This window comes from Cornus florida, unplaced genomic scaffold, assembly GCF_030987335.1.
Source record: "Cornus florida cultivar Cherokee Brave unplaced genomic scaffold, ASM3098733v1 CherokeeBrave_3.0.0_Hap2_Chr08, whole genome shotgun sequence".
In the NCBI taxonomy this organism is placed as follows: Eukaryota; Viridiplantae; Streptophyta; class Magnoliopsida; order Cornales; family Cornaceae; genus Cornus; species Cornus florida.
This window is the reverse complement of record NW_026775578.1, coordinates 3,039,083-3,108,839: the sequence shown is the minus strand read 5'-3', so window position 1 is coordinate 3,108,839 and position 69,757 is coordinate 3,039,083. Positions and strand designations below refer to the sequence as shown.

The window sequence follows — 69,757 nt, the reverse complement described above, 5'->3', positions numbered from 1 at the left end:
ACTTAGAGAAATACTTTAGAGTCAAAATGTTTTAACAATTAGTAGAATTGAAATAGGAGACGTGACATGCAAACATAATACAGATGCAATGAATGACAATAATTTAAACCAATGGATTACTTAAATTAAGAATTTATGACATCTAGGATCAATAATATGATCTTCTGGGAAGATGGATGGTGTGCAATAAATAGTATTGGAACAGGTTGGATAATATTGAGACAAGTCAGTGGTATCCTTTATGATAAAAGAATACCAAATAATTTTATGGGAAATACTCTACGGAGCACATGTTAGCGCAATTTCCTTTTATAGAGAGCATTAAGAATTAGACAAGAACATATCCATGTGGCTGAAATGAGAACGCCATAATGTACGACAAGAGTAACTAGAAGAGACTGGATTAATAACATAAAAGGACAACATAGTGCACGAGGCTCCTGCCACTGTGGGTTCTAGGAGTGTCAAATGTATATAGCCTTATTTTCGCATGCAGAATGGTTGTTTTCGATTTCAAACCCGCGACCTCCAGGTCACAATGGAGCAACCTTACCATTGCGCCAGGGCCCGCCCTCAATTGTGAGAAAGAAGAAATGAAACATATTAATGATAAAATAAGAGAAAGTAAGCTTGGGACGGCCCCATTCGATTGGGGCTAAGGTAAAGTCTAAAGATGATGATGATGAGAGGCATGCACATCATTTTGAATTTTAAGTTGTCTTGGTGTGTGCAACCATGTTCTAATGTGCATGTCCCAGTGTTTTTGACCTGTTTAATTGATTGGCCAAAAGACTCAAGTTTCTCTGGGTGTGTGCAGACTGCAGAGGAGGCTATGACACCTATTGAATCAACATTTTCCTTGGATGTCAATTCAAAATTAGACTGGTGAGTTTGTTCAGAGTGGTTTTTGTTGTGCCACAATTGCTTGTGCTACTTTGTTCTTATTTATCACGCAATGACAATAGTTTACTTTTCAGCCTTCTCCTATATGAATGGCAAAAATTATTGTTTTAGAAGTGTTTTTGAGAAAATGTATTTTACTGTCAACTTCATATATAGTTTTGCTAAGGAATACCTCCTATTTTTCTTCCCTTTATTGCCATCACCCTGCCCCAACTTTACTAGTCATGTACTTCCATAATAGAGCATATCATGTGTTTGCTTCCATACTGGTGTTTTGGTAATGTCACAAATGGTATACTTTTCACTCCAGAGGGATCAGACTGTGCTGCTTGAAACTGCAGATGGTTTTTACTCTGCCCACTTAAGCTGCACACACAAATACACATTCTGACACTGATGAATAGGGCACATGCGTGTGCATCAAATACGAATGAACATATGGGTTAAACTGTTTCAGTTAGTTCTGGTGAAGCTTTTGAATTGGAAACAAATAGCTGCAGTTCAATCACTATCACAGTATGGGTTAATTTCTTAAATAGGGCTTATATTTTCCCCCACCTAAGAATTAGGCTCTCTAATATAATGTCTGTGTCTTATTGTGCAGGGAAGCAATTGGGAAAATTCTTGCACGAGGTCATAGTCGTGTTCCCGTGTATTCTGGGAATCCAAAAAACATTATTGGACTCTTACTGGTTGGTGTGAAAACACAACTATTATCATGATTTTTCTACCATTTAGTATATCTTCTGTTTTCAGTAGCCAAATGATTGTACAATTGGTACTCTTTTATCATTCCATCTGTTTGGAATATAGGTGAAAAGTCTGCTCACAGTCCGGGCAGAAACAGAGACTCCAGTTAGTGCTGTTTCCATCCGGAGAATTCCTAGGTGTGCTCATTTGTCCGTCGGTTCCCTGTTTATATCATGCTTTCATTTTATATTCCAAAATAAGATTTTTTATACACATCTTCTAGGGTTCCAGCAGATATGCCTTTATATGATATCCTTAACGAGTTTCAGAAAGGAAGCAGTCATATGGCAGCTGTAGTTAAGGTTAAAGGAAAAGACAAGAATCCTCAGCCTAATGGTGATGGAGAAAATTTTGAAGAAAATAAAGTTACCAGTGGAAATTCCCAATTAACCACCCCATTGCTATCCAAGCACGATGAGAAAGCCAATAGTATAGTCATCAATGTTGAGAAAGCTTCTACACTCACTACTACAAACAACCAAAGTTTCTTTCAGCAAAATGGTTCTGCAATTACCAGTTTGACCCATTTGTCAGAGGATATTGAAGATGGAGAAGTCATTGGCATAATCACCTTGGAGGATGTTTTTGAAGAACTTCTGCAAGTAATCTCTGTTTCCTCACTCAATTTTTCATTGCTTTGGATGAGTTGCAATCTTAACTAAGAAAACCCATTCCTCAGTTCTTTCTAGTCTCGTTAACGCAGGGTGTCGGAAGGGAAATGGTAGAGAGAGGCCAACCCTTTGGCATTATTTTGATGCTCCTAAATATCCTGATTATTACCCGTCTTTGATCAATTAAGACCCCTCTAGTTTTAATCATTTGATTAATGTGATACCCTATGTTTTAGTAGATACCCCTATAATTTTCTTTCAATGTCCATGGTAATAAGGAAAGATATAATAACATGCGGTTTGATTGAGGATATGGTCTTTAGATAGAGCAGAATGAAAAAAAATATAGTTCATGTAGCCAGCCCCAATTAGTTGGGAAAAGGCTTTGTTTTTGAGTCCATTTCTAAATAGTTTTGAATAATCCCATTCATAATGCAGGAAGAAATTGTAGATGAGACAGATGTGTATGTTGATGTACATAAAAGGTATTTACAATCAAACTTCTCTAGGCAACTTATTTTGCAGTCACTGCACCTAAGTGCCTCCTTGACTGTATGTCACATTATGATTATTGTAGGATACGTGTAGCTGCTGCTGCTGCTGCTTCATCTGTTGCCAGGGCCCCTTCAAGTCGGAGGTTAACTGGTCAAAAGTCCACAGTAAGTTAAAGGCATTACTTTATTGATATTGTTGATTTTTGGTGTGTGTGTTGATTATTAGCAGTAGACACAAGTAAAACACTTGAGGTGTTGTGTAGCTGCCACACCTCATGTATAAAAGGTGCGGTATAAAAAATAAAAAAATAAAAAAAATGATTTGTTGTGCCTTTGTGTGACACTTACGTTTGGGCAAATAATATTATTATTATTATTTTTTAAATTTAAACCCATAATTGGCACTTAATTCTCATCAAAAGATGACATGTTAGTTCCTTTCCCTGCATATTGCATAATTTAGAGGTCTCCTGCAAGCTAGGCTAAGCTTAGCACCGTTTGCTTTCAAAAACCCCTCTTTGAGCTAAATTTTCTTGAGACATTTTTGAAGTGCAAATTCTGCTGAGCAAGTTATTTGCAGAATAAGCCTTACCAACTTCTATGCATCAATGTGTATAAATCATTTTCAATAATACATTCTAAAACTGCCTCAAACAGATTGCACTTGAAACACCTTTGAATTTCTGAAGAGTATCTTAAACAAAAGCTGGTTAGATTTCTAGCTTTCATTGCTATCGAGCTAGTCTCTGAAATTGAAATTCAGAGTATAAAGAAAGTCCTTCCTCCAAAGTCAACATTACCAAACTTCACATTTAAAATTGCAACGGCATTGGATAGCGAGAAACTTCTATACGATCGTCACATTTATGCAGTCTGAATACATATGGCTCCATGCAATGTGTTGTTTATGAGCAATCTCTTAAAGATCCAATAATTCAAGAATCATTGGAACAGGACCATATTAAACGTTTCACTAAAAATTGATATAGTTATTGAAGCGAGAAGTTAAATTTGCAACACTAGAAAAAGAAAAAAGAAAGAAAAGAAAAGCTCTAGCATTAGTCTGATATTTTATTTTTAATAATACCTTTATATACTGATGTATTTTTGTGGTGATGTTTCAGGGAGGTCAAAGTAAACATGGACCAAATCCAAAGAAGTCTGCAGAGGATGATTCAAGTTCAATGAGGTTACCAAGGAATTCAGGGGAGCCTTTTCAAGGCAACAAGAAATGATTTCGTGGTTCCAATGGCCAAGGTAGCTGTAAAGCCGTGCTTGTTTGTCTCACCAACCAGCTCTTGTAGTTTCTTTAAATATTAGCAACTGGTTTTGTTCAAATCCACGCTGTTAGATTCTAGTGAGTGTACATGTTTATCCTTAATTTCGTTTTGACCATCGATTTTGTTAATTTTATTGCCTGGGATCAAGATGGGATTGTTTATGTATTACAAAAGCCACTTTGTAAAATTTTGTTGGGAAATGAAAATAATTATGATGATGATCAGGTGAATTCTATTTCGTTTTGCCTCTGCATGGATGTAAGCTTTTCAGAGTAAATAACTGTGATGAACTTTGGTTCATCTCGTGCAGTTGTCAGTGCTTGGAGCGCGAGTTCAACATGTATTGCTGTCATTTCACAATCTTGCTTTTGCACAGAGAGAAACGTTCTGACTGCTTTAAGACATTCTCCCAAGGGCCAGAGCTCTGTTTTGCTAAACTTCAAACTCTCCTATTCACTGTTCACGGGTCTGTTTTGATTATATATAATTAAGGATATGATGTTGGTGCTGTTAGTGGTTGGTATGCAGAGCTTCATGGGGTTATTTTAGTCCCATTTTCAATAGCATATGCATATATGGAGGTCACGGGTTCAAAATAGGAAATAACCTCTCCAAAACCTCTCCAAGCATATGGGGGACGCAAGAGCTTCCCGAAATGGGGTTATTTTAGCCTAATTTTCAATAGCATATGCATATATGGAGGTCACGGCTCAAAATAGGAAATAACCTCTCCCAGCATGTGGGGGAGGTAAGAGCTTGCATATACATACATGGAGGCCAGTATTTGGAGGTGGGACTGTGTACATCAAATCCTCTTCATTGCGGAAGCTTCGTGCACTGAACTAGCCTTTTTTATATGGTATGCTAAGTTGCTGGACAACACTTGCAAGGGTCAAGCAACTGTTTGGCTAAGATTTAAAACAATTAAAGTTGATCAAGTTTGAAACGTTTAGATTGTAAAGTCTCAATGGGATGAGTTGACTTTTGATGTATGCTAATTGTAGGTTTGAGAAGGGTCAAAACAAATTTACCTCCAATCCGTCTCTATTCGTTAAAATAATATGTTATTCTACTAGTTTTACTTATTTCCATTATAGATCATGATCTTTTAAGATTGTTAACTACAAAGTTAAGAAATTTAAGCATATAATTGTTTAGTACAATTTTTTTTTTTTGAAAGCTCAATTAGCTGCCACAGATAATTTATCAATCTCAGTCAAGGCCGAACAGATTAAGCTGTTTAAATTAAATGAATGAATTAACTAATGAAATGACAAGTCATAAAACGGAGGTAACTTGATTGGTCACTGATAATAGAAAGGTACATCATACACAAAAGTCTTTCTTTGATATAGATCAAGAAGAACTAACTTGATCGCTGGAATGTACCGGCCGGCACCACACTAATGCTTGCCTCCGCTACCACTCACAACAATCACATCCATTGGTTTCCACATATACACAACACAATTTGCAAAAAATTGAAACAAGAAAGTGTTCCATTATCACTTTTAACTTTGTTTTCATGATACATGTATTTTACAAATGGACCGATCGACATCTTTGCTTCATTAGACTCTTCTATCTCTTTCTAAGTTCTAATCAAACCTATGTGAAAAGTGAAAATACAAAAATGAAAAACCACCCACCCACTATTAGTGAAAGACTCGAGATTCCACCATGGTATAAGCCAAGCCATATGGTTAATTTTACAAAACTTGAGCCTCAAAACTTCACTCTTAAGTAGCCTCCCTACACCTTCCAAAGCCAAGCCTCATGTCAAGTACTGTGGGAGCTCAATCATGCCAGCAAAGTAGAAGCACAGTGCACCTCCACATGATATAAAGCCGGCCACGCTGCTCTCGGATTTGCTTCGAGCAACGCTGCCACGACCGGAGCTTCGAACCTCTCATGGAGAAAGAATTTGCAGCCATGTTCATGCGAAAAAAATGGACTGGTTTTTTAAGGGAAATATGAATGAATATATGCTTCTGACTTTGGTGAGTCTTTGAAGTAGTTGTGTTGAATGAGGGGGTATTGGGGACTTTAGGCCTTATATATAGAGAAAAAAATGGAGATATGGGAGAGACCATTTGTGGTGACTGACAAATGTTGGCCCCTGTTTGGGCCAATGGGTTGGGACCCACTGTCTAAATTATAAGACAAAGCAGACCTACTAGCATGTCTCCTTGCCAACGCTTGTTGAAAATGACTTGTCATCAACTTCTCCCTATAATACCCTTTCCACATGCATGTAGAAAACAAATATGTTTTTTTTTTTTTTATTTATTAATTTTTTAAAAATCAGCAAAAATACAGAAACAGAGAGAAGATAACAGACATAATCCTAAACTTTTGACATGATTGTCTATTGTTATTGACCAAGATATGGCAGAGATAAGTCACAAGATAAGGTTTTATATTATTTTTTCTATTGTGTTGATAATAAAATATTAGTTTTGGTTGCCAAACAAATAATTTTTTTTATTACATTAAAGAAGGCACATAAAATTTTCATTTATGTAAGATGTCCAAGCTTTCTTGTGGTAATGATGCAATAATGTAGAGTTTGTTGTATTATGAGTTATAAAAGGAACTCTTTGTATAATTTACTAGTAAAAATTTACCCAAATTCAGAAATCATATTAATTAATCAACACGAATGAAATAAAATAAATACGAAAAACTAATTAATACCTCATTGATGTCTATTGGTCAATTTTCTTTCGTGATAATGTTGGTTTACTTATTCGTTTGAGGAAAGATTTTTTTAATTTATAGCATATGGACATTTGTTGATTGATTGAAAAATTAATTCTGACAACTTTGAAGTGGTATGATTATTTTTCAACCAATCATTACTATTTTTTATTTTATTTCCCGTTGTTGTGATTGATTGAGTAACATTTAGAAACGACGGTAAATCGGTTGTTAATTATGGAGGGCGTTTTAGTGCAAATGCATGCACACAGCCAAACTTTTGGCAGAGAAGGGATTGGTTCATTCCCTCTATATTTCATTCCCACCCTCTAAAGTGGTCAACGAGGGCTCTTATCACGTTTCAATTTCATCATTGAAAATGAACCGAGAAGTGGTAAAAAGTATACACATAGAACACCCTTGTGCATATTTTGACGAAATGAATTAGAAATGAAGGAAAGGAAAAGGAGGGTAAAGGACTCGAATATATGTTTGGATTTGAATGAAAGGAAAAGAGAGAAAAATGAAAAAGGTTAAAAATTTGTTTGGTTTGTAATTATGAAAATAATTTTTTGTTGTTAAAAAACTAAAAACAGAAAATTGTACAAAAAAAACTCTATTTGGTTCAGTTTTCTAAAAACTGTTTTGTAAAAATTGGGTTATAAAAATGTCTGTTTTAAGAGAAAACAGTCTTCTATAGTTATCTCAAAACTGTTCTCTATTTTCTGAATTTCTGAAAACTGTTTTCAGAGTTACAAACCAAGCATACCCTAAGAATCTACTTGATTTGGTCTGTTTACTCAAAAACAATTCTTGAGTATCCTGAAAAGATAAAATATTTTCAAAGAACTATAGAAGACAATACTATAAAGACAATAGTACTCATAAAATAGAAAATAATACTCAGAAAATAGAAAATTGAACCAAGCAGACCCTAACTTTTTAACAGTATTCTTATTTTTCTCCAAAAAAAAAAAAAAGTGCAAGGAAATGTAAGAAAAGACTAATTAGGTGGTTTAATACATTCTTTAATATATATATATATATTTTTATTTCGACTATATTCTAAAAAAAAAAAGAAAAGGGGATGGGGTGCAAAAGAAGTAACAATAATGCCATAAGATGGTCCTAGTCCTCAAGTTTTATCCTACAATTGTGGACTCCCCCAATTGAGATATCACCTAAGACTCAACCTTTTTACCAAGGGACCACGGTCCTTATATGTCTCTGATTGAATTAGGTTGAAAAGAATGGTCCTTGTTGATATCCGACATGCTGGTCATGACAAACCAGTTCGAAGTCATTCACATTCACCTCTTCGATGATATGCCTTCCAAGCCCTACCTCTTCTTCTTTATGCAACACTGGTTTTGAACCCTCACATTCAATAGCAACTTCACATGCCATTCAATGTGACCCCTTTAGTAGACACTTGGGGCACCCTCTAAGGCTTTGTAGGTCGAGACCAAGACACGTGTCATCTCGGGTCGTCGTCACCCGACTATAAGATTCTACTTGCGGGTCCAACCCACGTGATGAACCATGACCCAGATGTTGAGAATTAAAGAATGACATTGAAGGGTTTCTAACCTTATCTCCATGGGGGAGGGGGAAATAATTGAAGGATGAGGGTGTTTGAGGTGGAAATAATCTGACAATATATGGCTAATACAAACCCTAACATGATGAGTTGTGTTCCCACATCACACGTGAGTTAGAGAATGTTGTGTTTCCTAGACCTTGAATAAATTCAGTTTAAAGGTACCTAGTACTGTTATCTTGCTATTTATCAACCTGTGCATCTTACATTACATGTTTAAAGGGACAAAGAAGATCTATTGATGAGGTAAGATTATTTAACATTCTTGAAATCTATGTTTTGAATCATTACCTGGGCTGGCTTTACCTTCACTTGGAGGGAATGACTATATATAACTTTTATGTACAAATTTTCAAACAATTTGAAGGAGAAAATGAAGGAAATAAATATTATTAGTTACATAATTGTATGTGTATGTATACATATACACACACTAGTGAGGATTTACAATATATTCACCGTTGATGTGGACCAATAATAAATTGACACATAATTGTCCTATATATATTACCTGCTTTAGGCTTTAAGTTTAATTATTATGCTCTCTACATTAAAACTTCTAAATGTACGACCACCTTCCTTAGAGTGATTCCCGAATAATTATCCTAATGTCAAACTATTAAAATTTCTGGGAATTATTACAAGCAGTGTGTGCATGTGTGAGAGCATGAGATAGAGAGACGTGCTTCTCTTCTACCGTCTAAGAGTAACCTGCCACTCTGAGACAAGCAAATCCCTACTCAGCACCAAAAGGCCTTTGACCCAACAGTATATACTCCTCATCCTCGAAGAGGAGGGGCGGGATTCAACCCGGACAAAAGGGCGTGTGTTGGATTTACCAATTAAAAAAAAAAAAAAAAAAAACCATACTCAGCATTTTTTTAATTTCTTGTGCTGCTTAATACTTCGTCTGTATCATGCACACCGAGTTTACTCCACAATTCAATTTCACCACCAACCTTAATGTCCCCTGTATGGTACATTTTCACAATAATGAAGCATAAATAGAAACGTTTTGATGTGTACGGTCAGCCAGCCAAGCTATTAAAGTGCGAAACCCCTAAATAGATCCGTTAGTAACCTTATTATTCTCTCTTTAAAAGGGTGAGGAAATAATACTCGGCTACAAGCCTACAACTCTTGGTAGGTACCACTTTCAATGATACAAGATAGATACATCCGCAAAGGGTTTCAAAGGAACAACTCACATCTCATGGCCTAATATAGATTTTTTACAGTATTCAGAGTGCAAAAAGTTTAAACAACAGCAATATTATGACCCAAAAAAAAAAAAAAACATTACCAACAAATTTGAAACAATTAACCAAATATAGCATCAGCATCTTTTCTTCTTCACCTTTACCATCTCCTTAATTTATATCAATTCAGTTTACACCCAACCTTACAAGTCCCTCACACATCTCCCAGCGCTTTCCGGATGTCTTTCTGCATTAGAAAATCAAGGCAAGACAAGAAATGTAATATTAAAAAATTCAAGGAAATAGATGACACACAAAGACTCGTACAAACATATGAAAGAGAGAGAGGACAGAGAGAGAGAGAAAGAGAGCTACCTCAATGGCAAATGGTGTGGTTGTTGGGCCAAAACGGCCGATGACTTGCCCTTCCTTATCAACTAGAAACTTGGTAAAGTTCCATTTGATCCTAGACCCAAACAATGAACCTTTACTTGCTCTGAGGAATTTGTAGATGGGAGCTGTTTCTGGCCCATTGACGCGTACCTAAATAAAAAAAAAAAACAGCCAATTACCTAATCTTATTAATTAACCATTTGAATTTTGACCAAATTCGCAAAGCATAACATAAGATTTTTTAAAATTTTGTTCATACTTTTAGACTCAACAGTTTAAATTTTGCAGAGCTTGAAATTATTGTTCAAATTGCATTAATAGGTATTGGTAGACAAGCCTATGCATATGGTAAATAGTATGCACAAATACAGTATGCAACCACGGGGGCATAGGGAAGAATAATCTCTCTCTCTAGAAATGGGTTTCAACTTCTGCTAATTTTTCAGGCAAAAAAGGAGGCAAAACCAACTCTTACACCTTAAATTGCTTTGAGCCCTAAGCAATCCACATTGATCATGGATTCCAATAATAATAATTACTCCAATAAAAGGATAGGTGTCAAAAAACTCTCCCCATGTCGTGATCCTTCAGAATTTGTAGTAGAACAACATTACCATAACATGACTTGGTAATCCAGCCTTTTAAATGCGAAGCCCATACAACTGGTGAGCATGAGTTTACTTTAGGGGGTCCAGTTGCAGAGATGGTGGTATTACATGTAAGATAAAGGAGATCCACAAAATTGGGATAGGGTAAAAACCGAGAAGGTGAGTGATGGAGAGATATCCAACAGTGATAACAATCTTGAGTTCACTGCAATCCTCCCTCAGTCCCTACTTTGTAGCATTGTCCTCCAGAAAATATCCCTTCATGAGGTAGGAGAAACCCTCTATTTGCAGTAGTACAGGAAAGCATAGGATAGCAAGTGTCAGGACAACAATGCTAAACAGACACTGAATCATAAGAAATATTTCCAACAGACTCTATGTGTAAAAGGTGCAAGACGTGACGAACATGTAGACCATGGATAAACCACACCAAGGCAAGCCTCTGATTTCAGTTGCCCAGTCAAAAACACATAAGATCCTACAATGCCCTCCAATGCGATGCAAGGCCGAGGTCACATTTGACAACTTACCAAGTTCAGGGAGTTCCCTGGGCCTTAACCATGTAGGCATAAGATGCATTGAGGTACACGTTCCATGAAGCTAACTTGATGGGACAAGGTGATGCAAAGCAAAGTGATTGAGCCTCTTGGAGCTTGATTGGTTTGGAAGATGGCTTCAGCCATATGTGAGTCCCAAGCATGGTAAACCCCACTTCTGTCCCATGTGTGGAGTTTTAGTTCAAGGGAGACAAAATATGTGCCATCCTCTGGAGGATTATGTGACGGCAGGGAATGTATGCCAGTCCAAGTGTGGAGAGTCATATCATTATAAGAAGCAGCACGCGGCAAGGTCAAGTCTGTGGCCCATCATTGTAGAGGCTCATGAGGAGTGTGCCTTGAGGACTGAGGTCTTGATGACACGAGCGAAGTGGGATATTGTATCCACATTTTGTCCAACACGCACAAGATACTCATATGCTGACAGTGCATGCATATCATGTGGGAGACAAGGTGCCAGCTGACATACCTGCTTACTAAATGCGATAGATGAAAGGGCATATTGGTTTAACCACATCTGCTAGAGTGTTGTTTTCTTAATGCCTGATGATAGCCATCAATATCATCCAGGAGTCTAGGGGACAACCTTTCAAGGTGTGTCATAATGACGCCTCTACTGTATAAGGAGTACTTGGGGAGATCTCCTTCATTTTCAGTTTCAATTAACTTAGAAAACCAGAATGATCATTTTGAAATTACCAATTTTCTTCTCAAGGTTTTCTTTGGAAGGTTGAATTTTCAGGTTCGAGATAAAGAATGACTGGCATGATTCTGTGATGGGAGGAGAAAAAAAATTAAACTGTTCCTAATACAAAAGAGTGAGGGCCCATTTTGGGAGCCAGACAGAACAATTTATTGAGACCAAACGCCCTTACAAGATCAATGGATTACTCAGAATAATCATTTCCACATTTAGGTTCTATATTACAAAGTGAGGGGTAGATATGTAATGATGTAATAAGTAGAATCGGAGAGGGTTTGAGAGGGTGGAGACAAGCTAGTGGTATATTATGTAATAAAAGAACATCAAATCGGTTGAAATGGAAATTTTGTAGGATTGTTATCAAACCAGCCATCTTATATGGAGCAGAATGTTGAGCACTGACAAAGAAACAAGAACAACCTATTCATGTTATTGAAATGACAATGCTGAGATGGACGATAGGATAACTAGAAGGGACAGAATTAGCAATGAACATGTGAGAGAGATTGATTGTGGCACTTGAGATTGTAGGCTTGGATGGGGTCAGAGCATCGATAGACCATAAAATGCACCAATTAAAAAAAAAAAAAAAAGGACTATTAATTGAAATAGAAGGTAAGAGACAAAGGTAAACCAGAATTAATATGGGATGAAATAATTAAAAAATACCTTAAGAAATTAGTTATAACTAGTGATACGGCTTATAATTGAAAAGAATTTTGGGTGGGGTGAATTCATGTGGCGGGCAACATGTGAATGGACATGATGATGAGAACAGAGGTCTTGAAAGACCCTTGACATTGATCCAGAGGCAAAAGTGGAGGATGCAACTCTGGCCAATCCAAATCTTCTCTTTTAACTCACAACAAAGCGCAACATTTATCCCTATTCATCCATAGAGTTTAAGAATCATCCATTTCTTTATATATTCTAGGATGTCTGGATTGATCACATCCTTAGGAATGAGATCCTCAAGAGGTTAAAGGATGTAAAGTTATTAGCCGCGATAGAAAACTCAAAGAAGCAATAAGTTCAATGACATGTAACACATTACAGACATTGATTTTCAGGTGCAGTTTGTGAACGTAAGAGATCGGAAATATTAAGTGTTAACTCTCATGATCTGAAGAGCAGAACCATTGGAATGTAGCTTTTGGAAGATATAAGGTGGGATACAAAAAGAGAGAGATTGAAAATGCTTTGGAGATCAAAATTGGAGTACTTTCATCTTGACCACTTACAATTGAATAATATTCAATGTTATACATACACAAGCTAGTGAGGATTCAACTGTCATGTTATCCTGTCTCTCGGATAACCTAATTGAGACATAATCCAAAAAATTATGTGTGCCCCAATCATTACTTAAATTGCTAATGACAAAACACGAGCAACTCATATCACATCTTTACTTTCCCTTAAACCACTAAACCAAGAAAACCCAAGTATTCCTAATTGGATTATAAAGCAACACCAAATGTTCACACCATAACTGAAAGACCACAATGCTTGATCAAACCACACAGTAATTGCTGAGGTGTCACATGTGCACAACCACACTATGATCTCAGGGATTACAGCAGAGTGTCAAAAATCATATCAAGTGATTACAAGGCTGATGTCAAGAACCATGTCATAGTTATTGGGATCATAATGCATCACAGAAAGTCACTGTAACATGATGCATGAGTTTATGATCGATAAAATTAGAAGGCACAATAATATGTTGTTCCATATCCAACAAACCTAGAAAGTACCAACCAAGCACAAAATGTAAAAATTGGATAGCATCTTAATATCCTATGATACTGGTTACCTTTTGGAAAATTGGATATTCAGCCTTGTATCTTGTACAAGCAAATTCTTGTGCCTCCTGGCTTGTACCAGGTTCTTGCTTTAAGAACTGATTGCATGGAAAGGCCAATATCTCAAAACCTGAAACCAACCAACAAAGTTCGTACAAATATATAATATATAAGTGCATGGATATACAAATATTTCGGGTCTCAACGAATGACACCGCCCAAATTGAAAATTACAGCATGCCAATGAAAGATGTAAAAAATGATATACCAAATAGCAGAAACCAAGTTAAAACAAAATTTTAAATGGGTATTTTATAGTTACTCAAAAGGTAGAGAATTATAAAAAGATTCTTAAAATAAAAGAAAAAGAAAGGGAACCGAAAATGGAAAGAATCTTTACTTCTATCCTTGTATTTGTTGTAAAGTTCAGTCAACTGGGTGTAGTTCGAATTTGTGAGGCCGCTGTTTGAGTCGCCACATACATAACAATCACAAAATTAATTCAAAATCAGTATCAAAAACAAGAGAAAATTAGGGTTAGAAAAAGATTTCTTTTTCCAACGTAACTAAAAAGAGGATAAAAAAAGAGGAAAGAACCATTTGGAAGCAACATTGACGACGAGAAGAACCTTTCCTTTGTAAATACTGAGTTCCACATCCTTTCCCTTGCTATCCTGCACCACTAAACAAAATCAAGCTTTCTGAGAATTCCAAGAAAAACGATTTGCATATGTATATGTGCGTGTGTGTGTGTGTGTGTATATATATATATGAGAGAGAGAAAAGTATGTGAAGAATAACCTTGACAGTGAATTCATGGATAGAATTTTCTGGAACTGATTGAGAAGCACCCATTTCTGTGTCTGTTATTGCAAAATTTCAAGATCTAGAGGAACCACCGCCACCACTTGAAGGAGATCCTATTCCTAGTAATTAGTATTTTGGAAGATGAAATTGAATAATTAATTATTTTCTAGTAACAGTTGAGATGAGAGGAGGAGAAGAAATTCACGACGAATTGGTGGGGTCTTCATTTCATTCAGTTGAATTAATCCATATTATAATGCCTGGGTCTCAGGATCCCGTGGCATATTTAATTTAAGGGTCATAATATACAAAATGGACATTTACTTCTCTTTGTTCTTCTTTTTTTTTAATACTAAAAGACTAAATGGCCCAACAATATTACCCCTTCTCCTTTAAAAAGAAGGTTCACAGTTTAAATCTCAATCGAGGTAGGGTGTATGCATAATTGTTTTAACTTTTTTTTTTTTTTTTAAGCTTTCGAAACAAATATATTTATATATATATATATATATATATATATATATATATAAAATTAATCTTACTTTATAACTCCGTCTTAACAAAAATAATAATAAAAAAAAAGTAAAAATCAAAATAATCATTAAAGTCATAACATAACAATACTTTGTATAATTATATATATACACACACCCCGGTCTCTTTCTTCAATCTTATTTCTCATATCTCCAGCAACAACCTCCCTATATTGACCTTGTACTGCCCGTGGACCTGCTTAATTAGTTACTGGGGTTGATTCAAATTTTATCGGAATTCATATGGATTTAGGAATAGGGTGTTGTATTAGTGTACAGGTTAAAATTTGAAGAAGGAATATTTAAGTGTAAAAATTTATAGATAAAAAATAAATAAATCCACACAAATGAAATTAGTCATAGAATTGATTAATTTTCTATCTAATTTTCTCTCTACTTTTCACATATCTTTTTTTTTATTATTATTTTTATCTATTTATACCGAAATTTTTTAATTGGTTGTTCACTTTTTCTCTTGATCTTCTTGAAGAAGTTGAAATTGGAATGCTGATTTTTTGGAGTAGGTAAAGCAACGTCTTCTTCTCGAGTTGTGCTCTCTGTTGATACTAAAAAAATTATTAAGGTTTGTTTTAGAGAGAAAAAAATTAAAGAGAAATACTATCAATGATGAGAGAGAAAAAAAAAATTTAGAAAGATATTATATTTACTTGTACAAGAGAGTTCTAGGTACAGGAATGGAAGGAAAATATATATATAATAGTTAAACACCATATATTTTTTATATATAAAAAATAACTAGAATACCCTATATTTTTTTTAGTAATAACTAAAATACGCCATAATTGTTAAACAAAATCATCTTCATCCGCCACATGTACTCATGCTAAAGGGACTTGAGAAAGGGATAACACCTCCATTTTAAAATACTAATCAAAACAGCTCCCACCTAATCAATTGACTTTTGAAACCTCCGTTTACAAAAGAGATTTTGGTGAAAAAAACAGGTAGGAGACCCAAATGAACCGCCTTTAGAAACAAACTTTGACATCATGCTACCGTATGTGTCAAGATTGTCAACAATAAACATATGTGCCAGTTGTCAGAGCAAAAGGAACCGCACACGGCAGCTAAACATGTATGCCATATATATTATTATACTATTATATCTTTATGTTAGACCTTAAAACATCTATTCCACGCACGAGCAAGGAAATAAAAAAGTTTGGGGTTAGGCCTAAAAGTAAAAAGAAGAATAAAAAATATAATAAAATAATAAATAAGATGAAGAAGTTAAAAGACATGTTACAAGAGGGTGGTGGTTTTGGAAAAACACAATCAATATGATATTTTTAGTTTATCAATCAACTCAAATACCATAGAGAACACAAAAAAGTACCAACAAACTTAGTTGAACTAGAGATCCAATCACTTTCCAAAATCAAACCAAAAACAAAACACAGAACCAGCAGCTAATTGCTCTATCTTATTAAAGAAATGGGCATCCCATCAAACTAGAGAATAAATGACTCTTCAATGATTATATTGTTACAATTTCGACCATTTGATCCAGCTATGCAGGTCAAAACTCTTTACAATGTTGTACTAAATATATTAAAGGAACTTTTAGTACCTACCAGAAAGAATTTCAAACTGTTGGATGAAGAAGCTCCTAGAAAAGTAAAATACAGGATTGAAAATGGACGCTCCTACCAAATTGCCCAAAAACTAACAAAAAAATTATCCTATCAAGGGGCTTCAGAAAAAAAAAAAATACTAATTTTTCTAAAATCTATAAAAAAGACAACTGATACATGAAAAGAAGTCAACAGTCCAGAGATAGGTTACAGCTCCTTCCAGTCTTTGCCGGAACCATTTTTCCACTGTATAAGCAGCAGAAAGAGATGATACAATACATATATACAATCACACACTTAGCATGCCAGTCCATGGCGTCACACCCTCCTCTGAGGATTGAACCTTAAATTTCTGTAAATAGTTGACAATAAAATTATCTCACAACTTTTGAACAAGCCGCAGGACCCAGAGAACAAAACAGGCCATACCTAGCAAGCATAGAGACCATAATGTAATTAATATGCAGAAAATGAAAAATGAAAAATAAATAAAAATACTTTAATCACCCATAATTCTACCAAAAGAACATGAAAAAAGATAACATACTAGTAGCTGTAGCTCCATGATGACGGCTTATCTTGGTTGCCAAAAGCTTTGAGCTGAATCACCAAAAAGCAATCAGAAGACAAATTCTAGCAACAATGGTATACAAGCTAAATCAGAGCCACGTATTCTTAGTCCAACTATTAATACGCTTTAAGAGCAGTGGCAAGACAAACAGGATACAGCATTCAGACAATTTCAGGTTTCTAAAAATAATAATAAATGATGGGGTAAACACACACCTTTGGCTGCCACTGGAATTGGACCTTCGGAGGGTGGTCTATTAGGTATAAATTCACTATGATTTATAGCACGGTGAGGGAAACCCCACCTATAATTTGGTATTGCTGGTTCACAAGGTGGGCCAGGGTATGGAGCAGGTCCATATGATGCCATGGCATTGTCAGGATAGTATGAACCTGAGGCAAGGATACAAAAAGATCCAGTAATTAGAAAAACACAAAAGCAAAAAATGGCATGCCACGATCTAAAATCCATTAATGGGCTGAACTCACTAAAGAAGTTTACCAGAAAAAGAAGGCACTGAAAACCTCCAGCTCTCACTAGGATCATGTGGGGCTAATTTCATTCTATCATGGTCACTGTAAAAATTTCCTTCTCTGTTCGGCAAAAAATGGAATCTGTTAGGGAAGGAAGGGGGTGGTACCTCCCTCCGTGACTGCACTGATTGATCTGTCTGAACATAAGAAAACTGATTAGATGGTGCTGGATGAGGTGGCCTCAGATGGTAAGCCTTATTTTCCAAGGTCATTCCATCTGTCGGTTGAACACTGTTCAGCTGTTGAATTGGAGGATGGGAGATAGGAACACTGCTGAAAGAGTAAGAGCTTCCAGAGTCCGGTATATGCATCTGCATCTGAAGATCTCTGCACTTAGGATCACGGTAATGCACTGTATCCGAGATTGTTGAGCTGATTCCTGGTGCAATAGACTGCTGAGGGTTAGATTGTTGCAAGTTTTCCTTGATATTCTGCACATGCATGCCAAATCAAAACGAAACAAACAAGTATTGCATTAGAAACTATGCCACTTCCAAACGAACAGTAACAATAACAAGAAAGAACGATAACAAAATGAAGTGTTGCAACCCACATGTGTACCCATGAATAGCTTCGCATCAACACCATTACTAACAGGATTAGACAAACAAGACAGCGGGAGAGGAGGTGGTGGAGGTGGGGGTGGAGGTGGGGAAGTTGGTAGAGGAGGAGATGATGGTGGGACATCATCAGGTAGTGGAGGGGCAAAGGGCTGTGGAAATTGTTGTTCAAACTGATGATGTGAAGGCTGTGCAGAATTTACTCCAGCAACATTCAAATCAGTTTCAAAAGAGGGAGCCACATCCTCCATTTCAAGCTCACCATCAACGTCTTCCAAGATGTGTCTGTGTTTTTCAATTGCAGGTATGACAGTTCTTTGTTGTTCTTCAGGGGTTTCAGAGTTATGTTCCGGCGTAACAGCCTCAAAACTCCCTCCATCAGAATCACTTCCTTCGTCCTCATCCTTGCGCATAGGGGGCATACGGAAACCAGGAAGCTGAAAACTTGAATTGCTGAAGCAATAAGATAAAGACTCAATAACTTATAATACAGAAATGTTATTTATCTAAAACTGATAGGGATTCAAAAAAGTCACATCTTGCATGGTCTATTTTGTTCAATGAAAATGGTCTAAAGAAAAAAGGGATACAAATTCACACCTTCCATATTCATTGACGATAGTACCCTCCATTTCTCTCAGAGGATCGTCAAAAGCCCTTTCTGTTCGTAAAGGGCGTCGAGAAAAGGCACCAGAAGAAGATGAGCTACTGAAGGAATCAAGGTCTCGAATATGGTGGCGGATAATGGACTCTGGAAGGATCTTTCTTTCCAGCCAAACCCTCAAAACCTATCAAGCAAAAGAGGAGTAATGATTAATTTCTTTTTTCCTTTTTTCTTTGGGGGTGTGTGTGTGTTTTGGGTGGGTGGGTGTGTGTGGGAGAAGGGGGGCGGGGGGGTTTGGAGAAGGAGAATATTTATATAAGCATTGCTTGCCTTCAAACACTGCCTACGGTTTTCGCGTGCGCTACTTCCAGGAGGAGCAGCAGCCAACAATAAGCGGGGGAGCACCGCCTGTATTGCCGAAGGGTATACACCAGCAACATCACCTGGGGATTGAACTTGAATTTAGAATAACAAAATTCCACACAGAGGAAAAGACATTAACGGACTTCAGAAGTCAGTTGTGATACAGTAAAATAACAAATGCATCACCTTTCAAGCCTCGAGAGCACTGGGTAATAGAATCAACGAGGAAAAACAAGTCCACCTTTTTGTGTAAATTTGACTCCCTTTCCAAATTACGAGCAAGAATTTCAACCACCTGTATTATAGAAAGTCCTGAGATCTAATACACATGTATCGTCCATTACAACTGAGTAAATAGCAATTACCCGCACGAACATGAAGAAAACAAAAAGAGTTCACACAGTCAGTATCATTTCCCTTGAATATCATTATAGTATTTTTTTTTTTCCATTCTCGTCATGGAATTCAGGTTCCCCCAATTAGCTTAGAAAATCTTAAGAGTGATAAGCTAAGGGTTTAAAAGATGATGGACCAAAACTCAAACATGAAACTACCTGTTACCCATAAGAATGTGAAAAAATAGATTCAACAAGCCAAAGTTTCACTCCATTCTTACCAGCCCAAAAAAAAAAAACCGTATTCTGGGGTACGAAAAAAACAATAATAACAAATAAAAGGAAGATCGCAATCCATTGCAAAAAGTAACCCATTCATATCTTTGTTCACCATTTTTTGATTATCACACCTAACAAAAATGGAAACCCTAAGCTAATCCACAAATTCTCACATTTAAACAATTAAATTTCACTGAAGCAAAGAGCAACTCTAAAACTGATACCGAACAGTCTTTCTCCACTTAAAGGAAAATAAATACATATCAACTCTTACGCAGCAAAGAAATTTGTTATTTACCAAAGGAATTTGAGTGTTTCCTCCTTCCAGATGAAACGTACAAGTGCCTAATGGGACAAATGAGTGTGGGAAACAAATTTACCAAAAAAAAGAACTTGTTACCTGTAGAAAAGTAATATTGCGGATTGTAATACATTCCTGATTGACGAGATACTTTGTGATTGCATACAAAGGAAAGAGCTGGCTAACTCAATCGGCCAGCCACTAAGGCAAAATACAATATTAGAAGTCATGTCCCCCAAAAATATTCCATTTTAGCAAAATTCTCTCCTCATTCTGCTACTAGTGTTCATACTAGTTCAATTCTCCTACTTTATTTCTTCATCCTTGATTCTATCACCCACACATAACCAAATTGATTTTCCCCATAGTATCTTTTCATTCTACTGTTCTTGTACTCTCGGAGATTGTCAACTCCTTGTAATATTGTGATATTTATAATTTTTTTTTTTTTATTTTAAATTTTGAGTCATCAGATGATCTAATTGTATGATACAGACAAAAAAAAAAAAAAAAAAGTAGATTTGGGTAAAAAACACACTGATGCAATTAAATGAACCCATGTGGTAAGAATGAAGCATATAACAGTATATGACAAGTTTCAAGAAAAATAAAGGATTGAGGATGCAACAACAAGCATCCATCTCATGTAAAATTAGACTAACAGTTTTTAAATGAAATAACTTTAACATAACATGTCATTGCATTGTTTTCATTACAAAATCCATAAAAAAAATAATAATAATAAAATAAAAAATAAAAAAAACTTTCCAATAATTCCAACTCCAATAACATAGTTCCAACTCCCTCTGAGCCGCCACCAAGAAGAACCAAGTTAGTCCATCATCATCATCATTGGCTTATTCCCATATGAATGGAGTCGGCCACATGAAATCTGTCTCCATTCCTTTCTATTACCCGCAATATCACCTACTATGTTTATCCTTTAAAATCATTTCTAATAACTTCATTCCATGTAACTTTTGGTCTCCCACTCCGTCTCTTAACTTCTATGGAAATTAAACTTCCTCTTCTCAATGGATAATCTATAGGTCTTCGGTGTGCGTGCCCAAGCCATTTAAGTCTATTCTCTTATTTTCTTGTTAATGGGGGCCACACCTAGTTTTTCTCTTAACTTTCATTTGTACCTCTTATCTCTTCTAGTCACTCCAACCGTCCATCTTAACATTCTCATTTCCGCTACATGAAGACGTCAAAGGCACGCCCCAACACTCCGCTCTATTTTGCATAGTTAGCCTAATAATGTCCTGTAGAATTATCCTTCTAACCTATGTGTTATTCTTTTATCATATAAGATGCCACTAGTTTGTCTCCATTTTGTACACCCCGATCCAATTCTACTAGCTATATTGCTATATATCAATAAATCCTTTCATATAATTGATCCTCAATAGCGAAAGTGATTATTTTGAATAATCCTCCAGTTATCAAGTGTTATTATCATTATATTATCAAGAAACGAGTCTTTATTAAATTTACATTCCATATATTCCGTTTTAGTTCAACTATTTTCAATCCATTTGATTTTAAAGCATTTCTTCATATTTCTAATTTTATTGCCAAGTCTTCTTTAGAAGTATCTACTAACACAATATCATTGGCAAACATCATGCACCCTGAGATGTTCTTTTGTTATTTCATCTAAAATTATTGCAAATAAGAATGGGCTTAACATCGATTCTTGGGGGAATCCTATATTTATATAGAACTCACTAATTTCACCACAAGTACAAACTCTAGTTTTTGTGTTCATATACATATCTTGAATACTCTTTCATTATTTGCACGTGAATTTGTTTTCCTTGTAGAGCCCACCAAATTATATCTCTTGGGACCCTATCATCCACTTTTTCTAAGTCTACAAAAACCATATGTAGATCGTTTTGCTTACTCCTACCCTCTTCAACTAATTGTCTAAGTAAAATATATAGCTTCCATTGTTGATCTCCTCGGCATGAATCTGAATTGGTTTTTGGATACTGTGAATTCCTTCCATAATCTTTATTAATCCTTTCCCATGGTTTCGTTGTATGCCTCGTTAATTAATTCCTCAATAATCACCACAATTTATTACATCTCCATTATTTGTGTAAATTGGTACTATTGTGCTTTTCCTCCTCTCATTTGGCACTGCACCTTCTTTTAGAATGTAGTTCGAACTATTTTGTTAGCCACTCAATTCCCCAACATTCTCCAAGCTTCTATGGGTATATTATATGGGATTACCGTTATTTACTACTCCCCATCTTCTTAAGTGTGTCCTCTACTTTATTGGTAAACCTGTTTATCATTCCTGCGATGTTGTGGCCCGAATTTGGTTCCAGGTTTTCGACCCAACGACCCGATGATTAGCTTTGTGTGGGCCCAAGGAGTGGAAGATGCAAGATCTAAGGCACGCTTGGTGGCGAAGGGCCATATATAAAGGGAAGGGGTAGACTTCAATGATGTTTTTTCTCCTGTGGTGAAACATATCTTAATCAGGGTGTTGCTTGCAATGGTTGCTCAGTATGACTTGGAATTTGAGCAACTTGATGTCAACACTGATTTCTTGCATGGTGAGTTGGAAGAGCATATTTATATGCATTAGCATGAGGAGTTTAAGATTCTGGAAAAGGAATATCATCTTTGCCTGCTGAAGAACTCCTTTTATGGGCTGAAGCAATCTCCAAGAGAGTGGTACGAGCGATTCAACACCTTTATGGTTGGGAGTGGCTACTGTAAGAGTGAGTTTGAGAGTTGTGTGTATCACAAGAGGCTCTCAGATGGTATTTGTACTTGTTGCTGTATGTTGATGATATTTTGATAACTTGCAGAAACATGTCTGAAATCAACATTGAAGGCTCTAGTGAATTTGAGAAGAAAGGATCTTGGTGCCGCGAAGAGGATTGGGGATGGAAATTCACAGGGATAGAACAGTGGGCAGATTGTATTGTGACAGAGGAAATACACTGAGAATGTGTTGGAACACTTCGATATGCAAGCATCAAAACCTGTAAGTACTGGTAGAGGTAGAGCACATGTCTCGTGTTCCTTATGCTAGTGCAGTTGGTGGCATCATGTATGCTATGGTGTGCACTAGGCCAAACATTTCACGTTAGTGTAGTGAGAAGATACATGGATAGACCTAGAGGGTTCATTGGCATTGTGGTACTTGTGATGGCACTACAAAAGTTGGTTGGCTTAGTCTATATGACAGAGGCAACGTGTGGAAGTGTTGTGGATATATTGATTCAGATTATGCTGGAAATCTTGAAAGGAAGTCCTTGACTGGGTATATCTTTACTCTTTGTGGGAGTGTGATCAGTTAGAAGGCGACTTTGCAGTACATGGCAGCGCAGCTACAGAGGCCATGAAGGAAGCTATATGGTTAAGAGGCCTGGTTGGTAATTTGAGATGACCAAGCACATTGATGTCAGGTTGCACTTCAATAATTGAAGAAGATTAGGATAGCAGAAGATCCGGGGGATATGATGACTTAAGTCATTAGTACATCAATTCGAGCACACTGGTATTTGCAGCTGTTGAGGCCCTTAGGGGCATGTTGAAGAGGTGAAAGGAGTAGTTGGAGATTGCGGAACTTGGGCAATTTGAGCCCAGGTAGAGGTTTATGATGTTGTTGCCCGAATTTGGTTCTGGGTTGCGTTTCAACCTATTTTTTACCCGATGACCGAGCTTTGTGTGGACCCAAAGCTCAGGGGTTTGAGGGGCAACGCCCCCAAGGAAAAATTTTGGACCCGTTTTTTTCTTACCGGTTGTGAACCCTGTTCAATAATCTCTTGTAGCTCAATATATAAGGGCATTTAGGGTTTGGAGTGGGAGATGCAGAGAACATGAAAATTGTAGATCGAATGAGAGAGAGTGACAGCAAGGGTTTGGTGGCTGAAAATTGTAATCTCCTATTTTTCACATAGTGAAAATATTCGTCAAATCTTCACCGTGGACGTAGACACAACTTGTGTCGAACCACGCTAGATCTTTGTGTTTTTTGTGGGTGGCATGTTTACTTTTCAGTCTTGATTCGTGATTTGTTCTTGGTTTGCTGCGTTTGTCGTAACAATTCCTATATTAAATTCATTCACCTCAACTTCCTCTCTAATGTACTCCTCAATTAATAGATTTTGAAAGTAATTTTTCCATCTACCTAGTTATCTCATTTTTTCTAACTAATATTGTATTACCTATGTCCTTAATACAACTAAACCATTTAGTTCACAACCAAAAAAAAACTTGTGCAACTCAAAGGGGTTGGCTCGAGTGGGCAAGTCACTCGGCCCTAGTGCCTCAGGAAGCATCATGTCTAAGGTTCAACTCCTATTGAGTGCAAACAATTCCTTGGAGGTGGGGTGTGTGAGTACCAACCAACTACCAACTAGGAAAAAAAAAAATGACTTGTGCAGTACCACCTCCTCTTTTTCCCCTTTCAGCCATTTTTACTAATTTTTTAACAAAAAACAAAAACAAAAACGAAATGAGAAAAACAATCAAACTCGTCATTAATGGGCAAATCACATTTCTCTAAACCTCCTGAAACTTAATATAAAATGGGTCTTCTTCACACGCAAAAACAAGAAGAGAATTTGAAACAGTATTTTAAGATTTAAGGAGTGGAACCACCTTAATCAAACAAAACATAATAAATTCCGGTATAGAAAGGGGAGAGAGAGAGAGAGAGAGAGAGAGAGAGAGAGAGAGAGAGAGAACAGCATAGTCTACAAGACTGATAAGTTGTCTGTTCAGTTAGGCCAAATCGCTCAGAGCTCTCTTAGTTTGCAAATCATTATACCTCAAGTAACCCACTAAAATTTCTCAGATCTTTCAATCCTCTCATTTTCTGATAATTCACTTCTGTCAAATAATTCAATGCTCTCTAAATGTTCATTATCCTTTCAAAATTTTAATAACAATCAGCCGAAACAATCTTTAGGTACCACAATTTCTAACCCGTAAGCTTAAATTCCAATTCATCACTTTTGGATCACTATCCACATTTAGTGCTCCCCCATGCTATTTGATGAGCTTCAGACTGAATTCAAACAAGCTCAAATTAAACAATTTATTAGTACCTCCTTCGGAAACAATGCTAACACAATGATCTGAAGATGGGCCAATTCTTTGACAAATTCCACTGTGTACATCTAATCTAAAAATTTTGGGTCTCAATGTGTAACCCATAAATTTTAAATTTATAAATCTCTATCTTTCCAAACTTTACACTACATGGCAAAGTACTTCCATGAGTTCTCTATATATACAAGAAGAAGAAAAACAAGTCAAATATTGGGGTCCTAATCATCATACATATATCCCTTTAAAAAGAAAAGAGTGTCAAAAATGAAAAGGGAACTTTAATCATTTCGAACATTATTTTTTTTTGCATTTGGTACTAAATATTTATCAGACAATAATTGCATATTGACTCTTTTGCCATTACATGTACTTAAAAAACAGAATTGAAACAACTAGAACCAAATCTCGTAAGAAAGAGATTTGAGAAACAAATCACTATTTGTTGTTTAAAGTTAGATAGAGTTCTATGGAATAAAAAGCATGTACAGAAGATATTTTCCTTCATGCTGTAAGAAAGCAGGATAAAAGGGTAAAACAAGATTACATTAATTAAAATACAACTTTGTTCAAGTTAAACCACACCATTTTAGGTTTCAGATAGGATTCAAAAGCATCCAAATCAATCCTATTTGAGATCTCTACACTCGAGACACCTGAAATTCTATTTTAATACCAAAATCCTCCCCTTTTTCCGTCAAATCCCTTCATTCCATGTACAGAGTAAATAATCTTCTCTAATTAAAATTGAATTCCATGAAATTCGAGCTATTTAGAAGGAATTTTCAAAAGGGATATAAATCTATAGAAATATAAATCCCATTGTAGAATCTATATGCATTCCAGACAACCAAAATTTCACTTTTTAAATGAAACCGTTCCATTCCGAAAAGTTTTAAGAATCTTATGTGAATTTCTAATTACTTCAAACACCAACTGAACAGGTCAGTAAAATAAATAACTAGAAAATGAAGGTTTTAAAGAGCCTAAACATTTTTGCAGAGTACCAATATATATATATAATGAAAAGAGAATTTTCATAAGGTGAATGCGAACTATGAAATAGAAAGGGAATCCAGGAGACACAACCAAGATGACAAATACAGAAATAAGCACCATAATCAACATCTCTCATGCCCAAAAAAAAATGTAGCTGTCCAGAGGGGCATGTCTAGAGAAATTTAATTTAAAACAATAAAAGGGCATAATTATACTACTTACCATGTGGTTGTCAAACACTCAAACTGTACTACTATGCAACAGAAATATTGGAAGCAATTGACTAGGTAAAACAAAGTACCGGTTATATTTAGAACAAAAATGATATAAACATACCTTAGCAGCAGTACCAAACTTTCCACAGTCTATGGCAATGCGCGTAGCTCGACCAATGTTCTCCTTTGTCCTTGTTAAAGTTCTAAGAATGGCTTCAAACGATGCCAGAGAAGCAGCAGTTACTTCTGCTTTATTGTTCCATTTGTCCACATCTTTTGATTTATCATAACGCAATTGAACATCAGGACTACAACCACCATTATTTTCCAGGAAGTTACTATTATCTGATGCAGACATGGGACGAATTGAAGTATTGGGTGGAGATGCTCGTGGGGGGGAGTGTAAACCATCAGTTGGAGACGAAGATGACCTAATACCTGAGACATCCTTATCATCCAAATGATCATCAGATATAGATACAGAATGAGATAAATGTGGTGAGCCCTGGACAGCAGCCACCAAAACCTTCACCAAATTAGGAGATGAAATGGTATTTGAATCCTTCTGTGATGGTTTAATCTCTTTCACAACCTCACACCTAAGACCAAGAAGCACAATATAACTATGAAGTGAAAATAAATGAATAAAAAAATTAACCGAAAAAATCACCACAAAAAAAAAAAGTTAAAGAGTAAGATAGTGTAATCCATAAATTTATTGAAATTAGTTACACAATTTATGGACATGCATAAGAGAAACTATAGGGTGACACATATATGTACATAAGCTTACATTCCATTAACTTGGTTGTTCTCATCAAGGGGAAGCTTCCACAAGTTGGTAGATTCACAAGTACCATCTACACTGTTCAGAAGTAATTTCACACCATTTGGTGGTGAAACTTTAGCAATTTCAGCAGCAGTTGAGACAGGAGATGAACTCATCCTAAAATATTTTGAAGGATCAAGTTCTTGAACAGGTTCTTCAACTCTATGGTTGCTCAATTCAGAATTTTCATTTTTGCATTCATCCTTGCAAGGCAACATCTGACCCAATGCACCTTCATTGTGTCCCAGACAAGCCTGATTTCTGGCCAGATTAGGTGACAAAAGTTTTGGAGTTTGGACGACCACAGGTTCAGCAGTTTGAATAGCTAAAGAGCGCACACTATAATCTTTACGATCAGTAAAATCCACAGCCTCATCAAGCATGTCATGGAACTCATACTTTGGACTATTAGAAGTTCTGGGAGATATGTTGCAAATTGCAACTTCAATATAAGATTTTGCACTTTCCTCTGGTACCGGCGGATTTGAACTGGTGGCCAACCCAGAGATACCAACCTCAGAATCATTGTTACAAAAGGAGTCTACATTCTGCATTCGACATCCATTCTGTGATTTTCTTTCTATAGACATGTAAGAGCACTCGCTTGTGGAAGAAAAAGATCCATTAATGAAAGTCTTCATGGTAGATGGTCCTCCGGAACATTTTTTACCATCTTCAGCAGCATTAGCTGACATAGCTTCCAGTGCACGATGGAGACGTTTAGATGGAGGTAAAGCTGCTTCATCATCCACCAAACTACCAGTTTGCTGGCCTTTCTTGCCTTCCAAGGGCCGAGGATTATTAACATAAAATTGACAGCATTTGTTAGACGGTGATGAATGATCCATCACACCCTTCACCGTGAATGAGTTTCCATCAGCAGGACTATCTCTATCACCATTTACAGATATGCAGACCCGCTCAGAAAGGCTATTCGATACTTCTGAGGATTTGTCTTCCGATTGTATGAAGGCAGCAACTTCCCCCCCTGCAGATGATGGTCTATCCATCTGCACCCCCTTCACCGTGAATGAGTTTCCATCAGCAGGACTATCTCTATCAGCATTTACGGATACGCAGACCCGCTCAGAAAGGCTATTTGATACTTCTGAGGATTTGTCTTCTGACTGTATGAAGGTAGCAACTTCCCCCCCTGCAGATGATGGTCTACCCATCCGAACCCTAGCCCGCTTCACCAATGGCAAGTGCTCATCACCATCATCCTTCGGATATCTATCATTCGATCTTTCGTGAGCATCTGGCAAAATTGGTCCAGATCTTTGAACTTCCATCTCCGACCCTGCCAAATTGTCAAGTTGACCGGCAATAGTGTCATTGTTCACTCGCTTTCTATTTGGCTTCCTTTTCTTCTTAATGAAACTGGACTTCGTTTGGAAATCAAGTGTCTGGCTCAATTCAATATCTCCCTCACAACATTCAACAGCAGAATCAGGTTGCGGAATTTCACAACCGGACTCTACAGTGCTCCCATCATTCAAACTGAATGTATCAGAGTCAACTGTGACAATCTCGGAGCCATTTTCTTCAATGCTACCATTTGAAACAAAAGCAGGTGAACCTGCACCATGAACTTCAGTCACATCTTGTGAATTCCTGATTCGTTTGCTCCTTCTCACAGATCCATCCTGCAATGCATTGATGGGTACATCCACAGCACTCTTATTACCATTACTTGATGGCACTATTAACTTCTGGAGTCTATGAAATTCAACCCTTGATGAATTTCTAGACCTTCGAGCATGTGGCACCCTTTTCTGCATGGCATGGCTTCGGGATTGTATAACTCCAGATCTTTTTCTTGAAGAATAACTCGTTGATGGAGGTTTTTCATTAACCACCAAATTATCAGTAAGCTCCTCAGACGACGCCTCCCCGTTATGCAAAGCATCTGCTTGTGTTGCAGCTGCAACATCTTCAACTGGAATGATGGATTCATTTTTATCTCCAAAAGAACATGAAGATCTTAGACTTGAAATGAGTGTTGCTGCAGGAGCTTCAGTCTGATCCTTCACTCCAACATCATACAATGGTTCCACTGAAATTCCAGCATTTGTCACAGTAACTTCATCACCAGAGTTAAAATCAGCAATTTCTTCACGTTTCTTCGATTTCTCATAGCTTTCAATTATCTCATGCACTGCACGAACAAAATCTGCACCTTTCCCATGCCGTTTGATTAGAAGAGCTTCCTTTTTCTCTTCTGTAAATGCTTCAACATCAGCAGGGTTGCAGAAGGCTCTGCATCACAAAGTATCACACAAAAAGGCCAACTTACTACAGTCAAATTAGACTCCTCTGAGCTGTACTTGGAGGGTGGTAAAAATGCACAGAAGAAGAAGAACCTTAAAACATTCAAGTGAAACCACAGTTCTTTTTCTTTTCTTTGCACAATGTAATACATATGACATTATGCAATCCACCAATTGAATGCACTCTTTTGATTGCTTTTGAGGCTCAGAATTTTTTTTAAAATAAGTATAATGTATCTACCATATAAACAGAAATTTAATCACAACATCATCAAATGTTTTGAGGACGTACCATCCTACAAAAAGTAACAACTCTAATAATAGTTGCATGTTTCAGCCAATGAATGTAAGCTATATACTCTTTCAAACAGTTCCAATGTGAATTCCTGTTATAACTTGATAAAGGTGCATAAAGAGACAGCTTCCATAGGATCTTAAGCCAAAAAAATTGTTCTACTAGCAAGATCCCTAATAGCACTAGAAAACTTGAAACATCATGACACCAAACAAAGAGATAATGGTTTTCTAAAAAAATCAAGGGAGAAGTGAAATGAATGTAAAAATGGTCAACTAAGTCCCCCGGAGGCCCAACACAAAACCATGTGTGCAATCCTGCAGTTCAAGCTCCAGGTAGAGCATCTGTAAAATATAACGAACTATGGCACAAAAAAAAACCCAAGACCCCAATTATAGCCTTGGTGAACTATAAAAGGAGAAACAGTCCTGTGGTTCTCTGAATGACAAGGTACACGATAAGGTGGCATGCTGGAGCACGATAAACAGCAAAATAACACATTAAGCTTGCAATTGTTCAATCCAGAAGTATATAACAGCATTGACATAAAAAGCATAAAAATATATATATAAGAATTAATTATTCAAAATTCGACCAATCCAAAAGTATATAACAGCATTGACATAAAAAGCATAAAAATATATATATAAGAATTAATTATTCAAAATTCGACCCCCCCCCCCCCCCCAATCCATCAAACACACCACAGTAATTATATCAATTTTTTCAAAATTGAAATATATAAATATATACAAATAAATGGTAAATTTAGAACACTCCAAAAGTTTTCAACCTTTACTAAACTAAAGACAAGACGGTGACACAGGCACATGCATCATTGTCGCCATCATGATCCTTGGCATTCATCCCATTCAGATTTTGCATGGGTGGCTACACATGCATAACCAAAAAAATTCTACCAGAGCCCAACTTGAATGGGAAAAATCACGGTTCACTACTGATTTCCTCTTCAAAAGGATTTTTTATCAAAATTAGGGCTACAAATGAACCGAAAGCTTTAGTGTGTTTGGACTCAGCCCGTTTGTTTGTGGGTTCAGCTCGAGTTTGGCTCGGGATCGTGACAAGCTCGAAAAGCTAAGCTCATGTTTGACTCATCTAATAAAACAAACCAGCATTGATATCATATTCGTGTTCAGGCTCAATTTAAAGCTCTAAGCTCGTGTTTACTGTTCAATATCACTTTTACTCGTTCTTTAACTTATGCACGCTTACACAATCCTATGTTCATGAGCTTACATTCATAAATTTATACCAAGCTTATGTTTATGAACATGTTCTTGAGCCTATGTTCATAAACACTTACGAGCCTACATGATCCGAGCCTATGTTCATAAACATGTGAGCCAGACAATGTTCAAGAAGGACTAGTTTACCACATGAGCTCAAAAATAAGCTTGAGCTCGACTTGTTCACTAACGAATGAGCTTGAGCCGAACATTAAACAAGTCTATCCCGAACCGTCCATAAACAACTTGGTTTATTTGCAGCCCTAACCAAAATTATAATGATACACTGACCAAGGATATTTGAAATTTAAAGTGGAGAATCCTCTTCGTTGATACAGTTCAGATCAACATCATCATCCAGAAGGTCAATCACACACCAACACCACAATAAAACCAAACTTTCGAGAAACATTAGCACCAACCTTACATTTAAGCCATGTCACTTTATTGCCCACAAGGCAACAAATAGCTTGTGTTGACTTTTTTTACTAGACTTTAGGCTAAAGCTCTTTCAGTCTTAATACTATGACAAGAAATCTCATGGTTTATTGAGAGAGAAACTATCAACTCAATCAAATTCAAGCAAATCAAAATATGTTTGCATTTGCGCTAAACAAAGGGTATGATAGTTCATGGGGGATAGGATACTCAAACACTAGTATTTAATGAGCTCTTCACCAAATACGAAGTCATGGGAGCACTTAAAAAGTTGCTAGCTCCTAAAACTAAGGCAACCATTGTTTCCATTAAACAACTGATGTAACTACTCATTAGGACTTCATTAACTCCTTTTCGTTTTAGATAATAGCGAAACTGTGATAGTTTGATTTTCAGTAAATTATATTTTCGTATTTTATTTTGGCCTTTTTATAACCTTATAGGGTAAGCGCTATCCATGTCCACTTAAGTAATACTCCCTCCGTTCCATATTAGATTTCCATGTTTAGATTTAGAAGTTTTAAAGGAACATGCAATGAATGCATTGTCGCCTTTTAAAATTACAAACTTGTTCTTTTTAGTTTAAATATGTATAGTTACCATGTTTGAAAACATAAAGGACAATGATGGAAAGATAACATTTATTTGCTTTGACTTTTCTAAGGGGACAACTAATTTGGGATATCCCAGAAGGGAATAGCGGACTACTAATATGCAACAAAGGTAGTATCATGCTAAGCACATGACCACGTAACCAGATGATACTAGGTTGGATTTTTACACGTGATATAGGAAAACCAATGGCTAGGATTTGAGAGAGAGTGTTTTACTTCAAAAACCTTGCTTTACATCTTTGGTGAGGTTAGACTGGATGTTGGAACTTCTCCAAAAAAAAAAAAAAAGAGATTGGATGTTGGAACACAAGATATCCCATTGTGGCCACTACAGTGTTATTAAAGGCTCAAGGCGCACCAAGACGCTAGAGGTCCTTTGGAGCCTAGTGAGGCGCACAATTGAAATTTTAAACTACCATAAAAGCATTCATATCTCATAAGTCGTATCAATATTCTAAAAATTAATATCAAATACAAAAAAGTAAATCTATCAACTATATATAAGAATTCAAGAACCATAAAACAGAGCACAAATTTGTTTTCTTGAAAAGCAAAACAGAATTTGTTTTTCTGAATGAAAAAACAAAGCACAAAAAGAAACATATCTATTAACAAAACCAAAACCAAAACCAAAAAAAAAAAAAACTGTTAACAAGATAAGGAAAAAAAACAGAGCCCAAAAAAAAAAAAAAGAAACAGCGACAAAAGAAGTAGACGAAGTGATAGAAGTAGATGAGAAGAGAGAGAAAGTGTGAAGAAAAAGGAGAAAAAACAGAGCCCAAAAAAATAAAAAGAAGAGAACTAGACAAAGAGAGAGAAGTAAGCAAAGATGAGAGGAGAAGAGAGAGAAGAAGAAGAAAGAACTGACATTGCTTAATCGTTCGTCTCTGCAACTAGGGCTTTGTCATTGGTCTCACAGTCTCACTCTTTCTATGTTCGGTTGACACTTTGTCTCTTGGGTTTATTTGTTTATTCTTTTGAACAAAAGTTCCTTCTCTCATAAGCTTAGGCTTTCCTAGTAAACATCACTGAGCCTGGGATGACAGGCGCTAGACCTGCGCCTAGGCGTGCGCCCTTAACAACATGGGCCACTATCCTATGAAACATAGACGTGGATATTGATACAGATACAACACAATACATCTACAGCAATACAACAATTCTAAAAGAAAAGAATATTGATATGACGAGGTATGACAATATATATCAAATGAACTAGGATATATATATATATATGTATGTATGTATATATACATGCATAAAAGTTGGAACAAATATGTATGCATATATCAATTTACAAAAATGATTGTTTGTCATCTAAGAAGCATGAACACTTCTACAAAGGTGTTCTATCCGTGCCAAATGTGTGCAAGACACCGGACACTTCACAAACACTCATAGACATGTGTCTGGTATTTCATGGACATGTCTCTGATTTTAAAATAAATTTCATTATTTCGGACACTAAACCAACACATCCTGGACATTAATGAACATATCTTTTTTTTTTTATAAGTAAGAATTGTATTAAAAGCGTTCAAAAAGGAAACGTATCCCCCAAAAGCTACACAAGGCCAAATAGGGCATTTAGAACCTCAAGGATTCCAAAAAAGTAACAATTTCCTCCAAGGATTTACAAGTTCCTTAATGAACATATCTCAAACACCACAATGCAAGTCATATATAACACACCCACTATGAGTAGCCATATTCAATAATCTTGGAAATAATATTTACATGCCTTAAAAGTGTTCAAACTTTTTCCTTTAGAAAAAAGACCTTTTTCCTTTAGAAAAATAGACATCAAACACATGGTCATTGCAAATATGCAATAACATTTTTTATATACAGAACATATCTCAAGCACCACAACGCGTGTCATAAATAAGACACTCTGAGTAGCCATATTCAATAATATTGGAAATAATATTTACTCACCTTAAAGCGTTCAAACTTTTTCGTTTAGAACAATAGACATCATACACATGGTCATCGCAAGCAATATTCAATAACATTTTTTATATATAGAACATATCTCAAATACCACAACGCAAGTCATATTATGAATGCTTCCCCGCGGCAGAGGGGGTATAACATTTTTTATATATAGAACAGAAATATAATGACAAAGTAGGAGAATAGTAGTGTACATAATATATTAACCTATACAATATTTGCATAACTTCGTCTTCTAAACTATGTAAACCCTAGTATAGAATTTAAAATTTAATCAAAATTTTATAATTGAATTACTCCACAGATGCATATAAAATAAAACTTCATACCTATATATAGTCATGTCGTGTCCTACTTTTTTAGATTTTGATGTGTCGACTTATCCATGTTGTACTGTGTCTATGTCCTGTGCGTGTGTGTAAACATTATATATTCTCATTTCATCTCAGAGCTTTTTCTAAGAAAATTCCAAATATTTGAAGCCCTTGTTAAGCCTTCCAAACAATTATATTATAATACCATACTAGAAATGCTACATTATAAAATTCAAGACATATCAGACGTGTCTCAAGGTACCCTAAAAGCATCGGATACACATTGAAATAATAAATAAATAAATAAATAACTAAATAAATAAATAAATATATATATATATATATATATATATATTCAAATAAGCATTGAACACGTTATTTTCTAGGTAAGATTTAAAAAAGATCCTCATTGTTCTCCAAATTTCTTCAAATGCCGAATGTTATATATACATACATACATACATACATACATATATATAATATAAATGGTGAATGGTATATTTCAATCCCAAAGTTCCTTCATCGCGAATTATTTATCCATACCCTAACCTTTCTCCTTACCCTTCAGCCTTGAGTTTAACACCTTAAACCCTATAAATAGTTGTCATCCATGATTCCCATAACCAATTTTCAGAAATTCCAACAAAATTGGTTTTAGAACCTAGCTAATGCTAACCATCTGTTTTTTATAAATCCTAAAACCATTCTTCTATCCTTTTAAACCTAATTCTAAGAATTTTCCAACCCTATAGCAGCAAAACTGAACTTTTGGTGTAATCCAACATCAAACCATCTTCCAAACAGCCTATATAATATGATATGTTATAATATTTAAATTCCTGCCTAGCCGTATGAAACTCAATTAACAAATTGGTATTGTCATTCTAAAGTGCTTTTGTCCCAAAACAGCCGCCACTCCATGTCTACTTTGGAAAATCTAGCAGCTTTTATTAACAAACTGTAATGAGTTCTGTTCACCTATTGAAGCAAAATGTGACTACATAAAGAAATCCATACCTTCTTGACAGGAGAAATTCCCCAATCCAAGGACTCAAAACAGTGATGAACCTTTGCTATTAGAGGAAATAGATAAAACCACAGATACCGTTCGTGCTCTAACAAAAGCCTATTAGTACTGTGGTCAAACAAGGATGACGGGGTAAGCAGTTTGATTTCAAATATCAAAGATCTGTCAGAAGTCCTTTTCTAGATAGACAGTAACTTTGGAAAAGTTTCTAATAATTAAAAACTTGGTGCATAGAGAGTACATTTTTCTGTGCTGGTGTTGTATGGTAGAGAGCTATAAAGAGAGTGAATCAATTGCTCTTGCATTTGCTGTCAGGGAGCTATGGTCTATTCTTTGCTAATGGCCCAGTGGATTATGCAAAGATGGTGGTGAATTTTGAAAAAAAAAAAAAAAAAAATGAAAGGGGGGGCATGGATTTTGTGGTGACCGGTGACATTATCTTTATGGCAGTGCAAGTGAGAGGAGCACAAGAGATGTTGATTTTGAGGGATACAGATATCAGTTTTGGAACATAAAGACGTTATTGAGAATGAAAATGAGTATCCTATGTTTTCAGCAATCATTAATGTTTTACTTTCCTTTTGATTCTCAAGTAAAACTATAACATGAGGGTAAAATTTTTTGTCTTCCTATTTCTATTTTTTTCTTTTTGTTTCCTCTTTCAATATGTCATATTTATACTGGGTAGTGCCCCCTATTGCCACTCTTTAGTGCAATAGTTTACCTATTAAGAAAAAAGGCATTTCATTCTGTCTACAACTATTTTATCTTCACGGCAATACTCACTGAAAGCCTAAAGCAAAATTGATTTGGACCAGCATATCACTTTGCAAGTCCAACTTGAAGGTATAGGAAATCCAACAACATTCAGGCATTCTATACAATGACATGTTCTAGAGAACCAACAAGGTTGAGTTAAAATTTTGACTGCAGATGTGCAGATCTAAGCATGAAGCTACGAAGCTTCAAATCCTACCTGTAGAAATTTTTTAATAACACAAATATCTTCAATCAGCCTCATTCCACAAAGCAAACAAAAGCTAAACTACCAATAAAAAAAAAAAAGGGTTAATTACAATGACAACCCCTGTGGTTTGCCCTATTGACAGCCACATACAACTTAGCCTACTTTTTTTACAATGACACCCGTCAGATTTTGGATCCAAACAAAGTCTAAAAAAGGATGAAATGTTTAGATTGCCCTTTAATATTTTATTCATATTTGATGTAAAATATCATAACCATTAAATGACCGAAATGCCCTTATTTGAGAACAAGCCATATTAACCCATCTCTAACTACTTTCTCTTTCTACACTTTCTCTCTGTCTAATATCGTGTCTCCTCCATCACAACTCTCTCTCTCTAACCTACTTTGTAAAAACATGGTCTCTAAACCCAAATGAGATGAAATCGTCACTCTCACAATGAGAGTGTAAATTGTCATCTTGCACGACACATTCTTACAAGAAAAAAGGGATCAAATCTTAATGGGGCCTCTTATAGTCTTATTTGGACCATAAACTATGATTCCATGACACAAACTTCAAAGGTATTTCCTAAGTGGCCATCACCCCAGTAGAAATTCGTAAATATGAAGAAAAAAAAAAAGTGTAAGTTGTCATAAACTTGCAACTTATATACACACACACAACCATGGTCACCCAAATGACATCGCTATTTTTGCAGAGGAGATATGAGAATTGAAGGCAGCAAGTTGCACAACACCACCACCACCCGCTCCAGTCAGTGTCACGTGCACCTCCACCATCTCTCTCTACCACCATAACAACTACCACAACAAACTTCTTGGACCCAAAATCCCCTCCTCTCTCTTCCACCACGCCCTCTCTGAAATGGGTCTGCAATTTTTTCTTTGAGCATGAGTACATGATGCTTATATGTGTGTTTATATATGTATCTTTGTATTTGTTTGTATGGTAGTGCTAAATCTACTCAATTCGCAGTTGCATGTCTTGTTCATCATGTAATTAAAAGTGTTCTTTGGGTATGGATAGCTATGTAGTTTTGGGGTGTGAGCATGGGCTTGTGGATTGTAGGGATTTATGTAATGTGTGAATGTGTGATGTGTATGTTTCTGAATGCCTTCAAAATTTAATTACTCATATTTTTAAAAAAAAGACAACGAAAACTATTGAAAATAGTTCCTTAATTTTAGCCTGCGAAACACAATTTCTGTCTTTTTGTATAATTTAATTAAGAAAAAAAATGGAAATAAATTTGGGATCAAACTCACTGTTGAAGTCTCAGATTAAATTATATTTGAGTTATGAACTAAAAGCTAAATTTGCAGAGATGGGAGAGAACATTCTCCGCTACGTGATTTTTAATGTTATATATTATATATGTCATATATGTGTGTGTATAATTTGCGCATGGAGAGAGAAAATGAATAATTGTGTTTGGACTTTTATAGAAGAAAGAGGTTACTTTGGTCCACTAAAATTAGCTAGAAAGGTTGAATTTGTAATTTTAATATTTAAATGAGTCAACTCACAAGTCAAAGAATATTCTGGTCATTTTATCATGTGACATAGTGCTTAAGGGTATCTTTGTCAAACAGAGCAAACCTGAGGGAGTGTCATTGTCAAAAAAATGGGGTAAGCTGTATCTGGCTGTCAATAGAGCAAACCACAGGGGGTGTCACTGTAATTTACCCAAAAAAATATAAACAATAAAATAAAATAAATTATACATAAGTTTGATAACAACATCTCTTCATCCCAAGGGCTGTGCAAACAAACCTTCCCTACAAGTGTACAATCTTCCTCTTGAAGTTCTTTAGGCATGGATGGTCATTGGGATGAAGGCTTAACATCAAAGGCTTGTTATAAATGACAGGAAAGAAAGAAAAAAATTATTCTTCAAACCTCAAAAGTCGAAGACCAGCAATTGGCATCTCTTCAAATGTCCATGTGGTGGCCGAAATACATTGCCAACACAAGTAAATTGGGCATCACAATGAACCAACTTTTTATTTGATTAGAGATATTGTTTCAGTAGTTTAATATAATAATACCAATAGACCATGAATTTTATCTATTCCAACATACAAGTCTATTGTATGACACTTACCTCTATCTTTTAGGTTCCAAAAGTTTGGTTGGAGACTTCTTAAAAATACTCCCATGCACAGCCATTCAAAATTTGTAAAAGCTACAAAAACATAAGAGAGACCAGGAAAAAAAAAATGACAAATGATACAAAAAGAGACATGGCAAACCATGATTAAAATATTGCAGAAGTGATCCATATAAGAGACTTTTAGTTATTTTATAACCACATTCTATTTCTAGTAACCGCGTTTAACCATGCTTTAATAACTGCATCACCCTACAGTAAATGAATGAACAAAAGGGAGTGGAAAAAATACAAATCGACAAAAGGGCGGAGATGATAGTACCAATGCTTGTTGAATTTATATAATTAAAAACAAAGGAGAAAACAGGCACAACCAAATGAAAATAAAAGTAGATGATGTCAAAAAGAAGGAAAAAGAAGCAGACATGGTATTTATAGTTCGAAAGCGAAATAGACCGGATCAATACCTTTCCTACAATGGATAATCACTAACCCCGGCTAAATTCATTTGTTATGAATAGGGCATACATTTCATAAAGGTTATACTCAAGCACCATCAACATATAATGCACAAATAATATCAAAGAAGCAGGAAAGCATTAAATGTAGCCTGGAGTACTCACATCTGTTTGGTGCCAAAGAAATAGACAAGTACTTTTTTCCAATCAGCCGAGTAGCCCCACTTCTCCGGCTCACTTACCTGCCATCAACAACCAAGTTTCTTAAGCTTTTCTGAACATTTTCTTCTCTGTTATCCGATTCTTTCCAAGCAACTAGGGTTTTTTTTGTTTTTTTATTTTTTATTTTTTGTAGTTAGGAGTATAAACCGTCATATGTGTGTGTCACACACATTATTCTTCGATCTAACAGTATAAACTCCTACAAAAATATAATTAACCGTCTGCAACTAAGAAAGATTCAAACTTCTTTGATCCGTCAAGAATAGTTGAGGAATAAGCCCTAAAAAGTTTCAAACCTTTATGCATTCAAAAAAAGATGAGCATGCAACCAAAACCCCCAACTAAAATAGATATCTAAATTTGGCGACCAAAAAGATTACATCTATTTATATAAAGAACCATATGCTTACCGTTGCAGGCCAAGCTGGGAAGCCTTTGACCTTGGCAAGGACGAGATCGCCGACTTTCCACTGCCTGCGAGCGGCTGCAGCGGCGGCCGAAGCTTTGCTGCCGACTTTTCTGCGACTCGGCGCCATACAAAAATGAAAGTTGCGAAGTACTCGGTCAGAATGGGATCATGCGTTCATGAAAGAACACGAAAAAGAAGAAAATCAAGGGTTTTATCCACAAAACGGTGCCCAAATCGCAGGCCTCTCTGAAGAGATAGCAAGCGGCTTCAAACTGCCTAGGGTTTTCACTGGACGATGCTGTGAATGGATTTCTAGGCATTGAAAGATCGAAGTGAGAGAAATTGAAATCACTGTATATATAATTTTATAGAGAGAAAGAGATGAAGTCTGGCTATATAGTCATGCTTTCTCTCAAAACCCTAATTGCTTCCCCCATAGAAAGAGAGAGTTGAGAGTTGTGTGAGTTTGTGGAAGAAGCCCACTCACATAGGGAATAAACAGATATGAAGTGGGTTGTGCAGGCGACTGCTAAGGTGCGCTAGGGTGCGTAAGTTGGAAACTTCAGGACTAACATGCGCGGTGTGCTGATGAATCTCGTTGTGAGATAGATAGATTGCAATAGCACGTGACCTACCGACTCTGTTACAGAACTCAAACTCAAGGTCATAAACCAAGGCTGACAAGTCCGATACTTAAGACATGGCAAAAATATGGGCATAATTGGGCTGATCTCAGGCCCAGTTTGGTGGAAAGACGGTCTCGTTGGCAACGTAGTCCCATTACGAATTTAAACCTGAGCGGAGTTTCATGGTAAAAAAGCCCATGTCTCTCAACTAATGAATCTCAAGTCTCAACTTACGAGAATACTATTTAGTCTATTTATAGTCCAAACACTACATTACTAATTTTCTACAGCACTTGTCTCATAAGAAATGACTAATGATACTCACATCGAACATGTAATGAATTGTCCAACTAAATAATTTATTGAATAATTTTTAAAAAAATAAGTTTTACACCAAATAGTTACGATAGACCCACTCTTTAAGGAAATGCAGTCATCTACTTAGTTATACTAGAAAAAGGCATGTGCGATGCACGTAATAAATATTTTGTAACTTATAAAATTTTCATCTTCATATTGATTAATAAAAATTTATTTTATATTAATAAATAAAAACTAAAATATTTTAAAATTGGTGATAGAGTTTAAGTTTCGTAAATTAATAAATTCTTTTATGTTTTATATTAATACTGAAATATGTATATTTTATTTTTTATTAAATAATAATTTTTTATTTTAATAGTGAAATATTTGAGTTTTGCAAAGTAACAAATTTTTTTAGGTAATTTGTAATTTGAATTTTATTAGATAATTTGAAATTTAATATAATTTTTAATTTACAATAGAAATTCAATTATATTAATTTTTAATTAAATTTTAAAATAGAAATTCAATTATACTAATTATACATTAGATTAAAATTGATATAAAAATTTATTATATGGAGTTTGTGATTTTTGGAAGACCCTAGGTTATATTTTATTTTCTTTAAATATGTAATTTGAGGTGGAATTTTATATAAATTATTTTATTTTATTTAGATATATCTTTATAAAATTATATTTTCTTTTATTAAAAAACTCATAAAAAATAGATAAATACAAGGGTTATATACTTATATGTGATAGAGTTATCTTTTTGTATTAATTAATAAATGTTTTTTATATTAAAAAATAAATACTGAAATGTTCAAATTCTTTAACATTTATATTTTATTTATATGTATTATTATATTATTATATATTTTCTTTAAATATATCCTTGTCTAATGTAATAGAGTTATAGAAATTGTTTTATTTTTTTAAAAATATATCCTTATTTAATTAGATTTTATTTTATTAGAAAACTCATAATAAATAGATAAATACAGGTTATATGTGATAGAGTTTTAAAGAAAATAAAATACTTAATTTGTGGTAAAATTTTGATAATTTGTGTTAGAGTTTTATAAAAACTATTTAAATATATATCTTTATCTAATGTGATAGAGTTTTATTGCAAATAAAATAGGTAATTTGTGATAGAAATTTATATAAATTATTTATTTTCTTAAAATATATATATCCTTGTCTAATTAGATTTTTTTATATTAAAAACTCATAATAAAAGATAATTTGTGGTAGAGTTTAGAAAAATTATTTTATTTTTTATACCAATTATTTAATAATTTATTTATTAATAAATCTTGTCTAGTTATATTATATTTTATTAAAAAATTCAAAATAAATACATAAATAGGTAATTTTTATTATAATTTTATATAAAATCTATTAAAAATATATTTTAATTTCTTTAAATATATCATTGTCTAATTAGATTTCCTTCATAAAAAAATTCACAATAAATAGATAAAAACAAGTTATATGTGATAGAGTTTTAAAGAAAAAAATAAAATAGATAATTTGTGGTAGAGTTTTATAGAAATTATTATATTTTCTAAAAATTCATTTATAATAAATAAATAAATAGGTAATTTGTGTTACAGTTTAATAAAAATTATTTAAAAAACACTTTTTATATCAATTAATAAATATTTTTTTATATTAATAATTATTGTCTAATTAGATTTCATTTTATTAAAAAACTCATAATAAATAGATAAATAGGTAATTTGTGTTAGAGTTTTATAGAAACTATTTCCAAACCTCTTTTTATATTAATTAATAAATATTTTTTTATCTTAATAATGCTTGTCTAATTAGATTTTTTTTTATTAAAAAAATTCATAATAAATAGATAAATAGATAATTTGTGATATAGTTATATAAAAACTCTTTTAAAAACTATTTTTAGACCAATTAATAAATAATTATTTATATTAATAATACTTGTCTAATTAGATCTCCTTTTATTATAAAAACACTCAATAAATATATAAATAGAAAATTCGAATTAAAATTCTTTAGAAACTGTTTAAATATTATATCTTTGTCTACTATGATAGAGTTTTATTGAAAATATAATTTGTGATTTGTGATAGAATTTTATAAAAATTATTTTATTTTCTTTAAATATATCATTTTTTAATTATATTTAATTTTATTAAGAAACTCATAATAAAAGTTAATTTGTGGTAGAATTTTAGAAAAATTATTTTATTTTATATATCAATTAATAAATATTTTTTATATTAATAATTCTAGTCTAATTAGATTTTCTTTTATTAAAAAATTCATAATAATAAATAAGTTAATTTGAATTTTATTAGGTAGGTTTTAGAGTTTATAGAAGTTTTTTTTTTCTATAAAAACTCTTTTCATATCAATTAATGAATATTTTTTTATATAAATAAATAAATACTGAAATACTGAAACTCTTTTCACATTTAATAAATATTTTTTAAATAAATAAATAAATATTGAAACTTTAGATTTACTTTTATTAAAAAATTCATAATAATAAATAGATAAATAGGTTAATTTGAATTTTATTAGGTAGATTTTTGAGCATTATTAAGTTTTTTTTTTCTTTTGTTTTTTTTTTATATAAAAACTATCTTCATATCAATTAATAAATATTTTTTATATAAATAAATAAATACTGAAATACTGAAACTCCTTGCACATTTAATATTTTATTTTCTTTAAATATATCCTTGTCTAATTAAATTTAATTTTATTAAGAAACTCATAATAAAAGTTAATTTGTGGTAGAGTTTTAAAAAAAATTATTTTATTTTATATATCAATTAATAAGTATTTTTTATATTAATAATTTTTGTGTAATTCAATTTTCTTTTATTAAAAAATTCATAATAATAAATTGATAAATAAGTTAATTTAAATTTTATTACTGAAACTCTTTGCAAATTTAATAGTAGTATAGATAAAATCTTTTTTTATATTCATTAATAAATATTTTTTTATATAATTAAATAAATACTGAAACACTTTAGTAGAACTCTCTATTTTACTCTGAAAATTAGATTTTCTTTTATTAAAAAATTATAATTTGTAATACGTGTTAAAGTATTATAGAAAATATTTTTAAACTCTTTTTAGATGAATTAATAAATATTTTTATATGTTAATAATTCATATCTAATTAGATTAGTTTTTAGTATAAAAAAAAACTCATAATAAAAGATAATTTGTGGTAGAATTTTAGAAAAATTATTTTATTTTTTATATCAATTAAAAATATTTTTTATATTAGTAATTCTTGTGTACTAAGATTTTCTTTTATTAAAAAACTTATAATAAATAAATAAGTAATTTGTTTTAGAGTTTAATATAAACTCTTTTTATATCAATTAATAAATATTTTTTATTTTAATAATTATTGTCTAATTACATTTAGTTTCATTAAAAAACTAATAATAAATAGATAAATAGGTAATTTGTGTTAGAGTTTTTTAAAAACTCTTTTAAAACCTCTTTTTGTATTAGTTAATAAATAATTTTTTATATTAATAATACTTGTTTAATTAGGTTTTTTTTTATTAAAAAATTCATAATAAATAGATAAACAGGTAATTTGTGTTAGAGTTTTATAGAAAATAAAATAGGTAATTTGTAATAGAGTTTTATAAAAATTATTTTATTTTCTTTAAATATATACTTGTCTTATTAGATTTAATTTTATTAAAAAACTCATAGTAGAGTTATATAAAAATTATTTTCTTTTATATATCAATTAATAAATATTTTTTATACTAATAATTCTTGTCTAATTAGATTTATTTTATTAAAAAATTGATAATAATAAATAGATAAATAGGTTAATTTAAATTTTATTATGCAGATTTTAGTGTTTTATCATATTATTTAATAAATATTTTTTTACATAAATAAATAAATACTGAAACTCTTTACACATCTAATAATAGTATAGATAAAAACTTTTTTTATAGCGATTAATAAATATTTTTTTATATAAATATATAAATATTGAAATAGTCAAACTCTTTGACAGAGTTTCTGTATTTTACTCTGTAATTCAACTCTTTTTATATCAATTAATAAATAATTTTTTATATAAATAAATAAATACTAAGCTCTTTGGCAGAACTTCTGTATTTTACTCTGAAATTCTAAATTTCTAGAATTCTCAATCTGTACCCCTTCATCCTTCCTCCATGTCTCTGTTTATAAGTTTCTTGGATGAATAGGATAATGACATGTGTCATTTTTTGATAATGACATAATCATAACTGGCCCGGGCCGATTATATTGTGATAATTATCCATAAAAAATAACTAAAAATAAGAGTTTTATATAGAATATGATTGATTTTATTAGGTAATTTTTAGATTTTTATAAAAACTATAATTATTCATAAAAAAAAAACTAAAAATAAGAGTTTTATATATAATGTGATTGGTTTTATTAGGTAAATTAGATTTTATTTTATTAAAAAACTTGTAATAAATAAATAAATAGGTAATTGTGTTATAGTTTAATATAAACTCTTTTAAAAACTCTTTTTATATCAATTAATAAATATTTTTATTTTAATAATTATTGTCTAATTATATTCACTCTTAGTAAAAAAAACTCAAAATAAATAGATAAATAGGTAATTTGTGTTTTAAAAACTCTTTAAAAATGTAATACCCCTAATTTTAAAAAGGATATTCCTGGTATTTAATGGTATTTAATTTATTATTTAAGTGCATTTTATTTGATTATGTGTCATTATTTTTTTTTATTAGGTGCTTAATTGTTTTCTTTTGTGGTGATTTAATTTATTTAAATGATATTTATTTTTAGTTATTTGATTGGAATTACTTGTTAGTGTTTTAATTATTTAATTGGCATTAATGGTTTGAGTGTAATTGGTTTAATTATTTGATTGAAATTACTTGTTAGTGTTTTCATTATTTAATTGGCATTAATGGTTTAAGTGTAATTGGTTTAATTATTCTATGTGTGTCTTATTTGGTTTAATTGGGTTTACTAATTATTATTTTGTTCAATTAGATTATTTGTTAAGTATTTAATGGTGAATAGGGTAATTAGGTAAATACATCTAACTATGGTTTTAATTACAGTATAAATTAGGGTTGTATATTGTAGCCGTCGTAGGTTTCTACGTTAATTGGATGGGCCGGTTAGGATTGTGAGTTGGACTTAAATGAACCTAGGGTTTAGGAAAACTCTATTAGTATAAGGTAGACGTCTGTGTAGGGTTTTTTAAACAAAGCACACGTTTTGTGGAAGTGGAGAAGGAAAAACGCAGTTTTTCACATTCTGCCAAGGTTTGATCAAACATCCGATCCCGCTTCGTCCGTGGTCCGATCGAGCTGAAATTTGGAGGATAGGTTCATGACTCAGTGTCGCACAATCTGAACGGTGCAGATCAGATTTTGAGTTCGGGAATAGTGTTTCGTACCCATGAACGGTAACCGGGTTTTGGAACTCGCCGGGATTTTTTTAAGAAGATGACGTTGAAACTTTAAACAAAAGTTTCCGAGGCAAGATTCTATCCTTACTCTTTCCCTTAGGCTTCATACTCTTTGCACTCTTAAATGATTCCAGAATTAATGAAGATTAAACCAAACTAAAATGATATCTGTTTTGCTATGAAACTGGTAGTTACAGTAGTGTTGTATGCTTGTTCAACCTAGACTAAGCATGTTTGTGGATGCATTGTGGTTCTATGGTTCACGTTTTTCCTTACCATTGCTAGTATAAATTATTGGAAAGATGGGTCTAGATGATAGCTATCTTAACTTCTGTAATAGTAACTGTTGGAACTTAAATACTAGGAGGATTTGAGTTTAACACTAGATCGGTTTTGTGGAACACTATAATTTGAGCATGTCTACATACATACTGTGAATATTGTTTTGATGCTTACATTATCACAGTTAGTATCAACTGTGGAGGTTAGGATTTTGTGATACATACCCTACATATCTGTATGTCATTTGTAAGGTGTTAAATGGAAGTTTTAATTAATTCTGTCTTTATATCATACTAAAGGGAACAACTTAAATTGGGCATGTATATGTTGTTGTTGTGACCCTGTACATCCAACATTGAATGTTGGATGTTGGAATTTAGTTGATATATACTTGATTTATTGGTATTATTGACTACTGGAGGATTGGAAAGTAGGCACCGGTATGGGACGGTGGCATACTAAGGATGGGTTTGGTTTTTAAAACAATACCATTACCCACCTACTTGGAATAAGGATGGGATTAACTAAAAGTTAAGTCCCGTGGATTTGTATTGTCATGGCAACTACTTGTTGAGCGGCAATACCAGGGATTTTGGATGGATTTTATATATATACTGTTATGGTGCCTCGGTATGAGCTTGAGCTTCAGGACCGATGGTTAGGGAGCGTATATGCATCGGGATGTGTAACTGGCTACGATGGTTGGAGGTGTACCCTATTTAGGTATAGGTACATATGCCCACTTCGTGTGCGTTTTAGCATGTTACCTCTATTCAGGTTGAGACCGGCCTGTAGTCCAGTGAGAGTCCTTTAGTGTGACTATATATATATTTACGGACTATTAGCTATTGTTGAATTGTTTAGGATGTACATGCGTATCGGGCCTCTGTTTGGATTGTAGTAGTATAGAACTTGCGCGTGGGCCTGACCCACTTTTATTTTTCAGGTACACGACAGTTCCAGGCTTAGACGTGTTCGTGCTGAGTAGAGGTCTCTATTCACTCTTCCGACGATGTAGGGCTCTCTCTATAGTTTTATTTCTGGACGTTTATTACAGTTGTTCTATTTTCCATTTGGATGTTTAATAGGGATTCACTAGAGATGGATTCCCAAGTTGTAAACTGGGTTTGATGGATTTTAATAATTATAATATTTTGCGGATTCTATTTTTAGTTCCTTCCAGCTTTAATTTCATTTCTTAATTTATTTTGTATTTCGTGTTCATTATAAAATATTAATTGTTTGATATTTCCTCGGGTTTGGGCTTGGGCCTGATCAATCCGTGTCTCGGATCTGAGGGGTATCACAAAAAACCTCCTTTTGTATCAGTTAATAAATAATTTTTATATTAATAATACTTATCTAATTAGGTTTCATTTTATTAAAAAACTCACGATAAATTGATAAATTGGTAATTTGTGTTAGAGTTTTATACAAACTCTTTAAATATATCTTTGTTGATAGAGTTTTACTGATAATAAAATAGGTAATTTTTAATAGAGTTTTATTGAAATTATTTTATTTTCTTTAAATATATACTTTTCTAATTAGTTTTAATTTTATTAAGATACTCATAACAAAAGCTAATTTGTGGTAGAGTTTTATAAAAATTATTTTATTTTATATATCAATTATTAAATATTTTTTATATTAAGAAATATTGTCTAATTATATTTTCTTTTATTAAAAATGGATAATAATAAATAGATAAATAAATTAATTTAAATTTTATTATGTAAATGTTATTGTTTTATAGATTTTTTTTTTTTGTTTTAGTAAAAACTCTTTTCACATCATTTAATAAATATTTTTTTTATATAAATAAATAATGAAACTCTTTACACATCTAATAATAATATAGATAAAAACTCTTTTTATATCAATTAATAAATATTTTTTAATAAATTCAACTCAATTAATAAATATTTTTTATATAAATAAATAAATACTGAAACTCTTTGGCAGAGCTTCTGTATTTTACTCTGAAATTGATTTCTACAATTCTTAATTTCTGTACCCCTTCCTCCTTCCTCTATGCCTTCTTGGATTAATAGGATGATGACATGTGTCTTTTTTCTGATAATGACATAATCATAATTGGGCCGGTCCGGTCATATTGTGATAATTATCTATAAAAAATAACTAAAAATAAAAGTTTTATATAGAATGTGATTGATTTTATTAGGTAATTTTTAGAGTTTTATAGAAACTATAATTATCCATAAAAAATAACTAAAAAGTTTTATATAGAATGCGATTGATTTTATTAGGTAATTTTTAAAGTTTTATAGAAACTATTTTTATAAAAACTATTTTTATATCAATTAATAGATATTTTTTATATAAATAAATAAATATTGAAACACTTTGCACATTTAATAATAATATAGATTTGGTACAAATAGATAATTAAAAATTATTCGGTTAGACAATTCACCACAAGTGTTCGATGTGAGTATCACTATTCAATTTTTTATTAGTTATTTATACTAAATACAACTAAATGAATGCTCCATTTTATTTATTTGTTGTATAATTAACTAATTAAAAAATTAAGTATAACAATTTATTGTATTTATTCTATACTAGAATCATTTTCCATAAGGAATTAAGCTGTTATTGCAGTGAAGCTAAGGAAGAGGAAAAAAAAAATGGCAAAAGAGATAAAACTTGCAAGTTGCTATGCCACGTTTGGTCTAACTATTACTTTGAAATTATCGAATAAAATACAACTGAACCCTATTTAGAATAGAAATTTGAGCCTCACAAACGATATCGACTTATTGAGCGTTTGTTTGATTGTAGCCTCATAATTTATTTCATTTATTTAAAACCAAAGCCCCTATTAATTTATTTTTATAACTAATATTAATTATTAGTTATAATTTTTTTCTTTATTTATTGTGATAATTATAAATTTTAACTAGATATTTTTTGTTATTATAATCGTTAAATATTTTACTATACTACACAAATATATATATATATGTGTGTGTGTGTGTGTGTATGTATACATATAATTTATTCAAGTTTGGATTGTTTTTTTTAAAATATTTGTATATTAGCGTGTTCCAAACCCGATCCAACTTCAATGCAGGGTGCTTCGAACCAGGTTTGGGAGGAGATTTTTGTTGGTAGGATGGGTAATAGATTTGGGAAAGGAGTGTCCCATCCCAAACCCACTCCGTTGACATCCTTGCCTATGTCAATTCCACTTATTGTTTTTAAGATCTAACAAATTAATTATCAAATATAATTAAGAAAGGATAAGAGTATTTTAAAAGAGGGTAATGTAATTATCAAGAAAGCTTTTTTTTTTTTTTAATATATGTATATAAATTACTGTAACTATCCTAAATCATATAGCAAATAAATTCGAATAAACTTTTATTTTTCATACTTCAGTGTCCTTAAGCGCAATGAAATAAAAGGAGGTCAATATTGTCAAAGTTTTTATAACAAAAGAATTCTATGTATGGTCGTAACATCCAAAGAAAAAGATGAGTTGTGATTGGGGTAGGGCAACCCCCTGCAACATACATGCTGTGTGGTTCGCTTGTTCTCTCATATCTGCTCCTTTCCAACTCATGATAGAACATGTTTGGTCACCCACCCTACTACCACATTTTGAAAAGGAAAAAGAAAAAATAAATCAGTTCTCATACAAATTGAATATATATATATATAAACAACTGCTTCACAAAATATATGCAAAAAAGCATTTTTTTGGTTGGGTAAATTACAATAGTTTACTTTTACTAATTATAAAATTTGAAGATTTTCAAAAAAAATCAGTGAGATATTTATTTAATTTTGTGTTCCTGACAAAAAACTCACACAAATTTTTTAATTTTGTGTTCCTGACAAAAAACTCACACAAATTTTTTCTGAAAAAATTGAATCATCCATTTTTTTTTTTTTTTAAATGATAGGAGATATCATTTGAAATCTTTAAAAATAACATAAATATAATTTAAAAATACAAATATTGTCATCGATAAAAACTATAAAAAAGAATGCTTATGCTATACTAATTAATGATATATTTAAATTATTGTTTAAGATGAATGATTGGCTCTACAAGGGACAATTCCAATTAGAGCCTAAGAGGTCCTACACTACCCTCGTCCGGAAAGAGAGAGACAGAGAAAAAAAAAAGAAGCTAAACACTGATTAAAGTCTAAGAGGATAAAAAAGACAGAAAGAAATGCATCAAGTTTTTGTACCGCTGAGCGTTATATAGTGGTCTAACTGATAAAATTTTAACTCTCGGCGCGATGCGACTCCCTCCCTCTAATTTTGCCAGGATTAAAAAATGATAATAAAATTTGTAGCGTTGAAAAATAATAAAAAGATGTAGCACGTGGAGATTGACGGTGGACCAAATCCAAGTTATGCATAGTAATATTCCAACTCCAGGTCAAAATAAAATACGCGTGGCAGACTCGGGTCAACATATCCAAGCAACACTATAAAAGTCTCCTTAGATCTGAAATTTGTTTTTGAGAACTTATTGTGATCGTACCTCTTAAATCTTCTCATCAAAACCTCATTCAAAAACTCGAAGATAAGCAGAGAGAAGGTGAAGCAACAATGACCATTTTGCCAATGCCATCTCCCATCAAGCTGCACTCTCATAGTCCAGTTCCTAAGGTTGGATTGGTCACTACAGAAAGAAAACTGATCCATACAGTAGCAGCAGCAACCATTACAACCAACCCCGGGACAAACACGTCTCATAGAGCTAAAGAAGCTCTCCAACTAAACCGCAGTCCATACCATCACACCATGCTCGACGATGATCATTTCTGTCCCGGACCGATCGCGTTTTCGGTACCAAAATTGGCAACTAAAGATGAAGGGTTGAAGAAACGAGTTGGGATTATAATGCAAAGATTGGAGAGAGTAGGAGAGAGTATGACACAGTTGGAGATAGAAAAGTTGAAGAGTAAAATAAAGGGTCAGATGACAAGTGAGGAGAGCATATTGGTAGAGGAAATTAGCGGAGGGATTGTTAGCAGTTTTTTGGAGAAACCCATTCAGTATTTGAAGAGTAATGAAGGAAATTTGGAGGATAAATTGGAGGATTTGAATTTACTTGTGGGTCTTTTTGAAGATTCTTTTTGTAACAAGGAGAAGGGAAAAAATAAATAAATAATATATGCATAGAACTCTTGTAAAGACTTAATTTCTGTATTCTTTTGTAAGTTGAGATTTGTATTGAACTTCTTGGTAAGATATGTATAATCTGATTGGAAATTCTTATTATTTAATGTTGCCTTTGGCATGCAGAAATGGAATGAAAAGCAAGTGAGAATGAAATGGAATGACTATTCTCATTTTATTATTTGGTTATAAATATAAAATGCATATGAATAAAATGATAATAATTATTCTAGTGTTTAGTTTGACTGATTTAAAATTTATAATGAAATAAATTTCAAATTGAACACTCTAAAATATTTCTTCTAGTAACAAATAAATAAAATTAACAAAATGACTTTCTCTAATATTTTTTTAAAAATAACTGGTGGCAGTGGTGGTGGTGGAGGAGGTGGATAGCGATAGTGGTGTAGGTGGTGGTGTTAGAAGGCGGCGGCGGCAATAATGGGTGGCAACAGTTGTGGCAATGGTGGAAGGTGACAATGGTGTTGGTGAAAGGCAATGGCAGTAATGTGGTGGTGATGGAAAGAGATAGTGGTGTAGGCAGTAGTGGTGGAAGCTAATGAAGGTGACTGCGGCGGCGGTGGTGAAAGGTAGTGGAAGGCGGCGGTTGTGGTGGAAGGTAGTGGTGATTTTTTGATTTGAAATTCATGAAGGTTCTTTGGAAAGTTAATTTAAAAAAAATAATAATAAAAAAAAATTATTTGAGAATGGAATGATCATTCTATAAATTTAGTTTAGAAATATATTTTCTCTTCCAGAAAATGAACTTTCATTCAAATAGAATAATCATTCCTAATTTAAATTACATATTAAATAAAAGAATAGTTAAAATAAAATTTCCATTCCAGCATACTAATCACTGCATAAAGTGATTTATGGTTTCTAATTAACTTGTACAAAAGCATCAAGAATAATTTAACAAAAGTGAGTTCCACATCCATTACAGGTGTCACGTGAAAACATTATAATAACAGTGTGAAGAAATTGAACAATCATATATCTTCGGAGTTGGGAAAAATTAAAATATTAACCTTTTTTTTTTTTTGATAGTTTGATTAGATAGAAAGTTGAAATTTTGGGGAAGTAAATTTTTAGTTGATAATTTTTCTTAATTCCGTATTTTAAATTTCCATCTAATCAAATTATTAAAAAGTTTAAATTTTTTCTCATTTTTGTCTTTTCTTGTTGCTTCAAGTTAATCAAATGGACCTATAAAGTCTGAATCATAAATAAAAATTCATTGAGTTAACATTGTAGGTGAGCATGACCTAGTTAGTAGAATGCTTAATTCTACAAGCCGGTATGTTCGTGTTTATATTTCTTAGTCACGATAAAAATAAATAAACAAAAATATTGTAGGAGGAAGAAATAGCGAGAAATTATTTATAAAAAAGGAAAGAAAAAGGTGATGTTTTCAATTTTATTGTTACCTAATGTATATTAGACTTGGATTATATTTGAAATTTAATTGTTTATTAACTATAATCCAACCATTTATATATATATATATATTATATATATATTTTTGGTGTTTAAGAATGCAAAAGAGTAAATTAGACTGAATAATTAAAAATGTAATTTCAATTTAAAGTTTATAAAAATGTTGAACTTTTCGTTGACAAAAAAGTTATCGTGAAATGGTGGGGTTACTTGATTGTCCAACAACGGGGACGGATTGTGATGCATGTGATCGACGGACACTTTTCATACACGTGAATATATGTACGACAAATGGAAGGCATTTGGAATTTGGAGACAATTACAAGCGTAACGCTACAGCTATTATATTCTAATAAAAAGATAAACCTTGTGGCATGTATTATAGAGTAATATATTATTCCAATTCTTGTCAAAATTTCCAAATACAGAAAAGAGCACCTGCTTAAGTTATACTACTATATTTTTGTTAATTCTTAATTACCCTTTGAAATCTAAACTGTCCACTCTCTGATGGAGAACCGACCGATTTCAATGGAGAAATTTGATAATTGACAAGTTCTTTCAAGGTTTCATGTGAGCATGTAAAAGAATGATCAACCTATAGTAAATGATATGTGACGATAACAGTATAAAATGTCTTAAAGTATCTCATAATTTATTATTGAGCATATGCAATCTCCTGTCTCACATGTATCGGGAGAATTTAAACTCCCGATCTTCAAAATGTAAGAGTCTTTGTCATTATACTAAATTCATTTAAAGTTGTGATATAAAACCTTTTGGTACTTATGTAGATTTTTATTGCACATTTTTTGTATTCATTACTTATACAAGATTAAAACTAATAAACAACAAAATTCATTAACACTATGATGATGTCATCTTTGTACAATATTAATTTATTTGGTAAAGAAATAGACAACACAACGAGTCACTTAAGTCTAATAATAAAATAAAAATAAATTATACTAACATTTCTTAAAGTTAAATTTATCTTTAGAGTTAGATATTTTTATTGGATGATGATCCCAATTTTACTAAATTTTCATCAAAATCTGGTATTTTTTAATTTGAGAAAATTATGTCATTTTACTGCAAAGTATTAACATCATCAACTAGGGATTTACCCAAAGTAAAAAGGTATATCAATGCAATTTATGGGAGGCTAGTGCAATTATGCCATACATATGGGAAGCGTAAAGTAAGAATATAAAATTTAAGGGGTAATTCGGACATTGCAACATTCAAAAATATTCCATTTTTTAATTATACAGTACATTACAACGTTACAAACTACGAGACGCGCAGAGTTGCGCACAGACGGTCCGCCCTTGTTGCCGCCTTCTCTTCCCCGGCTTAAACTTGGATCACAAACCAAAAATAAACCCTAATTTCACATTCCTCTTTGTAACTTCCGATTGAAAAGCTCCAAAACTTTCGAATTGTTTTCAATCCAAAAAGTGACATTGGAGGTTCGGCTCTTTTTGTTGCCGAACCTCGCCGATTCGAAGACGGTTCATGCCTGACTCTGATCACAAAGTAAAAGAACCCTAATTTCACCTTCCTTTCCTGAAGGCCACGAGAGTGAGCTGCTTCTCAAGTTTTTGGTTTCTATTCAATCAAAAAGGTGACATTGCGAGGTTCGGCTCTGTTTTCTTGTTGGTTGTTGAGAAAAAGGTAAGAGAAAAAGAAAACAAAGTTTTGAATCTTTTGAAATTTTCTTTTGGTTGGGACTCCGAGAAGCCGATAACCTGAACTCATATCTCTTTAATAGTTCTATTTGGCTTGGTTTAATCGTAGTGGGTTTTTGAATTGGAGAGAAACGAGTGTTTCTTATCAATTAGCTGTTCCTTCATCTAATGCTTGCCTTTTGATATAAGAGTTATAAATATCGTCGATATGTTTCTTATAATATATGTATATAAATGCTAAATAAGATTGCCATTTTTCAAATAATGGGTGTAAGATATATCTTTTTTGCTCGAATCTATTTCTCTTGGTCGGACGCATCCAGGAATACCCTTGTTGTTTTGTACTTGAAGACTATTTCTGTGAGTAGTAAATTAACCCTGGAGAAGAAAGAGATTTTTTTTTAGAATTAGAGACTTGGGTTTGATGATTTTTTAGTATGTTAATTGCTACATGAGTTTGGTTCCAAGAGCTTAAGAGGAGTTATATGAAAATGTCGATCGGTTATGAAATTTCTGTCTTATGATTTTTCTTTTTTCTTTTTTAATTCTTGTGCATTGATTTGGACCCGAAAAGTTGTATAGCCATTATGAAAGTCTTTATTAGGTGATGATACAAAGTCTGCTAGTCTGTGACACTCTCATTAGAATTAGTAGTGTGTTGACCGATAACTTAAGCCTCAAGGACAGAAACACCTTTTTCTTTTTCGTCATCTGCCGTACCTGGTGTGTTTGGTTTGAATTTATGTCAGTTGTGATATTCTCTTATGAATTGCCCATATATTCAAAGTGTGGATTTAATCAGAATGTGTATTATTGTATGGTGTGCATCTTACTTGAATTTTTTTGTGGCCTACTTGTAACTTACTTGAAGAGAACACATAAATTGTTTCAATGTATAATACGTTTAACTGACTGCATGTAATAGAAATTATGAGCAATGCATGATGATAAACTATTAGAATATCACAACTCACCTGCAAAATTGAAACAGGGTTTATTTGGTTCTCTTGGGAAACATCCTTTTTTTCCTTTTCCCTTTTATCTGTGTGTGTATTTTTTTGGTAGGCAGAAATCTTCCTGGTGATTATGCACTGAGATATGTCTCATTTGTTTCCATTCAAAATTTAGGGGATCAATAATCTTCAAGGAAGAGCATGGCTACCATTCAAGATATTAGTGTTGCAGCTGCAATTAATATTCTTTCTGCAGTCGCATTCCTTGTGGCCTTTGCAATATTACGACTTCAACCTGTCAATGATAGAGTGTACTTCCCAAAATGGTATCTGAAGGGTATAAGAGCTAGCCCAACACGTTCAGGGGCTTTTGCGTCGAAATTTGTCAACCTGGACTTCAGAACTTACATAAGGTTTTTGAATTGGATGCCTGCTGCATTAAGAATGCCTGAACCTGAGCTTATAGATCACGCAGGACTTGATTCTGTTGCTTATATTCGGATTTATATTTTAGGGTGAGATTCTAAGATGCAGATTTACATTTTTTATTACTTTTTTGCACCATATTCTGTACTTAAAATATGTTATCTTTCATTATCTCTTAATTGCCAAAGAATGCTTTTGCAATTTTCTTCTTGATAACTTAAAAACAGATAAAAATATATAGAGATGAATACATTGCACGCACCGTTTTATCTTTGTTTTCTTCTTTTTAATTATATGGACTGTTAATCTTTAACATTCTTATGCAGCTTAAAGATATTTGTCCCTATAGCTGCACTTGCTTTTGCGGTGTTGGTGCCTGTAAATTGGACTGGAGGAACACTATCGCATATTCAGGATCTAACATTCAGTGATATTGATAAACTCTCAATATCCAATATTCCATCTGGATCAAAAAGGTGGGAAGTATTTTTGTTTCTTTAAATTTTTTATGCATAGGCTGTAGCTAGTGGTACTTCCTCGCCCTCCAAAGTGGAAGGGCCAGGGTTCAAGTCCTCGTAGAGGCAAAGTGGGTGCGTGAGTTTCTTGCCAAGGTAAAAAAAAAAAAAAAAATTGTGCATACGTTTTTTATTTGTGACATTCCAAATATCTTTTATATAAGGTTCTAATAATTTTGTAGGGCTTTTTTTAAAGGAGTATGTCTTTATTTACAAATTGATGATTGCCAGTTTTAACTTTTAACTATGGTCCTTTAAAATCATCTAGCATACAGCATGTTTTAAAACACCACTCTTTACAAATATTGGAATATAAAATTTTAACCTTTATTGCTTGTATAACTGGGAGGACACATCATTAAAGAGTTGCTAAAAATTTTTGAACACCAATGCCACCATCCTCCCTTTTAGCACCCCGAGAAAAACTGTAAAATGTTGGTTTTGAATTATTGTTGACAAGAGTTAAATCCTTAATTCTCGTAAGTTTTTTTATTAGTTCACTATTTATATGACTCTTCAATTTCACCATTTTTGCCATGGCAATAATGCTGGGCCATAATACCCTTGACTAAGTCAATTTCTTTAAATTTCCATTCAGGTTTTGGGCACATCTAGTAATGGCCTATGTTTTCTCATTTTGGACATGGTATATGTTATACAAGGAATACAAGATCATAACTGCTATGAGGTTGCATTTTCTAGCTTCTGAAAGTCGTCGTCCAGATCAATTCACTGTGAGTTATATAAAAAAATTATCTTTATCAAGAATATTTTAGATAAAATCTATTTGTTTATGCAGCACATATTTTTTTTTTTGGTAAATAAAAATTAATTGCAAGTAATTGGAAGGGATTTGCAGTCTATCTATATGACAACTAAGTGTTATCAACTGGAGGTTATTTTCTTCAGAAATTATGCAGCTGCAAAGTAGTTTAGTGCTTAACAGAAAGCAGGTATATCTTGGATAGGAGTATAATGCCACCAATGATTGACTCTTGGTCACATTCTCACTATATATAAAACGTTACAATCAGTTCATTTTATTGTGTTTATGGTGTTTTTCTTCAACCCTACTATTTTGGTGGTGATTTAGATTTTTTATAATTTGGGATGTTGGTGAATTAAATGTGTGGCAAAAAAAAAGAAAAAGGAAAAAGAAGAAGAAGATATTATGCGAAACAAAATCTGTGAGATAATGGTTTGTCTATGTGTAATGAAGACCGGTAACTGTACTAGTGAGGAAGAGTAATGTGATCTACAACTAGGGTAGTAAAGGAACAAGGAAGACCAAGATCAATGTGGATTGAGTTAGTAAGAATATATATGATATTGGTATGTGTTGCTCTCAATTTCTTCGTTTAAACAATCAGTTTTCATAATTGTCATATACAAAGTTGATTCTAGCTACTAATTGGGAAATGGTTGCAAATTTGGAGATTTCTTGCTTGCCATACTGGTCATGTTAGCAATTCTTCAGCTGACCTTTCTAAACCATGCTTCACAATCCTTTTTTCAAGATAAAGCAAAGACTTTCTTGTGTTTGTTAACATGTTACCAAATGATGTGCTTACACATATTTTAGCTCCGATCATTAATTCCAATTCCTTTTGCAGGTTCTGGTAAGAAATGTTCCTCCAGATTCTGATGAATCAGTGAGTGAGCACGTTGAACATTTCTTCTGTGTAAATCATCCTGATCTTTATCTTACACATCAGGTTTGTGTCTTTATTAACTGCATTCATGATTGACTTGTAAAATTTAAAGATTTTACACAAAACATGGGAGAAAAAAGAAGCAGCAATACTCCTCCCATTAACGTTGAGTTATGAGGAAATAAGTATTGGCTGAAAGTTCCTTTTAGAGTGGAGCTAGTGTTTTAAAGTTCTGAAGTCGTTCTGAATATAAGTTCCTAGCGCTGAAAGATCTTTATACTTTGAATTTCTAGGTTGTTTACAATGCAAACAACCTTGCAAAATTGGTGGCAAAGAAGAAGAGTTTGCAAAATTGGCTGGTCTATTACAAAACCAAATATGAGAGAAACCCTTCAAAAAAGCCGACCACGAAGGTATTCTTGTCTACATGATAAACCTTTCATTTTGGTTTACATCTGCTCAAAAGACAATCTTTCTCACTTGTTAAATATTTGATATTTCAATATTGTAGTATCTCCTAAGTTCATCATCTCATATTTAGTTATGTACAGACAGGTTTCTGGGGCCTTTGGGGAACAACTGTGGATGCTATTGACTACTATACAGCTGAAATTGGGAAGATGAGTGAAGAAGTAAGATACCATAATTAGAAGTTATCATTTGCACTTCAACTTATCAACTAATAATTTGCAGTATGCAAGCTGACCTATGGGCATACACAAGCATGCTTGTTCTAAATGTTTAGCTGTGGATTTCTCTCTGAGTACACAGTGAGTTGGTTCAATTATCATGAATTACAGTACCGGAGCAACTTGAAAATTGGTTGCCTTTTTCTTTTCTCAACCTAGGCCCATTATGAATTTATTTTTGGACCGAGTCTCTAATTGTTGGTTGATTGTACCTATAACATTGGGAATTTTTTTTTTCCTGAATAATGGATGTGTTAGGGGCTTGTAAGGATTAAAGTGGAGATGATTCTAAAGATGAACTAAAACTGTATTGGATATGAGGATGCAACATAAAAACTGAATTAAGAGCTTATGACAATATATATTGTTTTTGTGTTAAGAATGATAAAGAAGACAGATATGCTCTAGCTAGGGTAAGGGGAAGGAAAGGAATGTTAGGGGCTTGATTCATCTTAAGGAATTTTTTTTTTGGGCTTGTACCTTCATATGTGAACTTCTATGACAAATCTTGTTTAATTGGGTACACAGTTAGCTCCTATTCTTGTGATTTTTACGGAAACATTACATATGTTGGTGGCCTTCAATTAGTTGGAACTTTCACACTCTATCAGTCTATGTGCATAGGTGATGAACGGCATTGCATAGAGACTCAGGATGCCTAAGTTTTAGTCAAGAGGTTAGAGGCGTGTCATTTGAGGGTGAAGATTTTCTACCATAATAAGAGAATTGTTTGGGCAGGTCAGCGATCTCTTTTGCCCGTTTATCTTTTACCTGTCTTGATTAACTTCAGGGTTATTCTTGGCCACATGATTTGGGTGAGACCATAGAGGGTGAGAATTTTCTACCACAATAAGATAGCTGTTTGGATTGGTCGGTGATCTCTTTTGTCCCTAAATATTGTTCCAGACATAATTACTTCAGGGGTTATTCTTGTTCACATAATGTGGGTAAGACCAAAGCAGTGTGTTGCTTATGGCAGCAAAATCATGTTGATCACAACAGTCCCATAAAAATGATAACAAAATCATTTGTTTTTATTAGGGTGCAACAGACCCAAAACTGAGCTGAGTACTAGATTATTCACGCTTACCTTTGTTAAATTTGTAAGAGGTGCAAGTTTAGCTTGGCTAGAATGAAAGGCCATAGACTGCTGGAAAAAGAGGAGATAAGACTCGAGTCTGAGTAATGTGCTGAGTGGGATTTTCACTGAACTGGATCCCGGCCCCCAAACTCACTAGTTTAGTTTAGGATCCATAGCGTAGCTAAAGCTTAGCTTGTTAAGCATTTAAACTTAAGATTCAAGCTGGGGGTTGGCTTTATTAATTGGTTATTGATCCTGAATGAGCTTCATAATTGTTGAGCTGGAGCAGCTCCCATACAAATTTGTTCATTTAATGACTATGAAGTTTCATGTTTTCTATGGCTCGTCAAGAGGAATTTCTTCATTTGGTTGGATTACTAGAACGTAGTGGGTTCCGTAGGCTCTTGAAAAAAACAAACTATAATAGCTGTCATGGTTTATTTCTCAGTATAGTTGTATAAGAGGAAGTGTGTACATAACTGTAATGTTTTGTCATTCTTTTGTTTGTTCTATAGGATACAAATCCCTTTAAAGGGTTCTTTTCCATTTTTTTTCTTCGGTTCTTTATCTCCGCAGTTTTAACAAGTGGGCCTATTGAACAGGGATGTCATTGCACTGGTGGTAGGGTGATGTTTTACCACCATATTTATGAACCATTATGTGTCATTATCACTGTAAACATCATATGATTATCATGTCTTTTAGCTTTTATTTACTTTTAGCTCTGGCCTCAGCTTGATATGATACTAACAAGCCAAAGTTTGTTCTATCTTACAAATTTTCTTTAATATATAGCCTCAACCCATAATAGAATTTCTGTGTCTGACTTTTATTGATAATTTAATCTAGGAAAGTGCAGAGAGAGAAAAGGTTTCAAGTGATCCTAAAGCCATAATTCCCGCGGCATTTGTTTCATTCAAAACGCGATGGGGAGCAGCCGTCTGTGCTCAAACTCAACAATCAAGTAATCCGACAATTTGGTTGACAGAATGGGCTCCCGAACCACGTGATGTTGTTTGGGATAATCTTGCAATACCCTTTGTTGAAGTCACTGTCCGAAGATTGCTCATGGCTGTTGCTCTATTTTTTCTGACATTCTTCTTTATGATCCCTATAGCACTTGTCCAATCTGTAGCCAACATTGACGGCATTCAGAAGGTTCTTCCTTTCTTAAAGCCACTAATAAAAATGTAAGTGACTCTTGCTTTGAATTAATTAATGTTTTTCTTTTGGTATTTAGTCCTTTTTCTTCCTTTTAATTTATGAATGAGCTTTTGATTCAGTATTGGTCACCAAAAAAAAAAAAAATTGTTCTTATATTGTATTATGCACTTGTTATTTATATACTCTTGTCGATCCAGTTTCACCTTTTGTTGTTATCAAAGATCTTGAGTGATTGAACAAACAAAGGTGAAAATTAAATATTTATTGTGTTACCATAGAAGCACATTCATCGTAGTGAACACATGGATGTTATGACAATTTCAGTGACTAAATGGGACAGCCTTACTTTGAGCATACAACTTCAGTGACTAATATATAGAATGAATGTTGGGACAATTGGATCAAAAGTAGCACACTACAATGGGATAAAAAGCATCCTCATGTAAATGAATAAAAATGATACGTTTTTTTTGTTTCCTTTTTTAGTCTATATGGGTATTTGATAGTATTGCCCCTGCTAGGATAACCATATATAGAAATTAGCCCAGATTATGGAACTCTCTTTTACTTATCTCTTTGAAATCATCATCCTTGCCTTTATCCCATGTGAATAGGGTCGGCCACATGAATTTTTTTTCTCCAATCCTTCCTATTCCAAGCCATTTCACCTACTATATTTAAATTTTTAAAATCATTTTTAATAACCTCATCCCATGTTATTTTTGTCTGCCCTCTCCGTCTCTTACCTTCTATTATGACTAGTTTTTTTCGTTTGACCGGTGCGTCTCTAGGTCTCTAATGTAGGTGTCCAAACCATCTAAGTCTACTCTCTCTAATTTTCTTACTAATGGGAGCCACCCCTAATTTTTCTCCCGCACTCTCATTAGTGACCCAATCTCTCCTAGTCACTTTGCTTAGCCATTTTAGCATTCTCATTTCCGTTACATGAAGGCATTGCTCTTGTTTCTTTTTTAGGGCCCAACACTCCGCCCAATACAACATAGTTGGTCTAATAACGGCCCTATAGAATTTTCCTTGTAGTCTTTGTGTTATTCTTTTATCACTGAAAATTCCACTAGCTTGTCTCCACTTGATCCAACCCCCTCCAATTCTTCTAGTTATATCACTATCTGGCTCCCCATCCTTTTGTATTATTGATCTTAGATATCGAAAATGTTGTTTTGAAAAAAAAAATTGGTCTTGAAGTCTTAACATTAGATATTGAAAATGGTTGCCTATCTCTTTGAAATGAAAGTGTTTATTTCTCAATTTTTTATTATGTAGCTGCGGATAAATAATTAAATTTCCTAATCTTGTTTTATTTATTTATTTTTTACAGTGGTGTCATCAAGTCTTTCATTCAAGGTTTTCTTCCAGGGATTGCCCTAAAGATATTCCTTATTTTTCTTCCAATGATTTTAATGGCTATGTCCAAAGTAGAAGGATTTACATCTCTCTCATCTTTAGAGACAAGATCAGCTGGGAAGTATCATTTATTCTTAATTGTCAATGTCTTTCTTGGGAGCATTATTACAGGCACGGCATTTCAGCAGCTTCATAACTTTATTAATCAGCCTCCTACAGAGTACGTTATATGTTTACACTTTACTCCTATATATGAATTATTCGCTACTATTTGTAGTTAATAGTTAGTGAATAGACATGTAATGAATTTCTTTAACTAAGCTTAGTTGAACTGGATTGAAGGTCTTAGATTATTTTAACTACCTTATGCACCTAAAATGTAATTTGCCTTTGCAACTTCCTGAGGAAATGAGCCTTGCATATCTAAACTCTAAAATCACATCATTTTGTTGAATATTTTTCTAGTTTATAAATGTTTGGGGAACTGACCTCAAACATGGGTGAACTAAAGAATTTCGCCAATAATTTTCTTTCTGCTGAAGTCTTTGATCCTTCAGTTTAGTTGTTATTTATTTATTTATTTTAAATGCTAAAATTGCATTCGTCTACTGCACTTCGATTTCTTATGATATGATGTATTACTAATAATGATAATCTTTAATGAGATTAATGTTTCTACTTGTTGGTATATGCTAGAACCCTATATCACTTTATGATGTTCTTTTCTCATGCATTTTTATTTAATTTGAAAAAGTTACTGGATATGCGAGGCTATTAATACATTCTTTTTTAGATTTTCACATTTTTTTATTATTATTTAATAATACAGTTCAAGATTTTGTTGGCTCGGCTTGCAGGATTCCAAAAACTATTGGCGTTTCAATCCCAATGAAAGCTACTTTCTTTATCACTTACATTATGGTTGATGGCTGGTCTGGCGTTGCTGCAGAGGTCCTGAGGTTGGTTCCACTAATTCTGTTTCACCTAAAGAATACATTCCTCGTCAAGACAGAACGAGACAGGGAGGAGGCAATGGATCCTGGTTCCTTAAACTTTGCCACATATGAACCTCGCATACAGTTGTATTTCTTGCTGGGACTTGTATATTCAGTGGTCACGCCCATACTTCTTCCTTTCATTATTGTCTTCTTTGCCTTTGCCTATCTGGTTTTTCGCCATCAGGTATATATAGATATATTCTTTGCCTTTGGAATTGGTTATCATCCTTTAATTTGTTGGCACCATTATATATAGATATATTAATTTTGTGGAAAAGGGAGAACAGTGAAGCTCATGAAAATAATTTTGTTTATCAACCAGTGGAAGCACAAATTGACCTTAAATACACAAAACTATTTGTTAGTCGCAGTTTTATTTCTAAATCATTTTATGTCGCTGGTTGAATGGATGCTTGTGATTGGTTCTTTGTTTAAAATTATTAAGAAAAAATCACAAAGAATCAAATTCTACCGTGTAAATGTTACACTAGATGATGAAAAAAAAAATAGTTATGTAAAATATTAATCTAAAAGGAATGACAGACAAACAATAGAATAAAAGCCAAAATATATCAAGGAATTATACAAGTTCCAGATGGTCTATATTGACAAGTAAACAGTGTTCTCTTGTTATATTTTTAGATTATATCAATTTAACTGTCCAACCAAGGAGCTCTAAGATACTAAATACTTATTTACCATTTGATAATAAAATGCAAATTGTCGTTTTTGATTGATTTCATTGCATAAAGCCAAAAAAATGGGAGGATAGGTGCTTATATGTGGGTGTTTTACAACTCTCTAGGAAGTTGATTTTCACTCCAGGTGGCCTCTGTAAAAGAAATTGATTGGTCTAATTATGAATGCGGGATGGCATTGACTTGATTATTTCACAGACAACATATCTGAAACAGTGTCATAGATAATAAAAGAGATACAAAAGCTATTTAAAGTCTGCAAAACATATTTATGGTTTTGAATGATCACAAGAAATTATCACCCAAAGAGAGTTATACAGAAATATAGTGATTTGTCAAGTTGAATGGAGCCCATGTCAACCATGTAGTTAGTTATTCAAATTTTCAAAATATGTACTGTGGTAATTGGATTACAGAGAGCTTCTACATATGTTGAAACACACGTTACATTTTATAACTGAAGTGATACAATAGGTAGAGTGGAGTACAATAAGAAGTGAAATATAAAATTTTGTAGGAATTCATTTGCACTCTATTTTATCTTGGTTTCACGAGTTTTATCTGCTTGTGAAGTTTTCACATGGTCATTGGTGTTAGATTTTGTTTTTGGTTCCTAACAGTCCATCTTGTAGGAACTACTGGTTAATGAATTTGATCAAGTAGGCAGAATATTATTTATTATAAAAATGCAGATGAGAACCTTGCACTCTTTACACTGAACATTTTAAGTGAAGTTTTTAAAATCTAACCTTGTACAGAGATTCTATGAGCATGTTATGTATTTGTTGGTAGTCATCATTGTACTCATAATATAACAATTATTTTGAATTGTTAAATTGCTTTCTGTTGCAAGATCATCAATGTATATGACCGGAAGTATGAGAGTGGGGCAGCATTTTGGCCAGACGTGCATCTTCGTATAATAATTGGTTTGATAATATCGCAATTTCTACTGATGGGATTGATGAGCACGAAAGATGCTGTACAGTCGACACCTTTCCTAGTTGCACTTCCAATCTTGACAATTTGGTTCCATCGATTTTGCAAAGGACGCTTTGAATCAGCATTCATTAAATTCCCATTACAGGTTCGTATGGAATACTCTATTAAAAAAAAAAGAAAAAGTGTGTCCAGTATGCCTTTTACTTATGAACATATGATATATGTGTATCAATACTGATCTGTGATTACTAGGAGGAGAAAATCTATGCAACAAGATATATCAACGTGTTGTATCTGGTGTTTTTCTGTAAGAAAAGAAACAACTAATGTTGAGGTATTTGACCCCAAAAAAAAGGGAATAAAACTACAGGAGTTGTAGTATAAAGGGCTCTGATATCAACTGTTTGGTACAATGAAAGAGAGGAAACATGATTGTCTGAGGAGTCAGAGATGGGTCATTTGTAGCCACTTCAGCATCTATTTTCGCTACCCCTAGATCAGTCTATTACCTATTTTACATTCTTACTTTTAAAGGGGCAAACTCTAGTTTAGTTAGCAAATGGAAGACATTTACTCAAAATGCTTCAATACAAAACTCATCTGGGGCACTTGTCTTCCTTGACAACCTTGCAGCATGATTGTTGTCCTCGTCTCAAAATAACACTCCAGACTTCACCTTAATTTTAGCACAATCCTGTGCTCTAGCTGAGATGTTCAGAAAGGTAGAAATGGGTCATCATACTTCACCTACTTATTATTGGTTAGAATCATATTGGACCTATGCCCCATCTGCTGCTGGAAATTTGTTGTTCTAAATTCCAATTCTATCTTGCTCCTCTGTAAACCAAAACATTTCTCGACTTACATTTGTGCTATACAAGGCATGTGGCCTGGCTGATCAGCACAATGACCCAGTGTGATTTGGACAAGGCCTCTACCTACAAATTTTCTGTTTCCAATGCACGCTCTCCTTTAATACTGAGAACTTCAAGTTGCAAAGAAGGAAACCCAACTTTCTTTTCTTAGGGACACCTCTCGATCAATTTGTTAATTATTCTACTCTTTAATGGTAAAGCTGTAAAAGTTTGCATGTTTCCTTCACTAAGATCTTGTTTTTGAGGAGCTATGTTTTTAGAAAATTATTAATTTTATTTTTTATTTTTGCCTAGTTGATATATGCTTTTAGAAAATAAGGATATAATTTTTTTAGATATTTCTGCTTAGATACACTTTCGTACAGGTGGATGAATGATTCTACTTCCTGATGACGGAAAAAAGAACATACCACCTTTTGCATGACTTTTTCTTTTGCAGTACTTCCTGCAAGTGGAATTTTGTCATTAGAAAACTGCCACGGGATACCTTGATTTGCTGTATTATGAATTTATGAAAGCATCTCAAGATATTACAGTTTCTCTCTCTGTCTTACCCCACATCCTATGGCTCAAGCCTAGCAACCGTGTCTTGACTCACATCCTAGCAAATTCACAATTAACTGAATGACACCCCTTTTCATACATAGCCATATGGTTGTCGTCAAACTTTGTGTCTGCTTTGCAGACCATCTTATAGCTGATACTAGTATTATTGAGAAATTCGGCAAAAAAGAAAAGGAAATATTGATCAAAGTATTAACTGTCATCTTTTAAGGTACTTGTTGTTGATGCCATTTACACTGCTATTTGATTTGGTGGGATGCTGGGGACATGATAAAAACTATATGCTTCTGACGTCTCATTGAGTAAAATCTAATTCTCAGTATGGTGTCTTTCATTCATGTGCGATAAAGATCTTTATTTGATATATCTGATCGCAGGATGCAATGGTGAAGGATACATTAGAACGAGCTACAGAACCAAACCTAAACTTGAAAGCCTATCTGCAGAATGCATACGTGCACCCAGTTTTTAAAGGCGGCGAGTTTGAGAAACCGCAGGCAATTGATGAGGAAGAGGAGAGCCTACTTGTTCCAACCAAGAGGAGTTCCCGGAGAAGTAGCAAAAATGGTTCTGAAGCCGGTTCTGAAAATGGTGTGTGAGATATCAAGGCATCAATTTTACAAAGACTCGTTCTTGTTGCTTTTGTCTTTATTTTGTGTTTTTGTACTTGCATTAGGATTTTGCTATTGAAATGTCAATATTAGGGAGAAAATGCGTGACACAGTTCATTGTTCATAGGCACAAAGTAAAGTTATAGATGTGTATAATGAGAACTACTGGCTCAATTAAGCATTTACATCGTTCATTGTATATCGTTCATCGGTACCAGAAAGTTGCGGACTTCTCAACTAAATTGTGTAGGCTTTACGTGTACAAGAAAGTTGTGACCAACAGACTCACACACAGATTTGTTGCCAACAAATTTTCTCTTCAATCGTGCTACTTGTTACCGTTGAATTCAGTTTTATACATACTATAAAACCTCTATAAATTAATAGCCTTGGGACCATATAAATTCTATTAATTAACTGGGATTAATTTATAATTATTAATAAATTAAAATTTTACTAATTTAACAAGATATTTTATGTTACTAAAACATTTATTTTTTTCCAACATGATCACAGAAAAATTTCAATACAATGTTCTGTTTGGATTACCGAATTTGCCTAAAATTGGATGATTTGGTGCTTCCAAACATAGTCTTGGCAATCCTTGCAATGGTTTGCCCATATGTTTTATTATACTCCATGTACAATGAACTAGCCAAATGTCTCACTTTTCTTATATAGCCAGGTGTTAATTCATTTCCAAATTTTGTTTCAGAGAACAAACTCAGAAGCTGCTTTGGATTGCCTAGAAGAATTAAATATATAATGCACTGCTTGTTCGCTTGTCAGGTCATTTGTTATTCACACCCCTGACAAAAGGCTCCACCTTCAGTAGTGACATGGATTATTAAATAGAGGGTTAAAAAACAGGGGAGGAAGAAAAATGGATATGTTTTACTGTATCTGAATTCCTATTCCTTCTCCAAATATAAAGGGAAAAACAAAACAGATACATGTTTTGCTCACAGATACACTGTTAAAGGAGGAGCCTAACAATAAATTTGATATATCATTATCAGATGGATGGATGACTACAACAAAAACGAGTTCCATTTTACTCTTCAGAACCTAACAAAAATGGGCAGGGCACTGCATTTTACAAGGATTTTGAGGAGAAACAGAAGTAAAAAACACATGACTACCATTTTAAATTAATGGCCAGATCCAACAGCGCTTCCACTTGGCGCATTGCCCGCTGCTTCTCCTGTTGCTTCAACCTACTTGCAACGGATTCAGGATCGAGCCCTTGTGCATTTTGTGCTTCATTTTGTTCAGAACGAACCTCTTGGAGCAACGCGTCAACCTCCCGGACAAAATCTACTCTCAGGAGGACATCATCAGCTTCTAGTGATGGTCTAAGTGGACCTTGATGCTGACAAGGCAAAAAAAATAAAAAATTTGATACTCGTTGCACTTGAATACATAATTGGCAACTATTCAGCATGACACAGAAAATTAGGTATATGGCTAACATATACCGTAAACTTCAAATTTAAACAACTCATTTAAATCCAGCAAAATTCTACTTTTACCAACACAGGTGTTTGTTTTCCAAATAGGATCATTATTTCCTATAACGTTATTTAGTCACAAATAATTACAAAAATATTACTTCTTTCTGCAATTCCCAGAAAGCATGGATATTTTTGAGGGAACTAAAGACCTCACAATTACCCAACAGTATGTTTTTGAAAACTGCCAATACTTAAGAAATATTCCCATTTCAACCAAAGATGCCACAAAGATCACTCTTCCAAATAGTGAAAATAAGATAATATTAGCGGACAGTGAAGCCTTAAACTAGACATGGAGCAAAATTAGAAAAATTAACATAAAACTCATTGACAGGACACTGTAAGTGTATCTGAACTATGTGAAGAAGAACATTCATGATCTCCATGACATTATTCAATTAAAAGGTTACACCAAAGGCCGTATGATCGCATAATCATGAGATACCTTGTCAATGTCAAATCCTGCTGGAACAAGAATACTGAATGGGTCCTCTCGTGGAAAGGTATCAACCATACGCTTTTTGCAGTCCTTCAGCCATTGTTCATCATCAAATCCATCATGCATATTCAAAAGATCGTTGAGCAGTCTCATGGCAGGAGTAGCCTCCCGTTTCAAAATCTCAGTCTAAAACATTAGGTAAATCTTAGATGGCAAAGAAGCAGCACAACTTAAATTCAGAAGAAAGGCTAGGAAGAGAGAAGGCTAAACTAATGATGTTGCACAATAAGATAGAGTTATACTATATACCTCAACCCGCCTATATAGGAGATCAAGACTTCTAACTGCATCCTTCTCATCCTGGAAAAAATAATGAAACTGTAATCAGGGAGAGAGAGACCCTGATTATCATTTCCAGGAAAAATAGGTCCTGGAAATGGTTCCAAAAACTTCTACTCTTGTGATCCATGTTTAGCCATTATTGTTGATGTTAGACATAACACCAACGAAAAGGGCACAAATTCGCAAAGGCGAACCATGTTCCAGAAAACTGCAAAAATACAGAAGTAAAGAAAGGCAGAGTCTTTCACGCTTTACTTTGTTTTGGATTATTATCCACTTATCCGATTCCATTGTGGAAGACACAATTTTTTTCTGAAGAATTCGCCATGACATATCTGATCCATGCATAATATCATGAAAGATGGATACAAAATTTTGAC

General features: G+C 33.6%; 5 protein-coding genes across 7 annotated transcripts in view; 2 read left to right on the top strand and 3 right to left on the bottom strand.

The window, feature by feature from the left end:
* The window catches only part of LOC132268918 (DUF21 domain-containing protein At4g14240-like), a 9,699-nt gene extending 5,431 nt beyond the window's left edge, over positions 1-4,268 (top strand). For both annotated transcript variants that reach the window (XM_059769834.1, XM_059769833.1), the window contains 7 exons: positions 818-885; positions 1,508-1,595; positions 1,717-1,790; positions 1,877-2,255; positions 2,703-2,749; positions 2,842-2,923; positions 3,883-4,268. In XM_059769834.1, the coding sequence (XP_059625817.1) occupies positions 818-885; positions 1,508-1,595; positions 1,717-1,790; positions 1,877-2,255; positions 2,703-2,749; positions 2,842-2,923; positions 3,883-3,993 (849 nt within the window). In that variant the 3' untranslated portion in view covers positions 3,994-4,268. The remainder of the gene's footprint in view (positions 1-817; positions 886-1,507; positions 1,596-1,716; positions 1,791-1,876; positions 2,256-2,702; positions 2,750-2,841; positions 2,924-3,882) is intronic.
* A 1,240-nt stretch (positions 4,269-5,508) lies between these two features.
* LOC132268917 (small polypeptide DEVIL 14) lies at positions 5,509-6,078 on the bottom strand. The gene has a single exon (XM_059769832.1). It carries the CDS (start codon positions 5,976-5,978, stop codon positions 5,835-5,837), a length of 144 nt encoding a protein of 47 aa, XP_059625815.1. The 5' UTR covers positions 5,979-6,078; the 3' UTR covers positions 5,509-5,834.
* Positions 6,079-9,405: 3,327 nt separating this feature from the next.
* Positions 9,406-40,135, bottom strand: LOC132268916 (protein HUA2-LIKE 2-like). Of its 2 annotated transcripts, XM_059769830.1 has the most exons (17): positions 39,562-40,112; positions 39,095-39,171; positions 27,174-29,468; positions 26,502-26,979; positions 19,356-19,464; positions 19,137-19,249; positions 18,803-18,990; positions 18,196-18,655; positions 17,611-18,073; positions 17,325-17,501; positions 14,503-14,523; positions 14,405-14,460; positions 14,201-14,277; positions 14,004-14,065; positions 13,615-13,733; positions 9,913-10,080; positions 9,406-9,784 (listed from the first exon to the last, which is right to left on the bottom strand). In XM_059769830.1, the coding sequence occupies exons 1-17, from the start codon at positions 39,685-39,687 to the stop codon at positions 9,752-9,754; spliced, it is 5,022 nt and encodes a 1,673-aa protein (XP_059625813.1). In that variant the 5' UTR covers positions 39,688-40,112; the 3' UTR covers positions 9,406-9,751. The 2 variants fall into 2 exon arrangements, with proteins under 2 accessions (XP_059625813.1, XP_059625812.1); XM_059769829.1 differs by lacking the exons at positions 9,406-9,784; positions 9,913-10,080; positions 13,615-13,733; ... (2 more) ...; positions 14,405-14,460; positions 14,503-14,523 and adding exons at positions 16,417-16,967; positions 17,086-17,138 and having other exon boundaries at positions 39,562-40,135.
* A 14,037-nt stretch (positions 40,136-54,172) lies between these two features.
* Positions 54,173-67,379, top strand: LOC132268915 (CSC1-like protein At4g02900). The gene is made up of 12 exons (XM_059769828.1): positions 54,173-54,535; positions 55,678-56,017; positions 56,255-56,404; positions 57,042-57,177; positions 58,057-58,158; positions 58,389-58,508; positions 58,647-58,727; positions 60,715-61,055; positions 62,369-62,614; positions 63,252-63,576; positions 64,944-65,177; positions 66,849-67,379. The coding sequence occupies exons 2-12, from the start codon at positions 55,704-55,706 to the stop codon at positions 67,068-67,070; spliced, it is 2,271 nt and encodes a 756-aa protein (XP_059625811.1). The 5' UTR covers positions 54,173-54,535; positions 55,678-55,703; the 3' UTR covers positions 67,071-67,379.
* A 693-nt stretch (positions 67,380-68,072) lies between these two features.
* The window catches only part of LOC132268914 (protein PALE CRESS, chloroplastic), a 4,246-nt gene continuing 2,561 nt past the window's right edge, over positions 68,073-69,757 (bottom strand). The window contains exons 5-7 of the mRNA XM_059769827.1: positions 69,345-69,395; positions 69,042-69,221; positions 68,073-68,454 (exon numbers count right to left, since the gene is read on the bottom strand). Of these exons, the coding sequence (XP_059625810.1) occupies positions 68,221-68,454; positions 69,042-69,221; positions 69,345-69,395 (465 nt within the window). The 3' untranslated portion in view covers positions 68,073-68,220. The remainder of the gene's footprint in view (positions 68,455-69,041; positions 69,222-69,344; positions 69,396-69,757) is intronic.

Coding starts and splice junctions, on each gene's coding strand:
- LOC132268915 (XM_059769828.1), top strand. CDS start 55,704: ATGGCTACCATTCAAGATATTAGTGTTGCAGCTGCAATTAATATTCTT. Junction 57,178..58,056: donor GTCGTCCAGATCAATTCACT/GTGAGTTATATA, acceptor TTCCTTTTGCAG/GTTCTGGTAAGAAATGTTCC. Junction 58,159..58,388: donor ATCTTTATCTTACACATCAG/GTTTGTGTCTTT, acceptor TTGAATTTCTAG/GTTGTTTACAATGCAAACAA.
- LOC132268916 (XM_059769830.1), bottom strand. CDS start 39,687: ATGGCGCCGAGTCGCAGAAAAGTCGGCAGCAAAGCTTCGGCCGCCGCT. Junction 14,524..17,324: donor AATTCCAGTGGCAGCCAAAG/GTGTGTGTTTAC, acceptor TACTAGGAATAG/GATCTCCTTCAAGTGGTGGC. Junction 14,278..14,404: donor TCCATGAATTCACTGTCAAG/GTTATTCTTCAC, acceptor TTAGTGGTGCAG/GATAGCAAGGGAAAGGATGT.
- LOC132268917 (XM_059769832.1), bottom strand. CDS start 5,978: ATGAACATGGCTGCAAATTCTTTCTCCATGAGAGGTTCGAAGCTCCGG.